Genomic DNA, 72,089 nt, shown 5'->3' with positions numbered 1-72,089 from the left:
GATTTCATGGTGGTCGGATCCACGGTGTAAGTGTGTCAGTTTGACAGCGAACCTCGATCTGCTAGCGCTGGCCACTACCTGCCAACCCACACTCTGTCACTGCAGGTAGTTAGGTTGCGTCCGCCAAGCATTCACTGTTGCCCAATCAGTCAGATGGGTCAGAGAGCAGGTTGGTGCATTTGTCGAACTGTGAATGAGCGGCTTTAAGGCACCCATACACAAGCCAGCTAGTCGGCTCAGCTGACTTGCCCTGCAAAGTGGGTCTGCCCTGACCCATTCTCCTGTGTGTGCGTGTTTTTATAGTGATCATATCCATGGTCTGGGTGTGTCAGTTCGACGGTGAACCTCTACCTGATAGAACTGACCACTACTTGCCAGCGCACACTGCCAGTGTTGACATGAAGGGTCCGCCAAGAAGTTACTGTTGCCCACACACATTCAGACGGGTCAGCAAGCGAGTCAGTGCACCCATCAGGCTGTGAATGGGCAACTCAACTGCTGGCTATCCAAAACCGCTGCTCACTCAGGCAATGAAATCTACCATTACATGCACAGAGACGCAATTATAATATAGCTTCAAAGAATAAAAGTTGGCTTGAACTTGGTAATCACTGTTATTGAACTGGCAACTCGAATAAAAAAAAGTTGATTAGTCTAAACGCGACTTTAAAACCTGACTGATTAGACCTACTTATGAAGAATGAGTAGCGTCAGGGAATAGCTGGAAAATTCTTAGAAGATAAAGGTTTAAGGCCCAGTCTTCCATTGGAAGAACGAAGGAAAGAAGATTACGGCTTAACGTCCCGTCAATAACGAAAAAAATGGAGCACAAGTTCGGATTTTTTTCGAGAATAGAGAAGGAAACCGGCCGTGCCGTTTCAGAGGAACCATCCTGACACTTACCTGGAGCGATTAAGGGAAATCACAGAAAACCTAAATCAGGATGGTCTATCGTCCTGCTGAATGTGAGTCCAGTGTGCGCACCTGGCTTGGTATGGCGTCACTGGAGATTGAGCACGAGCTTATATGAGGGAAGGATAAGGAGGCAAAGATTCCTTGTCAAAGGTAAAACTAAAACTAAACCTGGATCACTGGTCAAGGATTGGGACCAAAATTCTCTGGTCACTTGTCATCGAGCCGCATCGCTTGTTTAGTAAGGCTTTGATTGCAATTAATGTTGGTGAATTCAGATTACGATATCTTAAAGTTTCCCAGAAATTAAATAGCTTCGTTCTCTCACTATATATATATATATATATATATATATATATATATATATATATACAGGAGGGACTCAAAATCCACAGATAAAATTTAGGAGGTTGTTTACGGATACTCTGTAAGTGTTTTGGTATAAAAAAATCTGTGGTCTCCAGTGACCTGTAACACAATAACTGCACTTGATTTTGTTTCTTATTCCTCTTTATCTTTGTATCCGTATTGTTCTAAAAATACACACTCAAAAGTACAAATGCTGATGGCACGCCCTGTGTCTTTTGTTTGGAACGAACTTTTTCTATTCAGTCACTTATTGTAGCCTTTGGGCTGAAGTTTGCAATCAATACTGCCCGGTTCTAGCTTGTGTTTGCTTTCCGAGCAATGTTAATTGTACGATCACAATGAACCGCAATATGTTTAGACTATCTTAGCGCCCACTGCTTGGCTCGCGCTTACGTAGTAATTACAAAAAAAATTATAAACATATACTAGGGCCACAGGAAAATTAATGTACTAAACAACGATTTGTTTTTTCTATGCAGTTCTGACAAGCTGATTTGTCGCGCAGATTGTTAAACAGCTTTCTTTGATTTAGTTCACAACCTGCAACACCTTTTAAATTTTTCTCGTTAATTAAGGCCATAGAAGCGTTGTCTTTTCCGATAGTACTTTTGACCAGAAACAATTCTGGTATCTAGAGTTCGAGGTTAGTGTTAACCCTGCATTTCAGTTCTTTACTTCTCTATTTCTAACTGTGAAATCCGATACCAGTTTTCACAAATTTAACTTTAGAAATATTTTAGTGTAATGAAATATTTTCACAAAAGCTTTCAACCCCCTATGTCATCCCCTAACGTTGAATTTCCAAAAACAATGAAACATTTATTTATTTATTTCTAACCGAGAAGCCAAATACAAATTTTCATACATTTAGCTAGAAAAATGCTTTTATAATAAAATATTACCATAAAAATTTCATCCTCTATTTTACCCCACTTGGGGTTAAATTTCCAAAAGCACTGGAACGCCTACTTTTTATTTCTAACCGAGAAGTCAAATATCAATTTTCATAGGTATAGCTTTAAAGATGCTTCAGTAGTTTTTTAACAATGATTTATTTTCAAAACAAATTTTCACTTGGGAGCTGAATTTCCAAAAACTCTGAAATACGTATTTTTTAAATTTCTGACGAATAAACCATATATAAATTTTCGTAGATCTAGCTTAAAAATTCTCGTAACTGCAACATATTTTCAAAAAATTTGTCATCCCTTATTTCACTCTCTTAGAGGTAAAATTGTAAGATGGAAAGAACTATGCCCCTTACATGAAGTCATTAAAGATCACCTAACTCACGTTGAGCGACAGTAGGGCTGAACAAAAATGACTGACAAGGCACAATGCATCTTGTAGGGGGTATAGTATGGACGTATTGGAATAATTAATGTCAGGTGATGGTTTTAAAGTAATTCACACGGCATGGAAACTTTGTGGAAACGCGTCGATTTATTGGAGGCTAGTTTACCCCAGGGAGGTATTTAGAGTTGAGCGTGGCCGGCTGGGGAGCGGCGAAGGGAAGCAATAATAGGCAGCTTAGGGCGGCTCAAGCTCTGAGAAAGCAGAAACAGGGCGTGGCCTCCAGCTGCCTTAAGATGAGTGACAGTGAGTGGGTGGTTGACCCCATGCTGGTGTACCAGGAAGCGGACAGAGAACTTGTACACCTGTTGATAAATGTCTGTTATCCTGTTTTCAGTGAAACATGCGAGAAAGCCACTCAAAGCTATGGTGGAGTGGTCAACAGAGGTCAAAATATGCGTGTTTGTGACTATAGCAACTTCATGCTGAATTCACAGTCTGCAGAGTCTGAAGTAAATCAGGTGAAGAGCGACAGAATGAAATACGTGAGCCTCCGATGGGAACGTAGGACCAAGGAATTTGAAGTACTCTCCTGGGAGTCAGAATTCCGGAATGCTAACCTTGATGGGTGGCCTGGGAGGAGCTAAATAGCAAAAGTTGAGAGGAAGGGAAATTTTGTGGGAATTTTTTCAGTTCCCAGAGGAGGCATTGGTCGGCGCTGGGAAGTGACGCATAATTAACGCAACTTGCACTGCAATTGGCGTAAGCGATTTTGCTGGAGGGGAAACCATGGCGAAGAGCGGACTGGGAGAAGTCCCAGTAGAGGTCTTCCGTTCCCAGCTTGCCTAGAGTGGGGACGTGGCGTTCTTTACTCAGCTTCCCTGAGAGAGAGAGTGAGCATTTCTGCAGTTTAGGACTTAGCAAACGGAACGATTGAGCTTGGAGATAGAAAGTTTTCGTTCAGCTACATACTGAGCAAGATAGCTAGAAGTGACTAGACGAGCGCAGCCTTGCAGCACCACGAGGTTGGTCGACGTCCGCATAACGGCGACGCCCCACCACGCTGAATTCGGTGATATTGCGCCCGCTCCGGCCGCTGATTAATTTGTTGGATCACGTTGGCAAAGTTTCCACGAGGGCTTCATGGGCCGTGTATTGTAAATTTCTTCTCGCACTTCGCATTACGACTGGGTCAGTCGATAGGAATTACTTTTGATTTAGCGTGCTTTACTCCACGCAAACGCAATTTATTACCACTGCCTGTTAGGAGAGTCATGTAATGTGATGATTGAAGGTCGTGAGTTAAAATAAATCTGTGCTAATGGATTGCATCTGTTTTCTATCAAGTAGTTGAAATCGCAAGTCACTTTCTTAATTAATTTTACGTTCAACATTTGCATCTGGTGTTCAATAGCTGAATGTAACATTAATGTGCACCCCTTTTTAATTAAAAGGGATCACTTATGAATCAAGTAATGTCAACGCTGCCACCGCAGTTCAATCAGGAGTCACAGGGCCTCATTACTTTCTTTGCATTATCCGACATTGCGGCAGTTTTGCACTCTCTGTTGATCTGTTAGTCTATTACCTGGAGTGAAACACATCAAAACCAGATAAGTGATGGGTGGGGTGTTCCAAAATTTCAAAAAATCTCTTCTTAACCGGTGCCTACAGAACAAGATCAAAACCCTCTCCAAATTTCAAGTTTCTATCCTTGGCGGTCTGGGCTCGGTAATGAAGAGTCTCTGAATCAGTCAGGGCATTTCCTTTTACATAGACATTTACTGATGAACAGTTGACCGTTATGCAAGTGTTTTGTGGGTTCACTGAATGCAGAGGAAAGACGGCACAACGACGTTGCTTTGAGCTGTACACGTAACGAATGCATAGTTACATCAGACTGCAAGTTTAGTCTGGGGGTTTACGTTGTACGCTCCGGTGATGGTACACTATAGGTTGTTTCACTGTTGTCAATATATTTTCAGACAAAGGCAATTATGATAACAAACTGAAGAATCATGATTTCATTGATACGAGGGGATTTTAAAAAGTATACTATACACTATTATGGCAGGCCAAGTAACTTTTATTGAACGGTGCACTGCATTTGAAAGTGGCACATACACATGACGCTATTTTTCAACATTGTCACCAAGTCTTTGTGAACAAAGGTCGGAACGCTCCACCAATCGTTCAGTTCCTCGACGATAGAAATCCGCTCCTAGTCGACGGTACCATTCGAGAATCGCTGCTTGAACGTCTTAATCGTGTATTCTCCATCCTTCTCCCCCACTCCCCTCCCCCTCCCGAACTTTTCTTTCAGCTTTCCGAAAAGACGATGCTCACATGGTGCAAGATCTGGAGTTCCCGATAAGCAACAGCCCCGTCTGCGCGGCCTCGGTCAAATTCTTGGCACCTTCTCACTACAGCACGACGTGACATTACACTTGGTCCGCATACCACCAGAATTTCACGATGAACGTGTAGGTAATTTAGATATTTTATGCACAAATAGCGTAAATGCCCCATTTAGTTTGGTTGCGAAGCATTTCACTCCCACACTGTGATGCACCTGATACTCGTACCCAGCAGAACAGTGTCTGCAGGCAATCCTGGACATATTCTCTCTTCTGACAATGCGTCACTCTTGTTTCGCAATGGTGTTACCGCGGGACAACACGTGTAATTGCTTTCTGAATTCTCTACAACGAGTCATCGGAAATCACGCGCCTCTTACCACATAATCTCAGAAAATATCCGTGAACAAACTGCACGAAATTTTGTCGTTACATCTCAAAGTGTGTAGAGCGCCACGCAAGAAGATTAGGCGGGAAAACTCATCTTACAGCACAATTTTTTAAATAATATAAATGGTGTATGCAGTAGAAAGTTACTAACTATATCCGTAATGACCACTATTCACCGAGAGGTTGGCTGCCACCCAGTGGCTTTTCGGTGAAGTTACTTGGTAAGGAAACATCATACGTGGAGCCAAGTCTGATGGGGAATCATTCTATGGGCCGAAAACAGGGAAATTTACTGATATAATGCACTTTGACAAAGGTGATGTTATTATTACCCAGAGCCTGTGTACAAGTATCTCGGAAACCGCATAGCTGGTTGAATTTTCACGTGCTGCTGTAGTGAGCATCTATGGAAAGTGGTAGAACGACAGTGAAACTAACACTGCTCGGTAAGTGGTTGGACGTCCACGACTCTTCACAGAACGTGGGAATTGGAGTCTTGTCTGCTCTGTAAAGCAGGACTCGTGGCTATCTGTGGCATCTCTGTCGAAAGAGAGCAATGCTGGTGGACGCACACATGTTTCGGATCACACCATTCAGGATAAATTGTTGAACACAGAACTCCAAGTAGACGACCCCTATGTGCTCACATGTTGGACCAAAGACATTGTCAATTACGATTGCAGCCGGACGGTGTGGCCGTGTGGTTAAAGGCGCTTCAGTCTGGAACCGCGTGACCGCTACGGTCGCAGGTTCGAATCCTGCCTCGGGCATGGATGTGTGTGATGTCCTTAGGTTAGTTAGGTTTAATTAGTTCTAAGTTCTAGGCGACTGATCACCTCAGAAGTTAAGTCGCATAGTGCTCAGAGCCATTTGAACCATTTGGCTGGCTCTGAGCACTATGGGCCTTAACATCTGTGGTCATCAGTCCCCTAGAACTTAGAACTACTTAAACCTAACTAACCTAAGGGTATCACACACATCCATGCCCGAGGCAGGATTCGAACCTGCGACCGTAGCAGTCGCGCGGTTCCGGACTGCGCGCCTAGAACCGCTAGACCACCGCGACTGGCTGAACCATTTGAATTACGATTGCAGTGGCCTGAAGGTCGTAGAGGCTGGACCGTGGATTAGTGTAAACCTTTCGCCTTTTCGGATGAATCACATTTTTGCTAAATTAGTTCTGGCCGTCTCCATAAACGCCGTAATCCACGCCAGCGGCCGTTCTTAATGTGCAGTGCGTCAAGGACGCAGGCTAGTGGTAGCAGTATTATGCTGAGGGAAACGTTTTGCTGCGCTCGTATAGGGCCTGTGGTAGTAATCGAAGGCACGCTGACAACTGTGTATCGCCCGATGGATTAAACCTTCATTGCGATTCTGTGTTTAGCCTTCCGCGGTTATACTGTAATCCTTTCCTTCCACGGGTGGCAGCAGCGGTGTGTATCGATATTCGCACCTTGGACTGTTTTTGACCTGGCGCTTATAGTTTTCGGCTGGGCGGTTGGCGTGGAGCAGCGAGGAATTCTGCACGGGACGTGGTCTGGCCAGGCCCGCTGGCGGTCTCTATGCGGTGTTGGAGTGTGTGGCGCTGTTCCCGTTGCTACGAGGTCAAAGGCTCAACAACCTTGGACACGAAAGTTGAGTTTTGATTTAACCTACCAACAAGTCAAGACTGTTCACATTGTGTCGTTTGGAATTCGTTGCTGATTGTTGGGATATTCCGGCGAGCAACAACTTGGTTTTCAAGTTGGAAAATTCTAGCCACCCTCCGGTGGAGTTTCACTGTATTTGGTTATTTGAACTGAAGTGCACCAGCGGAATCTTCTGCCTTGTGGCCGTTAACGTTCCGGTTACCTGCCCTGGCCATTGACGTAAATTTCAGGCAGTGTAGTTTCCTCATCGTGTTGTTGCTGTCCAGCACGGTGTGTAGTTGTTCCGTTGAACTCCCTGTTGTGGCCTGGTAGCGTGAAGTGGAAGTTATCTTGTCGGTGGGTCCGCTGACTGCCGGTCGGTTGGGTTGTCGTCGGATCGTGAATGGTTGGCCCGACTGCATGTCTAACCTAAGCGAGCGTTAGTGTTTGAATTACAGGCCGACCCTCGAACATCTGAGTGCCCTTGAGTGTACTGCCTTATTTTTTAAAATTTGTTCTTGTTGTTTGTACTTGTATTGCTTCTAGCCGATTTTTTAAAAAAATAGAGTTGTTTTGCTCTTAAGGCCTTCAGCCTAGTTCAAAGAACCGTGTCACGTAAGGCCTTAGGCATTTTAAAAATTTTAATGTTGTTGAATTTTAAGTCTTGGGCCTTCAGCCAGTTTTTGAGTTTGAGTTGTTGCTCTTAATGCCTTCAGCCTAAATTAAAGAGCTGTTTCACGTAAGGCCTTTGGTATTAAAAAAAAAAATAATTTTATGGAGCTTTAAGTGTTAGGCCTTCAGCCAATTTGAATTTTTAACTTGTTTACTACAGCTTAACTAAAGAATTGTTTTGAGATAGGGCTTGCCTTTTAAATTTCTGATTATGCTTGCGTTTTAAGTTATGGGCCTTCAGCCGTTTTTAAATTAAAGTCGCTTTCAGCCGGTAATTGAGTCCCAAAGATTAAAGCTGTGTGTTAAAAAAATTTTTTTGGGGGCTCTTGTAATATTTGATCAAATAATAAAGTTGTATGTTCGAGTGTAACTGACAGCTCCTGATTTTGGCCCCTTTCCACAATTTATACTATCTGCCCTGTCCTGCAGGATAAGCGGGGCGTCTCACAGTGGTTTGAGAAACATGATAGTGTACTCAAGTTGATGTCTTGGCCACGAAATTCGCTTGATGTGAATCCAATGGAACCCGCTTGTTCGCTATGAGGTGCTCTGACTGCGTGCACAAAACAGCGGCCCGCTGTTCAAGGAAATTATAAGACTTGTGCGTCAGCATCTGGTGCTACTTAACTCCACAAACCTACCAACAAACCGTCAAATCCATGATACGCAGAATCGGTGACGTACTGCTTTCCAATGATGGATCAACAAGCTATTAAGCAGGTACTCATAATGTCTTGGCTCTTCAAGATATGACCCAGAGCTACCAGCTATGGTGAATGAAAGTGCAGAGTGGCTTGGGGACAACACCGCTATGTTATGTGATATGTTAATATTGTTTTATGGAGTAATCAATTTCTTGTCTTTCAAACATAAAGCTAGAATTATTTGTTTGAATTACCCCGTAAGACAGAAATGACATCGCGCGTTCTACAAGGAAGCGTTACAGGCCCTCTGCTGTTCCAAATTTATGTAAACTGTTTCGGAGACAATATGAACAGCCCTCTCAGGGTGTTTGCAGATGGTGCTGTCATCTACCGCTAAGTAAAGTCATCAGAAGATCAGTACAATCGCAAAATGATTTAAATGTAGTATCTGTATGTAGCGATAAGTGGAAATTGTCTCAGGAATAAGAAAAGTGTGAGGCCAACCACATGAGTATGTTCCGTTACACGATAAATCACACAAATTTAAATTCTGTCAGTTCAGATAAATACCTAGGAAATAATATTACGAACAACTGAAATTCGAACGATCACATACGGAATGTCATGAAGAAGGCAAACCAAAGACTGCGTTTTACTGGCAGTAAACTTAGAAGATACAAGTCTACTAAACGTCCTCTCCAGAAGAGGTGTGGGATTCTTACCAGATAGTATTGACAGAGAGCGTAGAAAAAATTCAAAGCAGGGCAATTCGTTTTCCATTATCGCGAAACAGAACACAGAGCGTCACGGATATGATAAGCGAGTTAGGGTTCCAACCATTAAAACAAAGCCGTTTTTCGTTGCGACGAGATCTTGTCACGAAATTTCTCATCTGAATGTGGAAATAATTTATCGTCGACAAGCTAGAGAAATAGTCTGAAGGTGGTTCGAAGAACCCTCTGCCAGGCACTTAAGTGTGAATTGCACGGTAATCATGCAGATGGAGATGTGTTACATATTTTGATTACAGTGTCATGTGCTGCTTAGTTGGGGCAACGTTTGACATGTATGTTTGTATGATTGTGGTTGATGTGATTTTTTCCTTGATTTGGTAAAACTGAGAACATACGTTAATTAACAGCAAATAAAAATGAATAGACTACAGTAGAACTGTGGACCTTAACCACAGGTGGCGCTATAAATAACTGAAACACATTTATACACTGAAGTGTCAAAGAAACTGGTATAGGAATGCGTATTCAAACACAGGGATATGTAAACAGGCAGAGCGGCGCTGCGGTCGGAAACGCCTATATAAGACAAATGTCTGGCGCAATTGTTAGATCGGTTACTGCTGCTACAATGGCAGATTATCAGGATTTAAGTGAGTTTGAATGTCGTGTTATAGTCGGCGCACGAGCGATGGGACACAGCATCTTCCACGTAGCTATGAAGTGGGGATTTTCCCGCCCGACCATTTCACGAGTGTACCGTGAATATCTGAAATCCGGTAAAACATCAAATCTCCGACATCGATGCGGACAGAAAAAAATCCTACAAGAATGGGACTGACGACGACTGAAGAGAATCGTTCAACGTGACAGAAATGCAACCCTTCCGGAAATTGCTGCAGATTTCAATGCTGGGCCATCGACAAGCGTCAGCCTGTGAACCTTTCAACGAAACATCATCGATATGGGCTTTCGGAACAGAAGGTCCAATCGTGTGCCCTTGATGACTGCACAACACAAGGCGTTACACTTCGCCTGGTCCCATCAACACCGACATAGGACTGTTGACTAGAAACGTCTTGCCTGGTCGGACGAGTCTCGTTTTAAATTGTATCGAGCGGATGGGCGTTTATGAATATGGAGACAAATTCATGAATCCATGGACCCTGCATGTCAGGCTGGTGGAAGCACTGTAATGATGTGGGGCGCGTGCAGTTGGAATGATATGGAACCTCTGATACGTCTAGATACGACTCAGACAGGTAACACGTACGTTAATAGATACATACATTAATCCTTGTTCCATAGATCATGAACACTACATTTCGTAATGGTGTGGAACGTGTCATTTTAACCTAAGTTTTCTTTACTCAAAATACAAGTAATTAATTTTTTTTCAGTTACTACTTCATATCTATGACTTCATCTATTGAGTAGAAGGAGTTGCCAGTCAGAAATTTTTTAAATTTACTTTTAAATGTTGGTTTGGTATCTGTCAGACTTTTAATACTGTTTGGAAAATGACCAAAGATTTTTGTGGCAGCACAATTCACCCTTTTCGTGCCAAAGTGAGATTTAATGCAGAATAGTGAAGATCATCCTTTCTTCTAGTGTTGTAGCTACGCACTTCACTGCTATTTTTGAATTGGGATCGGTAATTAATGACAAATTTCATAAGTTAATATATGTATTGCGAAGGTACTGTGAATCTCTCGAGTTCCTTAAATAAATGTCTGCAAGGTGATGTTAGATGGGCTCCAGCTATTATTCTGATTACGCGCTTTCGTGCAACGAATACTTTCTCTCTTAATGACGAATTGGCCCAAAATATGATGCCATATGACAGTGAAAATAGGCATAGTAGTCTAATTTACTGATATGTTTATCACCAAAATGTGCAATAACCCTAATAGCATAAGTAGCTGCACCCAACCGTTTCAGCAGATCTTCGATGTATTTCTTCCAATTCAATTTCTCATCAATGCACACACCCGGAAATTTTGAATATTCTGCCTTAGCAACAGACTTCTGTTCATAGTCTATATTTATCAATGGTGTTATGTCATTTACCGTACAGAATTGTATAGACTGTGTTTTCTCAAAATTTAATGAGAGTCCATTTGCAGAGAACCACATAATAATTTTCTGAAAGACATTATTTACAATTTCCTCAGCTGATTTTTGCTTGTTGGGTGTGGTTACTATACTTCTATCATCAAGAAAAAGAACTAGCTTTGCATCTTCATGAATACACAGTGGAAAGTCGTTAATATATATTAAAAACAATAAGGGACCCAAGACTGAACTCTGTGGGAGTCTATTCTTGATACCTCTCCAGTTAGAGCACTCTTCTGGTTTTTGCAGACTATCTGTACTGTTAATTTCAACTTTCTGCATTCTTCCAGTTAAGTATTACTTAAACCATTTGTGCACTGTCCTCATACCACAATACTTAAGTTTATCTAGAAGAATTTCATTATTCACACAATCAAAAGCCTTTGACAGATCACAAAATATCCAATGGGTGATGATCGGTTATTCAATGCATTTAATATTTGATCAGTGAAAGCATATATAGCATGTTCTGTTGAAAAGCCTTTCTGAAAACCAATCTGACATTTTGTTAGTACTTCATTTTTACAAATATGTGATACTACTCTCGAATACATTACTTTTTCAAGAATTTTGGCTAAAGCTGTCAGAGTGAGATTGGGAGATTGTTGTTAGCATGAGATCTATCCCCCTTTTTAAGCTATGGTTTAACAATAGCGTATTTCAGTCTATATGGAAAAATGCCCTGTTTCATTGAGCTGCTACATATGTGGCTGAGAATCCTACTTATTTGTTGGGAACTAGCTTTTTGGAAATGCCATCAATTCCATGTGAGCTTTTACTTTTGGGTGAATTTATTATTTTCCTAATTTCAGTAGGAGATGTGGTTTGAATTTCAATTTTATCAAATTGCATAGGTATTGCCTCCTCCATTTACTGTCTTGCGTTTTCTAATGAATAGCTGGATCCTATTTTCCCTACAACACTTAAAAAACATGAGTATTAAAAATGTTTTCTACTTCTGGCTTCTTGTTAACAAACATTTCATTGTGTTCGATTGAAATACAGTCTTCCTTTGCTCTCGGTTTCCCTGTTTCCATTTCAACAATATTCCAAATTGTTTTAATTTTATCATCAGATGTGCTAATCTCAGACATAACGCACATACTTCTGGACTTTTTAATAACTTTTCTTAATACAGTGCAGTAGTTTTTATAATGTTTCACTGTTTTGGGATCATTACTCCTCCTAGCTATAAGATAAATTTCCCTTTTCTATTTACAAGATATTTTTATTTCTTTAGTAAGCCATGGCTTTTTACATGGTTTGGTTACAATTATATTTCACTGTTTTCTTAGGGAAACTGTTTTCAAATATACTCGCAAAGGTATCATGAAATAGGTTACATTTTAAATTAGCATCATGTTCTTTGTACACGTGTCTCAGTCTAACTGTTGCAAAGCTTACCCTAAAATTTTGAATTTTTAAATCTTTAATTGAACGCACTAATTCGGAAGACTGTTTTGCGTTACTGTATGGAGCTACATCATATACTGTAACTAGCTGTGTATCATGATCAGACAGACCATTCTTAACAGGAAAAGTTTTTATTTGATTAAATATATCTTGGTCTATGAAAACATTATGTGTCAGTGTGAGGCCAAGACGGGACTCTGTGGAGTATGATCGTTAACATTGAACTCAAGGCGTCGGCTTTCTACAGACGTCACAGCACTCGTGTGTGGTCTGGCATTGTGACGCTGAAGTAGACGAACTTTTCGAATTCGAAACTCGATTGGTTGGTTGGTTGATTTGTGGTGGAAGAGTAAGCAGTCATTATATGCTTTGTTGTCCGCCCCGATAGCTGAGTGGTCAGCGTGGCGGATTGCCGTCCTACGGGCCCGGGTTCGATTCCCGGCTGGGTCGGGGATTTTCTCCGCTCAGGGACTGGGTGTTGTGTTGTCTTCATCATCATTTCATCCCCATCCGGCGCGCAGGTTGCCCAATGTGGCGTCGAATGTAATAAGACCTGCACCAAGGAGGCCGGACCTACCCTGTAAAGGGGCCTCCTGGCCAATGACGCCAAACGGGAATTTCCATTTCATATGCTTTGTGTATGTGTGCCCTTAGTTGCTGTTATTATTATTGTTATTATTATCGCATGTAACAGTTCCTCTTTTTCTGTGTCTAGCAGCAGCACAACAGCCGCACATGTCGGAACCTGCAGTAGTGATCTCCAGCGTGTCAGGACCTGTAGCAGAGGCAGCTACCTCCAGCACATGGGATCCTGTAGCAGAATGAGTCGGCGTGTTGAAGCAGGACTAGGAGCTGCTATTGTCTATGCCACTCATCGATGAAGACACTCTGCCCGTCCCGACTCGCGGAAGTGCACTGGGTAGTCTCAAGCAGCATGGCACAAGTCAGAAAGTGACCCAAACATATGCAGCATCCATAGAACCACGTAACATGCCAGTGATACTGCAAGGACAAAGCGTAGATGTAGCAGATGAGAAGGTACCTATTGCTCCCACTGCGCTGCTGCTACTCACTTCCATGTATAATTTAACTGCTAATGGGTCAAAATGCTTGAATATAGGCATAGATGCAGCAGTATGATGATGGAGACTGAGAATGTTATGAGGGGTGTTAAAGTGCTGTTTATTAAGTCAGAATGGGATGAGGTATGTTGTGTAATGTCATGCATCAATACTCAAATGACTACCAAGAACAACCCATCTCATTCTCCCCTGGACATTTACTCTGCTGGTCCGACGCTATCAATCACTACAGTGCACAGTGATGCAGTACTCAGGATAAAATCTAGAGACGTATCTGTTTCTTTACAACACTCTGCTGTTATGAACTTATTTGGAGAGAGGATGATGCTATCTCATGTGTCAGAGAGAGTGGCCCACTCGCTACCATGTGTACACTGATGCTATGAATTGTGTTTGTGTGTGGTATGCATCTGAACGATGTAGCACAATGCTTCAATTCATGAATTAGTGCAGTGCCAAAGTCGACTACTATTGCTTCAGTAGGTATGGAATCCATCCACACTAAAATTAGAGATGGAGTACTCAAGTTTCATGATGCACCCATCAGTTTGAGTGAAATATGAGCAGAATATAATGCATACAACAAACAGTTACTTAGAAAATAGTGTACTACTGTGCAAAATGAATCAGTTGATTTTTCTGTGACATTTTTTTAAAGAACCAAATTGAATCTTGAATAACCTAAATGTGTTTATCATTCACATATATCAAACGTACCATGGTGTGGAGAAAGCTTTTGACAATGTTGACTGGAATACTGTACAGAAACCAGATGGCAGTTATAAGAATTGAGGGGCATGAAAGGGAAGCAGCGGTTGGGAAGGGAGTGAGACAGGGTTGTAGCCTGTCCCCGATGTTGTTCGATCTGTATATTGAGCAAGCAGTAAAGGAAACAAAAGAAAAATTCGGAGTAGGTATTAAAGTCCATGGAGAAGAAATAAAAACTTTGAGGTTCGCCGATGACATTGTAATTCTGTCAGAGAAAGCAAAGGACTTGGAAGAGCAGTTGAACGGAATGGACAGTGTCTTGAAAGGAGGATTTAAGATGAACATCAACAAAAGCAAAACGAGGCTAATGGAATGTAGTCGAATTAAGTCGGGTGATGCTGAGGGAATTAGATTAGAAAATGAGACACTTACAGTAGTAAAGGAGTTTCGCTATTTGGGGAGCAAAATAACTGATGATGGTCGAAGTAGAGAGGATATAAAATGTAGACTGGCAATGGCAAGGAAAGCGTTTCTGAAGAAGAGAAATTTGTTAACATCGAGTATAGATTTAAGTGTCAGGAAGTCGTTTCTGAAAGTAATTGTATGGAGTGTAGCCATGTATGGAGGTGAAACATGGACGATAAATAGTTTGGACAAGAAGAGAATAGAAGCTTACGAAATGTGGTGCTACAGAAGAATGCTGAAGATTAGATGGGTAGATGACATAACTAATGAGGAGGTATTGAATCGAATTGGGGAGAAGGGGAGTTTGTGGCACAACTTGACAAGAAGAAGGGACCGGTTGGTAGGACATGTTCTGAGGCATAAGGGATCACAAATTTAGCATTGGAGGGTAAAAATCGTAGAGGGAGACCAAGAGATGAATACACTAAGCAGATTCAGAAGGATGTAGGTTGCAGTAAGTACTGGGAGATAAAGAAGCTTGCACAGGATAGAGTAGCATGGAGAGCTGCATCAAACCAGTCTCGGGACTGAAGACAACAACAACAACATACCTGTGACTATGAGGAATGAATAAATGAAGTCATTACCACATGTCTTTGTGGTTGTTATTTACAAAAAGAAACCTATTCCCATTGCATTGTGTATTAAGGATGTGCAGAACACACAAATGACATTAGTTTTGAACGTGGATTCAGAGGAGGAGAGGGGTGTATTTTAAGAGAGTATAACAATGTAGAACTTTGGTACTGCGACAGATTCTGTGACATGAAAATGAAAATTATGGGATAGTGGCACTGTACAGGAAAACGTGCTATGGTAGTTCATGACAGCATAAACGAAGAGCACTGTCCGCCATAGTTAGTCTTTTCATAGTGACTCACATTTCAGTTCCACAAATTCGCCACAAGTGAATGCTTAAACTTACCTGCCAGAGGCGCATATTCCTTTTCCCATTGGTGCATATGCAAGTGGAACAGAAAAAGGAACCGACTAGAGTGATATTCTCCGCAATATTCTCTTTCTACCCATCGAGAATGTATTGAATCAATACAGCATCGAAGTCTTTAAGTCTTTGTACAGGAAAATACACTATAATTGTTCATACAGGTGTGTGGGTCGCTTTGGCTCCGTTTTTATCGTACCACACTAGCATTTGAGAGTCAATAGATTGAAACAGTAGGCGCCATGAAGAATTCAGATTGCAATAGGTTCCCAACTAACGGTACGATTCTCAGCCAGTTGTACCGTAGTGATCGACACACGGTTTTGATAGATGGCAATTTTACTTTTTTAACTCACACCGATTTTCGATGTAAACGTACCATGGTGAGATGGGAATTTGATACTGATGCAGACAGAATTTTAAACTCCATCCATCCTTCCTATGAGCAGAAAGTGATATAACACCTGAACTAGCAGTGGCACTGAGCAGGAGGACTGGAATTTTCAATGACAGCACCCTGCAGGTACTAAACTGCATGGATCTAAGTTTAGAATGCATAACGTCTCCAAAGACGTCAGCTGAGCATGGGGAACTGTTTCCAGCATTCGGTATTCCATTATATCCATCTCCGGTGCCACTAAGTCAGCATAAAGACAAGCTCCCTGATGCAGTGCCTGATATATTGGAGCAGGACATGGAATTTCCATTCTTCGACTTTCCGCTATACCCAATGTCTATGCCACTTTTCGAGCCTCAGTTAAATCGTTATGGAGTACTGTTGTTTTAACACTACTAATCTGCTGGATCGAAGCATGGTAATATTGGTTTAGCACCTGACAGATTTCCAACCTGTCGGGGAAATAGAGAATGTCCAGGGAGGTACAAAAGTGCAGTTCAGTGATATGGAATGGGATGAGCAGTGCAGTAAACTGAAGTACATCGCGGGTTGCATGACAATTGAGAACAACCCATTCCTTCGAGACATCAATATCTTCGACAGTGAAAGTGAATCCATCGTCGACATATTTGGGAGGTGTTGCGATGACGTTAACATCTCAAGACCGGATGCAATGTGTATATTTATAGCATCCAAATGTTACGGACCTGCATAGTCTTTACAGTGCCGTATGGTTCACCATGAAGAGATTCAGTCTATGGTAAAGGTATGTTAAACCACTATTCAATGATATTGTCAAGTATGTATTGGAACAAGAAGCTCATGATAAAGAGGAGGAGTTAGAAGTGTGCAGATATGTATGTATGTGTTCCATACCTAAGTCTTCTAGTATTACTCCTATAAACAGAAATTCCACACAAACAGAGTTTACAGGTGGCATTCCTGAGTCTATTAGTGCACCATTGGAGTGCGTGGAACACATGCTGAATGTATAGCGCATAAAAACTGCAGGGTGATGGAATAGGGCTAATGTAGACAAAAGAGAGTGAAAATGTTATTATTTTAACGTTAATGATTTATCTTCCTCAGTTCACAAAATACAAAATTTATGTTAACAATGTGTAAAAGTTGCATATAATAGATAATATCTTTTTACAAGTCCTCAGGGGTTTTATTCCAGCATACATGTATCCTATGATATTTAACATTTCAGATGTTGGAGAAAGAGAGTCTTAGAAGTTCATATACATGCAATGTCAGGGAGTGGCTTTTCAGTCCAATTGCTTCTACGTCCAAGATATAGCACATTTCACATGAGGAGGAAAACAGTTCCGCTGCTACAATGGCAGACAGCGTTATCACTTTTTCTAGCATTCTATTCACATGTGCCATTCCAACCACTAACAAAAAGCACACTATTTCTGACCGACAATCGTCCCTATGCCATTACCCTTGAAAGATCTATGAGCTATATTTTCTAGTGCGGTTTTTCGCAGGTTCTTCAAATATATGTTGTCAAGTATCTTCCTATCGCATTCCTACAGAAGTGGGAAGAGTGTGTGACACAATCACGGCCAGGAAGGTGGATTTCCGATGAGAAGGTGAATATATGTCTGAAATTCAAACAAATAAGCGTAAACTATAGGGAAAAGAATCGTAAGAACTGGCATCTACTTCACTATCCCCGACAGCTGCTCCATCAGAACATCAATTTTTTACGTCAGGCATTTCCAGCTTACATGGTTTGATTGTGGGTCTTTAGATGGTTTCTTTCTGTTTTTACGTACTGCCATCACATTGACATCCTCTTATAGACAACATGGTTTCTCCCTGACAGAGATGAACTTGAGAAATTTACCACGTAGATAGCTGCTGAGGCCATTGTATTGTTTGTGGTAAATGGAAATGAGCGTTTGACCAGGAGGCCCCTTACGGGGCAGGTCCGGCCGCCTTGGTGCAGGTCTTATTACATTCGATGCCACATTGGGCGACCTGCGCGCCAGATGGGGATCAAATGATGATGAAGACAACACAACATTCTGTCCCTAAGCTGAGAAAATCCCCGACCCTGCCGGGAATCGAACCCAGGCCCCTTAGGATGGCAGTCCGTCACGCTGACCATTCAGCTATCGGGGCGGATATCGGAATGTTGAATATCCTAACGATTTCCGAAATCGAATGTCCCGTGCGTCTAGCTACAACTACCAATCCGCGTTGAAAGTCTATTCCCTTCGTGTGGTCATAATCACTTTGGAAACTATTTACTTGGATCACCAGAGTAGAAATGACAGCTCCGCCATTGCACTGCCCTTTTATACCTTGTATACGCAATACTTCCGCCATTTGTATATGTGCCTATTGCTGTCCCATGAATTTTATCACCTGAGTGTATATATGAAGGTAAGAAAAATGAAGCGAAAAGGAAACGATGGACCATTCAAAATGGCTCTGAGCACTATGGGACTTAACATCTGTGGTCATCAGTCCCCTAGAACTTAGAACTACTTAAACCTAACTAACCTAAGGACATCACACACATCCATGCCCGAGGTAGGATTCGAACCTGCGACCGTAGCGGTCACGCGGTTCCAGACTGAAGCGCCTAGAACCGCACGGCCACACCGCCCGGCTGATAGACCATTAACATTTGAAACTTACAGGTTGCAAGTTGGAACTTCTTACTTCAGAATGTTTGTTATTGCCATTACTATAGGCCCCTACAGCTTGTGCGCTTTATTAGCAGTATGAATTTTATTTTTATGTTTCTGCAAAATTACAGTCTCAGTGTATTACTAGTAATGTGAAAGCGAGTGCTCTAAATTCTTATTATTCTGATCTAGACTATCCTTCGGCCAACGGCCTTGCCGCAGTGGTAACATCGGTTCCCATCAGATCACCGAAGTTAAGCGCTGTCGTGCTAGGCTAGCACTTGGATGGGTGACCATTCTGTCTGCCGAGCACTGTTGACACGCGGGGTGCACTCAGCACTTGTGAGGCAAACTGAGGAGCTACTTGACTGAGAATTAGCGGCTCTGGTCTCGTAAACTGACATACGGCCGGGAGAGCGGTGTGCTTACCACATACCCCTCCAGATCCGCATCCAGTGATGGCTATGGTCTGAGGATGACACGGCGGTCGGCGGGTAACGTTGGGTCTTTCAAGGCCTGTTCGGATGGAGTTTATTTTTAGACCAGCCTTTGCTATACGACGTTTGAATACAAACGTAACTGCGTAAATTGTATTCGATGACTGTGATGCCGCCGGCCGAAGTGGCCGTGCGGTTAAAGGCGCTGCAGTCTGGAACCGCGAGACCGCTACGGTCGCAGGTTCGACTCCTGCCTCGGGCATGGATGTGTGTGATGTCCTTAGGTTAGTTAGGTTTAACTAGTTCTAAGTTCTAGCGGACTAATGAACTCAGCAGTTGAGTCCCATAGTGCTCAGAGTCATTTGAACCAACTGTGATGCCAATCCCTCTAAAATGAATCTGACAATCTGTAAATGAAATTCAATAAAAAGAATGGCTGTCAACAATACACAGAATTACTTCCTCCTCAGACAATCGCAACATAACTTGCTAATTATCGCGTATTGTATCTGTGTTCTGTTAGAAAAAGCATCTACTGCACTTTGCGAAAAATTTACAAATGAATACACCCTCCTAACTCCACCTCACAAAGTTTGGCTCTACAGCTGAGTTTTTCCTGTGCAACGGACAGCTCAGCTCTGCTCTGTTCTCCTTAACTGCATAATATGAAATACTGCTCTGCATGTTCTTGAACGAAATCGCTGTGCAGCTGTTTGCCTTCCTCTTTATTTTAAACTGCTTGCGAATGAGAATTTTGCTATTGTTCCAAAGGTGCCGCTAGCTGTCCGCGCAATAGTGCAAAGCGTGACAGCACAGTTGTAACAAAATTCACTTTTAAACTGTAAGGAGAAACTTGGAAAAAAGTTATCAAATAAGCAAAAAGACTGCTTTGAATTAAAATTGCAATACGATTTTTAATAACATAGAAATGGATTACATTAACTTGAAAACTGTGCTCTTCCTTTGACACTGTCATAAACAGTGAAAACTGATTCAGACAAACAGTACTTGGGCTGCGAAATGTACCCTTCTTCTGTTCTTATAAAATACTTTAACTGAAAAACGGGAGAGTGGAGAATAATTAGCAGAATTCTGAATACGTGAGCGATAATTTGCCCTGGATACCAGACAGTAGATATTTTTGAACAAAATGCAGTCTTTACACTACAATAATTGACGGTCATCGCTTGCGGAGGTAAGAACTCTGTACCGTCACCCTAAGAAAGTATTTTAAGACAACCATCCTCTATTCTCAGACACTTCACCACTTCAAAGAAAAATCGTCCTCTATTTGCCTCGTTCGCCATCAGAGCTTCTCACTCGTTCGCAGCAGAATGACAGTGACAAATGGTTCAAATGGCTCTGAGCACTATGGGACTCAACTTCTGAGGTCATTAGTCCCTAGAACTTAGAACTAGTTAAACCTAACTAACCTAAGGACGTCACACACATCAATGCCCGAGGCAGGATTCGAACCTGCGATCGTAGCGGTCTCGCGGTTCCAGACTGCAGCACCTAGAACCACACGGCCACTTCGGCCGGCAATGACAGTGACGTCATTAACTCCTAACAAAACCTCTATTAGCCAAAGAGTAAGCCGGCCGCTGTGGTCAAGCGGTTCTAGGCGCTTCAGTCCGGAAGCGTGCGGCTGCCACGGTCGCAGGTTCGAATTTTGCCTCGGGCATGGATGTGTGTGATGTCATAAGGTTAGTTAGGTTTAAGTAGTTCTACGTCTAGGGGACTGATGACCTCAGATGATAAGTCCCATAGTGCTTAGAGCCTTATGAACCATTGGGAACCAAAGAGTAACATATCACTCAAGTGTTCAGGCATCCAAAGACGCTCACAATGGCAAATATTTCAAATAATACTGCCATTTCTTATAATACAGAAGCGTTTCACATTATGTTGCTAAATATCATTTGGGTCCATCTAATTTCAACTAAATAAAGCGAATTATCCATGCAATAGGCATTTCTTTTTTGAATGGCTTACAGTGGCCTGAAATGTATACACATCTGTGTTTACATTATTTTCTTTTACATGTTGGACATTGATAAAAGCAGTTAGAAACAGTTCTAACACTTTCTAATTTGCTATGGCGTAATCTTCTTCTTCCTGAAACGTTTCTGCTCATGCAGGTCGCTCACAGAGCCTCTTCCGATCTCCTGTTTTCTCTCACAAACTGTCGCACAGTATTTTCTACCGTGGTAATCCACTTCGATTCTCATCATCCTTCACCTGATCTCGCTGTGATGTTCGCGGTCTTCCAATTGGGCTTTTGCCAGATTCTGTCCATTCCATAGCTCTTGTTGGTGGTTTTTCATTTCGCATTCTTTTAACGTGGCCAAACTCTCAGTAGTTTCTTTTATGGAATTGGTCTGAAGGGTATTTCGGATTGTTTCATTTCTTATACTGTCCTTTTCTTCTTACCCTCCGTCCCTCGAAGGGAGCTCATCTCCGTCGCTTGTATTCTACTCGGATCTTTCTTTATCCAGGTCCAATATTGAGATCCGTAGTTAGAAGTTGGCAAATAATTTGATTTGTATACCTTGATCTTTGCTTCGGCAAGTTATTTTGCATTACTTAATTAGGCCTAATACACAAAAAACTGCTCATTTTACAACACAGTTAGAAACAGTTCTGGCATTTTTTACGACGTAATAACAGTTTAAATACTATTTCCAACTAATAAATTTGTAAATTGAAATTTAAACTATTATTATGCCATAGAAAAACAGAAAGTGCCAGAATTGTTTCTAACCTCAACGCACAATGTCCATTCCGTAAAAGAAAATTGTGTAAACGCAGATATGTACATACTTCAGGTCACTGTAACATCTTTCACACAATAGAGACGAAACGAGTATGACACCAGAAATTCTTTTCACTCAGTCGCATTTAGACGTATCCAAAGTGCTATTTATCAACATAATATTACACACAACTGAGGACGGCAGGAAAACGAAAGTTAAAAGACGTTACAGACCATTCACTGGGGAGAGCATCAAGTTCTCTGCCAACTCCGTCCTTCCCTACTCTTCCACTCCGCTGGGCTGCCGTATAGTAGGCAAAGGACATGTGTATAGTGAGGTAAGGAAAATAACGCAGTTGAGAATACTGTAGTGTCCTTAGAATACTGTGAAACGGTATGGGGTTGTGTTAACTCATTAAAAAGCATAAAAGGATAACTGGAAGAAAACAGAACTGCGAGTGTACACCTGCAATCAATAGACTCAAAAAGTGAAAGGAGAAACCTCAGGACCGGCGACAGAAGCGAGAAGCAGCAGTAGTGTACAAACAGGTCCCTAGGAGAGCAGCCTAGTGCTAGCTAGTTCTCACAGAAAAATTAGACTTTCCTATTCGAGCATAGAAGAAGCCCGACAGGCCTAGGGGTAGGGGTGAGTCTTAGATCGCCGCTACGCGTTGCGTATAATGAAATTATTTTTCTCGCCTAGACGCGCCCTCACGGAACCGGTTGCTGAGGGGCTTCACGAGTAATAGGCGAGTCGTAGTGGAGTTCACAGCCGGATCATCTAGTGCCGGGACCGCCTAGTGCTGGCGCTCTATCTAGTACTACAGCCCAAGACCAAAAGCAAGTCTCATCGGTTTACTGCTAAGACCATATAAATTCTTTAGAGTAGGTGATCCCGAACCCGACTAGGTGCGCAATAACAGTCAAAAACGTCACAGCTCCCCGGTGGTCCATTTCTGCTATGACAAAAAGCCACCTGTTAAACATGTACGCAGATTCTGTCCTTTCATTACGGAAAAGTTTATTTTCAGACATTTTGCTCGTAGCGTTTAGCCTAAGGTAGGGTGACCAAATTATTTTCGGTGAAAAGCGGGACACATTCACCCGGGTGCCAATGGACACCACATTCCACATGTACCCAGGTTTCTTAATTTTAGATATTAATGTTTTGTTGATACATTTTGTTAACCCGATTATTATAACTAATAAGAGGATACAAAAGATTGATATAATCTAGATTATCTGTATAATTAATGGCATTTAATAAACGTATACAGTAATAAAGAAATGTATTACGATTTTACAAAATTTTGCAGCCATTCAACTTTTAATCAATTAATATTAACATGAGCATTAATATTACTGAGCACTTGTAGATGGAATTATCTGTCCATGGAGAAAAGGGTATTTTTCACTGCCTCCAGCCTTCTTGATCATGTCTTTGTTCTTTGAGACACAGTGATAAAACTCGGCACAATCCATTTTGTAGCTGTACAGGATCTGTAGGATTGCTTCAAGAGAGTCCACCTCGATTCTGTTTCTTTCATCAGTCCATTGGATATTCATGAACGAAAATATTCTTACCGGGATTGCAAATAAATACCTTGCAATTATTACCAACTCAGAGTAATGCTGAAGACAGTCGCAGCTTTTAAAAAAACTCACTCACTTCTCATGACATTCCAATGGTGGTTTTTTTTTTATCTTCATTCCACTTGAGAAGACTTTCTTCAACAAAATTTGTCAGTATGCCGAACTGATCAAAGAGAATGGAATCATCGATTTCAATCTCTTTACTCTTCAAATAAGAAACTGTCTCTTCAACACTTTGCCATTTTGGCACTCTCTTCAGTAACATCCAATCAAACACCGGCGATGAGGGTAAATATGAGGCTCTCCACTTGCTGCGATATTCAACACAAGTGTCATAAAACTTGTTAACTTCTTCTCTAAAAGTTCTTTCCGCTGCCTCTGATACTTCTGCTCTTTTAAGGACAGATTTAACATTAAAGGAAATGAACTGCTGTTCTCTCCTCTTAGTAACAGTTTCCAGAGTATTTTTGAAAACTTCATTTACCTCTATTACACTTTTCGTGCTTCCCTCAATTTCCTTTATCCCATGCTGCAAAGTGCTAAGCTGACTGTGAATGAACCATAAGTAGGCTTCACTTAAAGGGTTACTGAAAAACGGAACCAATACTTTGGGCGCTTTGTCTTCATTTAGGAAAAAAAAACTTTTAACGGTTCAAACAGGCGGATTAGTCTTTCAACTGCTGGAAACAGTGATAACCAACGAGTTTTCGAGTGACACATTACATTCATATATTCAGTTCCCACATAATCACAGAACTCCTTAAGCCTCTCTGTTCTAACAGTATATGTGTAAACGCGTCAGTATACCGTCATGACGATAGTTTCAACATCACAGCTTAAACTGTCAGCAGTTGTGTGAAACATGTGCAGGGCACCCTATGCCTTCAATGTTTTCATGCAATGTAGCCTTTAATTTGGTAAATACGTTGCATTTGCCTTGTCTTTTTAAACCACCAAAGTTTGTGTTGGTGTTGTCTCCACAAAATGCCACACATTTATTTTTCTCAAGATCAAACATTTCGATAGTATTCATACAAAATCTTGAAATTTCGTCAGATGTTTCATTAGGTAGGGAACTCACCTTCAAAAGTTTGGTCTGAATTCCCTGATTAATATCGAAAAACTGAACAACAAACGGAAATATTTTAGTGGCCTTATGATTGCTGGCATCAGTGGATATCCCGTAGAAAGAAGACTTTTTGATGTATTCAGGGCTTTCCTTTACACTCTGGGGAGCAATAACTCCTTTCACTAAGGCTGACACTTTAGTTCTTGCTGAACTAAACTTTTTTGCAATGGAAGAATCATCAAACATAATGCTGTTAAGCTTATTAGTACAATCACTAGATCTATAAGTTTGGTGATGTTCTACCGTGTAGTAGGCTAGTGTAAGCTCGGCTGCTCGAACTTTCGTCTCTTCACTTGACTGATTTTTCACAAAATAATTTTGTAGAGTTTTACTGCAGCTCGGTGCACTGTATCTGTTAATGTGTTTCTTTGACCTGATGTGATCAAACTACGTCGGAACGTCCACCATGACTTATACTAATAAAACAGTTACATACGGAACACTCTGCTTCGTAATCAAAACGACCTTTCTTAATGAAATTCCATTCCTTGGAATAACAGTCACTGAACTTGCAGGCACGTTTCGGCATTGCGTTTCACAGTACTGCGGCAATAATACCACTAATATGAGAAAAAACTATTGCAGTTTGTCTGACGAAACATCAACCATCAACTACTAACTATTCTGACAATGAGTGTGTAAGTGGCGCGACAATCGGACGGTTTCATAGCTCTGTTACAATAATACAACTTACTACTTGTTGGCCAAAGTACCGCTCAAAGTAAATTATTGCCTGAGTGTATCAATACTGATACTGTGATTACTAGTATGGGACAATGGAGGTTTTAGACAAATAAGCTAAAATATATTAATTTCTTGTGTTGTATTTCCTTTAGTACAGCGAAATCCCAAAAATTTGAGAAATGTATTTAAAAACTGAATTCCGGGACTTTTGAGCGTCCCGAAAGAAATTTTTGGGACACCGGAACACAGGGATGAAAACCGGGACAATCCCGGTTTTCCGGGATGTTTGGTCACCCTAGCCTAAGGGTATTTGTAGCGTCCCCTTAGAAAAAATTATGAATGGCTGTGCTGGTAAACTTCTACATTATTTGATACAAAGACAGCCGAGTAAAACTGAACGCACTCAGACAGTTCTCTATTTACTAATTCTGATCATCACTAAACTGACACACAATATTTTTTTAGCGCAGCGCAATCTGACTTTCAAAAATCCCTACAAAAGAATGGCCTTGACTAACAATAACTTATCCCTTTCATGAATCACTTATCTCACAAAAATCTTTGTTACTCGAACTACTGCAATACAGCAAGCGCCAATACTGCCAGCTAAATAAAAGAATTTAACTACTGAATGCACTAGCTACTGATAGGCATAGTTAGCAAATGAAAGATTTTGATAGAGAACAATGTATTTACCTTAATAATGTTCAAAAGTTATCATATATATGTATATATATATATATAGATATATTTCCTTTTTCTGGTGGACACACGTCCAGATTTCCGCTTATAGTAACCTCTCAAAACTCTGGCATCTCTCTCTCTCCACATCCACCACTGCTGGCGGCTCACCACCAATTGCCCAACGCTACGCGCTGTTCACATCCAACTGCCCAACACTACACAAGCGAATATTACAACAATGAGCCCAACCAGCCACAGACTGCACACAGCACAGTCAGTGATTTTCATACAGAGCGCTACGTGGCGTTACCAACGTAAAAACCTAAACAGACAACTTACACATTTAAAAAAACGTCGAAAAAGTTTACGCAACTGTACCACAGACACCCGGCTCAGTTTATTAAAATAAAAAAAAATGGCAATGAAGATTACCAAAACAACGTTTTCAACGATTTCTCCACATCTGCATCTACATGATTATTCCGCAATACACAATTAAGTGCCTGGCAGAGGTTTCATCGAACTACCTTCAAGTTACTACTGTACCATTGCACTATCGAACAGCGCGAGGGAAAAACGAACACTTAGATCTTTTCATGCGAGCTCTGGTTTCTCTTATCTTATTATGATAATCATTCCTCACTATTTAAGTGGGCTCCCACAAAATGTTTTCACACTCCGAGGGGAAAGTTGGCGTTTGAAATTTCAAGAGAAGGAAGGTCCTCTCGCAGCGAAAAACAGCCTTTGTTTTAAAGATTGCCATCCCAATTCATGTATCATATCCGTGGCACTCTCTCCACTACTTCCTGATAATACACAACTTTTTCGATATCCTCCATCAATCCTAGCAGATGCGGATCCCACACAGCACAGCAGTATTCCAGATGAGGGCGGAAAAACTAATGTAAGCAGTCTCTGTAGTAGATCTGGTGCATTTTCTAAGTGTTCTGCCAATAAAACGCAGTCTTTGATTTTCTTTCCCCACAATATTATCTATGTGATCGTTCCAACTTAAGTTATTCATAATTGTAATCCCTAAGTATTTAGTTGAGTTTACAGCCTTTTGATTTGTGTGATTTATCGTGAAACCGAAATTCAGCAGATTTCTTTTAGTATTCATGCGGGCGACAACACATTTTTCATTATTTACAATCAATTGCCACTTTTACTGTCATACAGATATCTTGCATAAATTATTTTGCAATTCGATTTGATCATCTGATAACCTTACATAACGGCAAATAACAGCATCATCTGCAAACTATCTAAGACGGATGCTCAGACTATCTCCTAAATCGTTAGGAACAGCAGAGGGACTATAATGCTTCCTTGGGGAACGCCAGATAATAAATTCTGTTTTATTCGATGACTTTTCGTCAGTCATTACGAACTGTGTGACCTTTCTGACAGGAAATCAAAAGTCCAGTCGCGCAGCTGAGACGGTACTCCTTAGGCACGCAATTTGATAAGAAGACGGTTGTGAGGAACGGTGTCAAGAGCGTTCTGGAGATCTAAAAATATGGAATCAATTTGACGTTCCCTGTCAGTATCACTCATTACCTCGTCAGGATAAAGAGTTAGTTGTGTTTCACAAGAACGATATTTTCTGAATCCGTGTTGTCCGTTTGTCAATAAATCGTTCTTTTCCGAGGTAACTCATAATGTTCGTGCACAGTTCATGTTACAAAATCCTTCTGAAAATCGATGTTAGTGATGTGGATCTGTAAATCAGCGGATTATTCCTGTTTCTTTTCTTGTCTATTGGTGTGACTTGCGCAATTTTCCAATTTGTGACTACGGATATTTATACAAGCCAGCGGTTGTATATGTTTGCTAAGTATGGAGCTACTGTATCAGTATACGTTAAAACGATCCTGACTGGTATACAGGCTGGACTGGAGGCATTGCCTTTATTAAATGATTGAAGCTGCTTCGATACATCGAGGATATGTCTTCTAAGTTACTCATATTAGTAGTTATTCTTGATTGGAATTCTGGAATACTTGCTTCGTCTTTTTTTGTAAAGGAATTTCGGAAGATCGTGTTTAGTAATTTTTCTTTAGTGGTACTGCCGACAATAACATTCTCGCCAGCGCGCAATGAAGGTATTTGTTGCGGTGGTGTACTTTACATACGACCATAACCTCTCCGTGTTTTATGCCAGATTTCGAGAGTGAGTTTTGTTGTGGAAAATATTGAAAGCATTTCACACTGAAATTCATGCTAAATTTCTAGTCTCTGTAAAACTTCGCCAGTCTTGAGGATATTGAGTTCTTTTAAATCTGGCACGCTTTTTTCGTTGTTTCTGCCTTTATACCATGGGGGATCAGAACCATCTCTTATTAATTTATTTGCTATATATCTCTCAATTGCCGTCGACACTATTTCTTTGAGATTAAACCACATCTGGTCTATGCTTACACAGTCAGACTGAAGAGTGGAGACTCTATCTTATAATGTTTCAAGTTAATTTTTATCTGCTTTTATTTTTGGTTGGTTTGGATGTTACGATATTCAGTGTAGCTAGAACGCCTATAGCTACAACAAACAAGTGGTCGCCTATGCTAACAAAAAAGAAAAGAACGTTCCAGCGCTGGTTACTCTCCTATGCTGAGAACTACTATTTACGTGTTGCGTCAATAACGCAACAAGTAAGACCTTCGGATTTTGCAAAATAATTGAAAAATATAAAATGTCAAGAAGCTCTGACCGAATTATTAATTAATAATTGGTCTCAGCAGGACGTGACGCAGATTACTGCGAACATAACCTCCCATATTAATCACGACATATGCGATAAATAATGGGTCGCAAATGGTACTGTCAATTCAACAATTAATGAGGATCTAACTGCTCAGAAACACAAAGACGCAGATACTAAGATTGTTTCCTATATCTGTCAAGTTAGTTAACCGAGTCAATATCTATTCAATATTCAACACTGTCATTTTAATTTTAAATAGAATTTGTAAAAAGTTCCGTAAAGATTTGGACGGATGTCGCCGTTGGAAATCCCCTTCGTTATATTGCTGTTTTGCGTCGGTATGAAACAATCGGAATGCTCTAGCAAAATCTTTACTTGCTTTTCACGCCGTGACTGGCTGCTATTACGACCCAGCATTTTATCGCAAGGGAAAAGGCAGGCCACTGACAATGCTCTATAAAATTCTGCTCGCTACCAAAAGGCTTTTGCAGATTCAGGCAGATATACTTCTGGCACAGGGAATGTAGTAGATGTCTTAGAAGAATTCACTTGCAGATTACACAACGAAAAAAAAATCATTCATGTCGATTCGGTTAGATTAAACATTTTTACTCAAACATGTAAAATGAAAAGTGAACATTCTTCTAGAGCTACAAATCTGGATTTATTAATGTTGACGCCTGCAGCCTGCCGCCATGTAAAACAGAACAGGAATAGCATGTATTGAAAACAAAATGTATTTAGCAAATATGGAGCAACGCTCATACGAAAAATCTAACAGATCTAAAGCCCACAGATGGTAAGATAACGAAGGACATTAGGATTTTACGTGACTCCCCGGTAGCCAGCCACCAGAAACAAGGAACGTTATTTTAGACGAAGAATCGACATCCATAAAATGTATGTCAGGCATTAATTTTAATGCAATATTTTTATTAAAAACATGAATGATTTAGAGTAATTAGGTTTGTTTTCCAGAGGAACACATTGAAGAAACTGGTGGTGACCTGCAGAGTTATTTTGATGTTGACTGTAGTGTTGAAAGCCCGACAGTGATTAAAAAGTTCACATTTTTCTCTTTCAATCAACTGTGTTTTTCGAACTTTAGCCTATTCCTATGCCTCAGTACTACCTTGTACTGATTTTTGAATATCGAAAAAACGTCTGATTAGTACGTTGCTGCACTAAATTTGTCTGATATCAATTTTTCTCTACCTAGACGACTTATTATATCATATCCAATAGTTTTCTGACGTAATGCTTTGTTAGCGATCACTAAATTTTTTTGCATTTCCATAACGGCCTCAAAATAGGTCCTGATATTTTCCTCTGAAAAACGATTTTTACGCGTTAATTTACCCAAATCTTTTGGTAAAACAGATTTTCAGATAGTTTGCTATGATTTTTTTCTGTTTCATTTATATTTTTTCAAATGGTTCCCCAGGTTTGCACTACGCTACAGGCGTCCAAAAAACGTGTTTTTGGTGTCTTAAATCTATCATTCAACTACATCCAAAAAATCAGACGTATTGCTATGATAGATTTCGGCAAAATTTTTTGAAATTTTTGAAAATGCAGTCCTGAGTCAAAAAATTCTGTAATTAGTATTGTATGGTTTAGGGTAATCGAACCAATCAAATGGCTCTGAGCACTATGCGACTTAACTTCTGAGGTCATCAGTCGCCTAGAACTTAGAACTAATTAAACCTAACTAACCTAAGGACATCACACACATCCATGCCCGAGGCAGGATTCGAACCTCCGGTCGTAGCGGTCGCTCGGTTCCAGACTATAGCGCCTAGAACCGCACGGCCACTCCGGCCGGCTCGAACCAATCGGTTTTGCTTGTGGGCTCTCGCACTAACCAGAAAGGCGTCTTAGGAGTATTCTGTATCTCGTCAACGGCATTTCAAAGCTGGCGAATTCTATCTACTTAATGCTAAACTGAGATGGAGGGACGTAGAAGGATGTGCAAAGTAGTCGGCGCGCACTCGAAACGAACGTGACGTGCATAACGTCTTTGATTGGCGATCAAGATTCAGATTTCTCCATCGCTTTCTTAAATCACTTTAGGCGAATGTCGGGATGATTCCTTCGATAAAGATACGTCCGATTCCTTCCGACGTTCTCCTTCAGTTGCGTTAGTGATTGCACTCCCTTGTGATTTGGATCACAATAAAATGTTAAGGTGAAATCATGCACTCTGCTTTCCTTTTTTGTCTCAGACTAGAAATATGTACAAGACTACTTAACACATCCGCGTGAAACACCGAGCACGTTAACACATCGCTCCCGGGACACAAGAAGCTCGACCTATGTCGAATCCGTCTCGGAGATTAACGACGAGGGTTGATGAGGTTGGCCTAGCTTTATTTGGTTTTTGGGCGGTTTCCCACATTCCACCAGGTAAATACCAGGCTGATACCCATGTCCCGCCTCAGATACAGTCTACGCAAACATTTAGAACACGATCTCACTCTTGCACAGGGGATTTACCGTATTCAAATACAGATGGGGTACACAGATTCCGTCCTAGGGGCTCCGAATACGAGACTGATGGCCTTAGATACTTAGTTTCTTTAACGGGTAACACCACTTTAACGGCCTAAAAATGCGTTTTCTTGAATTTTTTAAAGAATATTACAAAATGAAACTTCCTGGCAGATTAAAACTGTGTGCCGGACCGAAACTCGAACTTGGGACCTTTGCCTTTCGCGAGCAAGTGCTCTACCGACTGAGCTACCTAAGCACGACTCACGCCCCGTCCTCACAGCTTTAATTCCGCCAGTACCTCGTCTCCTACCTTCCAAACTTCACAGAAGCTCTCCTCCGAACCTTGCAGAACTCCTGGAAGAAAGGATATTGCGGAGACATGGCTTAGTTTTAGGAAAATTTTACAAAATGGCGACACCCAGCAATTCTCCCGAGGAAAGCTGAATCTGAGGCGATCTGCGGCACGCACAATAACTAGAGCCAGTTCGGATGTGGAAAAAAGAAAATAAATCTTTATAATCTACGTCAGTGTAGCTTGAGGACCACGTAGGGGGATTTCAAAAATATTGATTTTTGTTTAATTGGTGAGTGTTTGAATAAAATCATTTGTTAACGAATATTGTTCAAATTAATTAATCGTAAATTCCCTACGTGGTTCGCCTTGATGCGTTATTTCCAAGTTGTGGCTAAATTTTCTGAAGGAAAGATTGAAAATTGTTGGAATTAGCTGCATGCCGTTTTGAAAACTCGTATTCCCAGAAAAATGAGTTTGAAGTTTTGAAATGTGTAGTAAACATGAACAAATGAAAAAAATTCTGGTTTTAGAAAACTCTTACTATTAATTTGCTATCCCAGGACAGGAATGTCGTATTGTTGCCGTTGTGATCGAAATCATACCCACTAGTTTATCAGAGAACGTTTGAAATATCGGTCCTGGGAGTTCCATAAGCGCACAAAATTTTACAGTTCCGTTCAGCCGTATTTCAAGCAGACGCATTGCTAGAAAGATTCGACGTTTGATTTCATATGCGTTCCGTATTAACTTACTACGTGGTACAACAACTTCTCTGCTGTTTTGACAAGCAATAATTAATGTGATGCTTAAGCTTCGAGAGCTTCGTTCCTGCAACGCGATGTCTGTCTGCACTGCACGTTTCGCATTTCACGTATTGACAAATAACAGAGGAAACGGCAAGAACATTTATAATCCTATAGTTCAATCCGTTAGCTCACATAAATATCCTCGTCACTGTCTTTCAATTCCTTAGCAGAGGCACTGACTCCTTCCGAACTGCTATCAGCCTCATACTTATTCTTTGGATGCTTCGGCGCCGCGTTGAATACGATGTTTTCGTACCTTTTCTGTCCGAGTACACTTTCTTACTACTCATTGTTACTTGAAAGACAGAACTGTATACTATAAGCGCACAAATAAACTGTCAATAGATAATAGCCCACACAAAAATGAAAATTCGAAGCGAAAGATTTGTCATTTTCGTACGCGTACTGACGCTTGCTGACGCCATGCTAACGTATTTATTGCTTTGAAATGCTTCTAACTATACCCAGACGCTACGGGGGGTATGCCGTTTAGGGTCATCCGAGGCGCTAGAGGAGGAGCTCGGAATTCCATATGATAGAAATTTTTTTTGAGGGATTAGACTTTTTGCTTCATACTTAAAAACATTCGAACCATCTTTTACGCCAATAAAAATGATTTTTTTGAAGATTCTACAATGGAGTTACCTCTTAAAGCTAATATCATTTTCATCATCTGCTTGACACAGCCTTGACTGTGCAAAATATAAATTCCATTACATAAAATACTCTATCTAACACATATTTCGTGTTGTTAGAGACTTAGTGAACATCTGTTTTGGCTACAAGGCACGTACACAATGATGTTTCACGAAAAAAACTCATCGGATTGTTACAACCCTTAATTTTTCCACTGAACAGTCTGTGTGCACGTATGTGACAACATACTTGCAGTATAATTTTATTACACTTAAAATGGCATCCGTCATTTTATTATATAAAAGTTGCAGTACAACTGAAATTTCTACTAGGTAATACACGACAGTTAAATTTAGACATCCGTATATCTCTGAAATGTAAAACAGAAATTAAATCACTATGTTAAATCCAAGGATAAAATTGCTCATAAAATGTAGAAACATTCTTCTATTCCCTCTAGAAAGACAAAGATGTCACAAGAAAATTTGATTATTGTGGTGAGGTTTATGCAAATCACTAAAGAAAAACAAGAAAAAATTGCAATGACAGCAAGATGTACTAACTAAAATTTCATAAGATAATCTGACCACGTCTACGCGATAGTCTTTCACGACCAGTGTCAGGAGGATGTAGTGTGTGTGTGTTGGGTTGGCTGACATTGTCTGCGAGAGCGCCGTCCATTCCCGCTCACCTCCGTATCGCGAAGCATCAGAAATTATAAACCGGAAAATTATTCAGTAGTAACGGCCAGCCTCAACGAACGCCTAAGACTTAGATTCTCGTTCTCTTTGGATTGAAAGTCCGTCCAGGCAGTGGCACGTAAATAGTGTCCGAAGAAGACTTCTTAACAACGACACACAAAATTTCTCTCTGTCATCAAACTAGTGGGATTTCAGACACTCTCGACTTAACGTTACTGAATTTGGGAAAAGAAAGAGTCAAGTAGACACTTCACAGACAATTATGTTTTGAATCAAGAGCTTTGTACCTCCTTCCCCCCCCCCTCCCCCCCCTCCCCCCCCACGCTCAACATATACAGGGAGAATCAACTGGAACTTGCACCCCTTTTATTCTCTGAACGTTTCAAAATATTTGAATGAGATTTTTGTCAAATTATAATAGACAGAGGGGCATTTAATTTTGTTCCATGGGCAATACTCTTAACTCATGCATAAACCAAGATATTGAACCAATTTTTTATTTTTTTATTATTATTATTATTTTTTTTTTTTTTTACAAATGGAACTATATACAATATGGAATGTGACATCATTCGAAAGCTCTTAAAAAGACGAATGATGCGATATAGAACGTTCGTTAATGTTGGCGTTGAAACTTTTCACAGAAGTGTACGAGAAATCTGTCAATGTTGAAAGGCAAGGTGGTGAAGATGCTGCAAATGGAACTATATACTGTCTTGTAGTGCATCAGAAGGTACTTCGAAAAATATTTTAAAGGTGTGTACGTACTCGTGCCTAAGTGAATAGCTTTTGTGAAAGTAAGTAAACAGTCGAGGGGCTGGATATAGTGTCTTAGCCTGACTAGAGACTCACATTTCTCGGATACTTTTGGAAATATTTCAACACCAAAGAAGTGCCTTCAAGAGTTTTCGAAAGCCATTAAAAATTATACCGTTACGTTTAACAAAACCATACCTGCATCAATATCTCGTTTGACATAAGAGCTAAGAATATTAACCATACAGCAAAGTTATGTGCGCTCTGCCTACCATAATTTACCGCAATTCTCGTCTCGATGTCTTGAATACTTAACGAAATAAAAAGGCTGCAAGGCTGAGGTGATTCGCCGTGTAACCTCAATGGTTTTTCCTGTGAACAATGGCAGCATGCAGACGATGAAAGCGCACAGCTGTCAAGATAACCCAGGTGAGACCAAAAGCCGCGACGAAAACGTTATAGATAGCTGTCTACCAACGGAGTCCAAGGTGTGTGTTAAACGTAACTCTTACCAAGCGGCGACGCGCTTTTGTGTAACTGGTTTGTTAGGATTAGTCGTTGACAACTTTCAAGCACAAAACCCATTATCTCGCTGTGAATAAAAGGTTCCTCTGAGTGTTTGTAGCTTTTGGCATGGTTTTAGTAATGAAAGCTAAAAATGAAAATTTAAATGAAACGCTGGCATATGTTTGAGTAAATAATAGTAAAATGGTTGGCATTTAAAAAAATCTGAGATTACAAGCAATCGTATGCTACCGTTAAATATGTACTTTTTGCTACATCCTAACCAAATTTGTGTTCAGATGTGCGTTACAAAACATAGTGGGTTAAATTATGAAAATTCAGCTGCCACAGTTACGTAAACAAATGTTCTCTTTAAGGGGCTCCGGAAAGGCTCAAAATCATGAAAAGTTCAATTTTTACTTTTTTGCGTTTTTTGAATCTGCAGACTATTACCTTTTAATTAGATATATAATTTATTCAATTCCGAAGACTACAACTATTTTTAAATTTTTTTTTTAAATGTGTTCTACATGGGCGTGACCCACTGTGGCGCTGTTAAACTGCTGTCAAATGGTGTTATTATTAACGTCCGTGTTCATCAGGTACATTTTAGTGATGTGAGATAAAGTATGTGTTGTGGCTAACCTGTGATGGTTCAATATATATCGCTGGTGTGATTGTCGATTGTTTCATGTTTATTTACTCTGTCGTTATCTCGAAAATATTCGTATTTAATTCTGTTTCTTGAGTCTCTGTTTTGTTGAAGTATAATAATGAGTAAAAGTAAAGTTATTAGAAATCCTCTGAAGTCTTTTAAGAAAAGGAGAAATGTTGGAAAGCCAAAGGTACGTGTTATTACTCTAAACAATAAAGACGATAACCAAGTGAGTGAACCTAACCTCTCAAGTACACCTGCCCATAGCAGTCAAAGTGAGAAAGAAAATACTTCACAGAAGAAGCTTGGTTCAATGAGTGAAAACTATGAATGTTTTATGGGCGAATCGGATGTGAATGAAATATTTGATATGTCGGTTCTCAAAGGAATTTTTTCAAACTGTGTAAGATGTATTCATTGTAGTGAAGTTGGTCTGGAACTCTCCATAATAAAGCACGTAGGACTTGCTAGTGAAACACAACTGAAATGTGATAAGTGTTCATACATGACCACCTTTTGGAACAGTGTTGCAGTAACTGCAACTGAAGAAAATGGTAGCAAAATCTACGAACACAACAACGAGCGATGCTTGCTTTAGACAAGGAACGCCTTCGGGCTGCAGACAGGGCTGTAAAGAGTCTAGAAATACAAGCAAGAGTAAACAGGAGGAGGAACAAGAGGAAGCTGGAGGAGGAGTTTGCAGAGGATGAAGATAATCCATCCTATGGACCTGGAATGCACTAAAAAGTTAATCCAATCTTTGTCGCTCGATTCCCAAAAGTTTTATTTTCTCATACTAATTACATGTTTTCTAAGGATCTTCCAAACACATTTGTTTCAAACTTTCAGTAAATGTTACACAGTACCTTCTGCATAATTTAACACAGCCTTTTTCCAAAAAACTGTATATTTTTGAATATATAAATAAAAAATTGCAAAAAAATGTTGTGAATTTTCATTACAATTGAAAAAAATCATCTTTAATAACTGAACTAAAATTTTGTAAAATCCCTGTGTTAAGTTGTAGCCCATATTCCAATAAATAATCTGTAAAAAGTTCAACTTCCTACCTCAAATACTTTGTGAGGAAAGATGTAATTTATAAGCGTTATTTTAACATTGCAAGTATAGGGCGTTCCGGAGCCCCTTAATGTCCAAAAATATTTCGGCACTTTTGCCCATCATTTGGAGAGGATATGGAGGCCAACAGGAACGGGAAACAACTCTTGGACTTCTGTGCCAGTATGGGCTTAGTAATCACAAACTCCTTTTTTAAACATAAGAACATTCACCGGTATACTTGGGAAGGCAGGGGAACCAGATCTGTCATTGACTATATAATAACAGATCAGGAATTCAGGAAGGCTGTGAGGGACACACATGTATTTAGGGGATTCTTTGATGACACTGATCACTATTTAATCTGCAGTGAAATTGGTATTGTGAGGCCGAAAGTGCAGGAGGTCAGGTCCATGTGTAGGAGGATAAGATTGGAGAAACTTCACGATAAGGAAATCAGACACAAGTACATAACAGTGATCTCAGAAAGGTACCAGTTAGTTGAATGTAACCAATTTCAGTCACTGGAAAAGGAATGGACAAGGTACAGGGACACAGTACTAGAAGTGGCCAAAGAAGGTCTTGGAACAGTAGTGTGTAAAGGTAGGATGAAGCAAACAGCTTGGTGGAATGACACAGTCAAGGCAGCCTGTAAAAGGAAAAAGAAGGTTTATCAAAAATGGCTACATACTAGAACTCAGGTAGAAAGTTATGTTGAAGAAAGAAACAAAGCCAAACAGATAATTACAGCATCCAAGAAGAAACCTTGGGAAGACTTTGGAAACAGGTTGGAGACCTTGGTTCAAGCTGCTGGAAAACCATTCTGGAGTGTAATTAGCAGTCTTCGAAAGGGAGGTAAGAAGGAAATGATAGGTATTTTGGACAGGTCAGGAGAACTGCTGGTGAATCCTGTTGATGCCTTGGGCAGATGGAGGGAATATTGTGAAGAGTTGCTCAATGTAGGTGAAAATACTATCAGTAATGTTTCAGATTTCGATGTACAATGGGACAGGAATGATGATGGAAGTAGGATCACATTTGAGGAAGTGGAGAAAATGGTCAATAGATTGCAGTGCAATAAAGCGGCTGGGGTGGATGAAATTAAGTCGGAACTCATCAAATACAGTGGAATGTCAGGTCTTAAATGGCTACACAGGATAATTGAAATGGCGTGGGAGTCGGGACAGGTTCCATCAGACTAGACGAAAGCAGTAATCACACCAATCTTTAAACATGGAAACAGAAAAGATTGTAACAACTACAGAGGTATATCTTTGATCAGCGTTGTGGGTAAAATCTTCTCAGGTATTGTTGAAAGGAAAGTGTGATTATTAGTTGAGGACAAATTGGATGAAAATCAGTGTGGGTTTAGGTCTCTTAGAGGTTGTCAGGACCAGATCTTTAGCTTACGGAAAATAATGGAGAAGTGTTACGAGTGGAATATGGAATTGTATCTATGTTTTATAGATCTAGAAAAGGCATATGACCGGGTTCCTAGGAGGAAGTTATTATTTGTTCTACGTGATTATGGAATAGGAGGCAAACTTTTGCAAGCAATTAAAGGTCTTTACGTAGATAGTCAGGCAGCAGTTAGAGTTGACGGTAAATTGCGTCCATGGTTCAGAGTAGTTTCAGGGGTAAGACAAGGCTGCAACCTGTCTCCACTGTTGTTCATATTATTTATGGATCATATGTTGAAAACAATAGACTGGCTGGGTGAGATTAAGATAGGTGAACACAAAATAAGCAGTCTCGCATATGCGGATGACTTAGTTGTGATGGCAGATTCTATTGAAAGTTTGCAAAGTAATATTACAGAGCTAGATCAGAAATGTAAGGACTACGGTATGAAGATTAGCATCTCCAAAACAAAAATAATGTCAGTGGGAAAGAGAGATAAACGGATTGAGTGCCAAATAGGAGGAACAAAGTTAGAACAGGTGGACAGTTTCAAGTACTTAGGATGCATATTCTCACAGGATGGCTACATAGTGAAATAACTGGAAGCGAGGTGTAGCAAAGCTAATGCAGTGAGCGCTCAGCCACGATCTACTCTCTTCTGCAAGAAGGAAGTCAGTACCAAGAATAAGTTATCTGTGCACCGTTCAATCTTTCGACCAACTTTGTTGTATGGGAGCGAAAGCTGGTTGGATTCAGGTTACCTTATCAATAAGGCTGAGGTTACGGATATGAAAGTAGCTAGGATGATTGCAGGTACTAGTAGATGGGAACAATGGCAGGAGGGTGTGCACAATGAGGAAATCTCTAGATGTAGCAGTCAGGGCGAACAGGCTTAGATGGTGGGGTCATATTACACGCATGGGAGAAGAAAGGTTACCCAAGAGACTCATGGGTCAGCAGTGGAGGGTAGGAGAAGTCGGGGTAGACCAAGGAGAAGGTACCTGGATTCGGTTAAGAATGATTTTGAAGTAATAGGCTTAACATCAAAAGAGGCACCAATGTTAGCACTGAATAGGGGATCATGGGGGAATTTTATAATGGGGACTATGCTCCAGACTGAACGCTGAAAGGCATAATCAGTCTTAAATGATGATGATGATGCCCATCAACAGTCAGCATTTTTATTCAGACCTGTAAAATGCAAGCTTGTTATGAGTAATAATCACTGGAACAAAAATTAGGCCTAAAACATCTCTTCGCTGTTGTGACTATAACCTTATTCTCTAGAATATAAACCTAGTATTTTTATACATGAAGGTTTTTTTTTTTTTTTTTGCTAACTGCGCTAACTGTGGCAATATCTACATCTACATCTACATAGACACTCCGCAAGGCGCCGTACGGTGTGTGACGGAGGGTATGCTGTACCATTACTAGTCATTTCTATTCCTCTTCCACTCGCAAATAGAGCGAGGGGAAAAACGACTGTCTGTGTGTCTCCGTCTGAGCCCTTATTCTCGTATCTTGTCTTCGTAGTCGTTACGCGAAATATCTGTTGGCGGCAATACAATTGTCCTGCAGTCAGCTTCAAATGCTGTTTCAATTGGAATGAAAGTAAATCTGTTCTATTCTATTCTATTTTAAATTTTTCTCAGTAGTGTTCCTCGAAAAGAACGTCGACTTTCCTACAGGCATTCTCATTTGATTTTACGAAGCATCTCCGTAACACTTAGGTGTATACACCCTCTTTCTATCGATACAGCGTTACAGAAGTTACAGGATTTTTGGAGATACACTTGGTTTCTTAGCCTGTTTCGTCATTCAAGATGCAGTCAGGTTTGTAGTGAAAGTGGCTGTATTCTTCTATTTCTTCCAACAAATACGTCTGTACTCCTTTCTCAGGAAAATGTAGTCTTTCTTGAACGCTGTTCTCTACGTCGCCACGTTGGGCCATTCCAAGAGCAAACGTTGATTTACGTTTTGTATCCTGAGTGCATCCAGGTGTTCTCTATATCTAATGTTGACCTACCGGTCGATCAGTTTAACTTTACGGTCCACAAGGCATTCAGATCATAAATACCAGCTTTGTCATTATAGTTCATATTTAAAATTTAAATTTTGGTTTAGTTTATCTTCGATTTTATCATGTCATGCATAAAGCAATGTCCATCTTTACATTATTACATAGCTAGCCAACTGCAACGAAATGATACTGTTGTTAGTTTGGTTACCAAGTTAACAAATCCCTTTTTTTATGTAAACGTAACTTCATCGCGTAAAAATATTTCGCGGCTATATTTTGCAACGATTTATCTGTTTTCGTGCTAGGTCTCCTTATTACAATATTTATGTGTTGTAGAAACGTGCTTTCGATAAACCACACACGTAAGTTACAATTCAGTATTTCATAGAACTTACACTATGTGTAAATCACACGCGCATATTTTTATAACGTGAGTGGACATATAAAGATTGGTTCAACGAACATCACTGCAAGTCATTCTTAAATACAGTCGCGAAACATTTTTTCACGCCAAAATTATATTCATAGATAAAGTTATTTGTCAACTCGCCAGCAAAATTCACAAAAACACTTCGATGCAGATGGGGAGCTACTTCCGCATGTAAAGAAGACTCTACAGAATCAAACATTCTACAGAATAAGATAATATTCCCAACAGACAAAAAAATCTTTTTAGGGCTATGTATTGTTCCAATAATTATTACTTAAAATATTTGCATTTTATAGATCTGAAAAAAATACGCACATAAGGTAATAGCACTACTTCTCAAATTCCAAAATGCATTTGAGTCAGTACCACGCCTACACTTATTATGAGAAGTATGATTGTATGTGGAGTTCGACAAAATTTGTGACTGGAATGAAGATTTCTTGACAGGGAGGACGAAGCATGTTATCTTAGATGGAGAGTCATTGACACATGCAGAAGTAACTTGGTGTGTGTCCCAGGGAAGTGTGTCGGGACCCATGAGTTCACGTTGTATAATAATGGCCTTACGGACAACATTAATAGAAACCTCAGACTTTTCGCAGATGATGCAGTTATCTAAAACGAAGTACAGTCTGAACGGAGCTGTACGAATATTCAGTCACACCTCAATAAGATTTCAAAGTGGTGCAAAAATGGGAAATTGTTTTAGATGTTTAGAAATGTAAAACAGTGCACTTCATGATTATAATATCAAAGAGTCACAGCTCGAATCGGTCATTTAACATATTTTGTAGGGACATGAAATGGAACGATCACATAGGCACAGTTGTGGATAAAGCAGGTAGTAGGTGTTGCTAGAATACTGGGGAAGTGCGATCAGTCTACAAAGGAGACTTGTTACAGATCGCTCCTCCGACTCATCCTAGAATAGTGCTCAAGTGTGTGCAACTCGTACCAAATAGCACTAGGAGCGGATAGTGAACGTTTACAGAGAAGGGCAGCACGAACAGTCACGGATTTTTCGACCCGCGGCAGCGTGTCACAAGGATGATAAAACGTCTAAACTGGCAAACTCATCAAGATAAACGGAAACTATCCCTAGAAATAAATGTATTCGCAGTTGCGAATATGGACAACCATCACCTGTATAGCGTAATGAGAAAACTGAAAATTTGAGTCGGACCGGGACTCCAACCCGAATTTCCCTCTTATCGCGAGCGGTCGCCTTACCATTTTCTTTTCTTTTCTTTTTTGATCTCATTGTGTTCGATACTGTTCGTTGCATTTGTCTGGGCGAAAGACCCATCAAACCCGTTCAAGTTCATCGTTGATCTCTTCAGACGATTTATTTATTTATTATTATTATTACTGCAGAGGGCAGCTAACCCTCTGACCGAACACGCTGAGCTACCGCGCCAGCAATCATTTGGCTATCTGGGAACGACTAACAGCCAGACCCAAAATTCCACAAGTCGTCAACCATGTGTCTGCATTCTGTCCTCTTATGTACATTCCCGCGCAAAGGAGACGTTTTGCTGGAAAGTAGTTTTCCCGGTGTCAGCGGATAAATACGATACCACAGTGCTTGTGTGCGAACACGCATGCATGTCCAAAGGAACAGGCACTGCGACGACTACAGCCATTATGAAATACATTACGTGCATTCGCAGTTGCGAATATGGACAACGATCAGCTGTATAGTGAAATGACAATGAATATTTTTGCCGGATAGAGATTCGAACCCGTATTTCCCGATTATCGCGGGTGGTCTCCTTATCATTTGATTATCCGAGCACCGCCAAACGTCCATATATCGTCAACCATGTGTCTATATCCTACATTCGTACATCCATTATGCGTATACCTTCTGTGCTCGTACATCCACTATGTACACTTCCGTACAGGGGTGACATTTTAGTTGAAAGTCGCTTGCCCGATGTCGGCGGATAAATACGATATTGCAGAGCCTCTGTTATTCAGAAATACGACGCCAGGCTCCTTCGGACATGCATGCTCGTCCAAAGGAACATTGATATGCAATATTGTATTTACTGGATGTAGACACATGGTTGACGACACATGGAAGTTTGTATCTAACCGTGAATCTTGCCCAGATTGCGACCGCGGGTTCGAGTCACGGTCCGTCGTTCCGTTCTACAGCTGATGGTCGTCCATATTCGCAACTGCGAATACATTTAATGTGTTTCGTAACGGTTGTAGTGCCGTAGCGAGGGACTTCGCATCGTATTTCTAAATAACATAGGCACTGCAATATCGTATCCCTAGAAAGTCTGATAAAGTTTCCAGAACCAGCTTTAAATGCTTACTCTAGGGATCTGCTACACTTTGCACCCATAGGCATCACGAGAAAAGATTAGATTAATCACAGCAAGCACAGAGGCATTTAAACATTCTTCCCGCGCTCTATACGGGAATTCCCTAATAACTCGTACACTGGGACATTCCCTCTGCTATGCATTTCACGTTAGTTCGCAGAGTATATATGTAGATAATAGCACAAAGGTGCAGAAACATGTTTGGGCATTAAAAAGATCAGTTGTTTGCATAATAGACAGACCTGAGATCCGACAATTTGGTCTGAAAACTCGCTTAATGTTAGGAATTCAGAATCAAGCATTTAGTTATATGTGATTTCAGTCTTTCTTGCCAAATTCCACTACGAATTCTTCTCGTGTTATCAGCGTCGTCTTGTCGCAACGTTTCAATGAGTTTCGTACCCATCATTCGCCAGAAGATGATGGATACGAAACTCATGGAAACTTTGCGACAAGGCGACGCCACCATTCGGATGATAACCCGAGAAGAATTCATCAAGTATTTAGTTACTTTAGGTTGTGTGTTTCCTGTTAATATTTGAATATATAGTGCAGTGGTTTAATGAGAAATGTAGATACTAGGTGCTAGCGGGCTTGTAGACCGTAGCCGACATGGAGAGCTGTATACATGTGAGAGCAACTGTTGTTACAGGGGAAGGCGGCTTGTGCCTCAGCTAGGAGCGGACAGGTAGTCTAGGGCTAGCCCATTCAGCGAGGTCCCTCCGGTGGCCGGGCCTGTGAGAACGCTCTTCAATAGCCGAGGGGGCCACAGAGAGAGAGAGAGAGAGAGAGAGAGAGAGAGAGAGAGAGGGCAGAGGCGGGGGTCATGGCACCACGTGTGCTCAATACGGGCCCACTCCCCCGTACAACGTTGTCAAAATAATGGAAGCTAGCCAACTAGGTACACCGGACGCCCAGGCGCCATCACGCTAATGCTCTGTAAAACCACTTCCAGCCGCGATATGGGCCTCTATTGTACTTCCTCAGGACTACTCTACAATTCACAATAAGTGCCTGGCATTGGGTTCATCCAACGACCTTCAAGTTGTTTCTCTACATTCCCACTGTCGAACAGCGCGCAGGAAAAGTGGACATTCATATCTTTCCGTGTGCGCTCTGATTAGCCTTAGTCTATTGAAATGACCATCTCTCCCTTTGTAGATGAATACCAACACATTTTCACATTCAGAGGAGAAGGTTTGAAATTTCATGAAAAGATCCAGCCGCAACGAAAAACGTCTTCCTTTTAATGATTTCCACTCCATCTCGCGTACCACATGCAATATTAGTAATTTTCGCCTCACAAACATTAATATACGCTCAATAGTAAACGCCTGATGGCCTAAAGTTATCGAACAATTGTAAAGTAAAAGAAGTGAACCATCGCATAGCAGCGACAGAGTCTATTATTCTTTATCTTTGCCGTTCTTGCGCGGTGGCTGTAAATCTCTATGTACATGTATCGATTAGTGGTATAAAAACAGAATTCTGTTGTTTCAAGACAAATGAGGCATTTGGCGCCTCACCTTTAACTGTTTGCATTCTATGAAAGGCGGACGCGGACTTGCTGCGTTCCGCAACTGTATTTTATATGTTATATGAAAATATTGAGTGAATATGCTAATTGTTATTTTTTTCAATCAGGAAACATGTAGTTTATTGTAACTGATTACGAACAGACAGCATCAAGAGGACATTTTGACTGTTATGTTGATCTTTCCAAACAGGTTGCGACTCTTAATGTAGAGGATCAAATAAAGAATACTGTTAAGGCACATGCTGAAGCATTGTCCGACCACTACCAAGAGTGGATTAAAAACAAAAACGGATTCATAGAAAACAAGGTCAAGAACGAACTCAGGGAAACCGTCAAAAACGTGACCTTTGAAATATTGGCAGCCCCTGGAAAAACAGGAGACACGGTCATGTCAGAATTAGGCCACATAAGACGAACGTTAGCTCAAGATTTACCTGAATGGCGTCAACAGATAGTTGATGAAGCTCGTACACTAAAATGTCAAGTTGAAAATTCCCCACCTCCCGTGTAAGGAGAGTGGAATAATTCACCACGATGTAATGAACAACAGCAGGTACATTACCGTTCACCATTTGATAACGCTCAAACTCATAGTTCTATAGAAGCACAATTTAACCAGAATACCAGCCCACCCACTTTTGTCAGTTTGATGCAGGAGAAAGCGTGATCAAATATCGTGTTTTTCCGACCTTTCACCCACAGGAAAGAGAAATTCATCCTATAGTCTTCCTACGAAATTTATCAGGAATTTTCCCGTATAGCTGGAGTGACCGCCAGCGAATTCAGTTCGTTACTGGATTTATCGTAGGCGATGCTGCCTTATGGAGAACCGAAATGGTCGACTCTTGTAAAAGTTACAAAGAGTTTGAACAGATGTTTTTAGCTAAATTCTGGAGTTCCGGTGTGCAGCAGCGCCTGAGAAAAGAGGTTTACAACACCGAAGTGTTTAACAGTTAGCGCGGTAGTTTGAGAATATATTTTGAAAAGTATTTAGCGAAAATCAAGTTCTGGGATTCGCCGATCACCGAGAAAGACGTTATTATGATTCTAAAAACTAAGCTACCGATTGCGATCAGAGAAAAGTTAGTAAACGTGTCTGAGGACGATACGGACATCTTCCTATCTGTGTTAGATCTGATTTATGAGGACGCTAGAGTTGATATTGGCAACGCCCACTTCAGTGCACGCGGCCCGCACAATACAGAATACGCAGGCAATAATGGTGGCCGAGCGAAAGCGCGTCACAGCGACGGCCAGTACCAACCCCACAACGGTTTCAAAAATAAACTCACTACGTACTCCAACAGTAAATACAAAAATAAGTACAATAATGGCCAGAGCTACAATCCAATATATAATTCGTAACCACCTCAGTACGGAAATGCACATTATAATACACAGCTCCAGCAATATGGAAACACGCAACCGATCAACGGTAATTATCAAAACGATCAGTCTTAAAATTCAAATCGTCAGCGGAAAGGAAATAAATGGCATATTCAAGGTGGAGACCAACGTACACCTTTCAGTAACGGTTACAATCAACACAAGCCACAGAGAAATACCTTTCAGCCACAAAATATATACTTCACGCAACAAGCGAACGGAGCTTCGGGAAGTCTGAAGCCTGAACGCCCGCATAATACGCAAACTTATTATGCGCAAGCGAATACGCCAGGACAATAAGATCCATTTCCACCCGTGTTCGTACCACAAAACCAACACCAGTTCCTGACGGAAGAAACTTTAAGAAATATAAATCAGCAGGAAAGTAAGCGTCAAGCGGAAAATTAAAAGCAGCACCTTTGAGCCTCCTACAGGATGCTGCAGGTTTGAATGGGGGCACCCTGTCCCTTAGTCCACACGAAATTAAAGCAATTACGTATGACAAAGAGACAAACTTATGGGATGGTCTAGTAGCAGACACTGAGACGAAAGACAATGATGACGTATGGGACGAGCAAGTTCAAGCTTCCATAAGAAAAAAATGGCTCTGAGCACTATGCGACTTAACTTCTGAGGTCATCAGTCGCCTAGAACTTGGAACTAATTAAACCTAACTAACCTAAGGACATCACACACATCCATGCCCGAGGCAGGATTCGAACCTGCGACCGTAGCGGTCGCTCGGTTCCAGACTGTAGCGCCTAGAACCGCACAGCCACTCCGGCCGGCTTCCATACGAGTATCAACTGCCAACATACCAGTAATAGCCATTGTAGATACAGGAGCTAATATAAACGTCTTTTCTTTGTGTTTATTTAAGCAAATATTCTCTGTATGCATAGTTTTATCACTTCCAATTCAAGGTTGCATCGTTTCGGGAGCAATTGGTCCACTAACACAACGTGTAAATCTTCAGACTCAGCTTCAAATCCAGATAGAGTCTATTGCAGTAACGTGCATTTTTCTTATTGTTAAAAACCTATCAGTGCCATGTATCCTGAGTATGGAATTCTTGAGGCAGACGAAAGCTAAAATTGACATCGAGTGTGGAATCTGTACTCTAGTAGCGAGTCAGCAACAAGTAACTGTAAATTTGTTAAGAAGTAAGGTGAAGACAAACTTTGGGGTGCTTCAAATAGCAGTACGGCCATGGACTAAAAGACAACAGTACAGTCAGACAGAAGACGTGACAGATCTTGAAAGTGTTAATGACGATGAGTATAAAGACCTCATTCCCGGTCGGAATGAATTATACGGTAAAGCTAGTGAGTCCACTGAATTATCCAAACAACAGAAGAATGAGCTTTACAATTTGTTAACAGAGTACGTTAAAGTATTTTCTAAGAAACCTTGTCTAATAAAAGGCTTTGAATATCGAATGGATGTCCTGCCCCATTCAACCTACTGCAGAACAAGCTATTCCATTCCATATGAGAGACGCGAAGCTGTAAAGTGCGAGATCAGGAAAACGTTACGCTTGAATGTGATAGAAGTATCTCATTCAGCTTATTCGAGTCCTTTATTGTCTGTACTAAAATCAGATGGTAGCGTAAGGCTAGTCTTAGATGCAAGATTATCTCATATCATTGACAACGTATGCTAACCTCCGAAAAAAAAGACATTTGATAAGAAGGTAAACAGAGTTATCGATTTCAAAGAAGGAGAAAAGGTATTAGTCAGGATTCACTTTAAACCATCCCTGTTGTTAAAGAAGAATCGTAAGTGGCAACACATTTATGAAGGTCCCTTTGTGATAATGAGGAAACCACACATTGGTAGCTATTTGTTATCTGACCCTGCCACGAATAAAATCAAAGGATTGTTCCACCATCATGATTCAAGAAAATTTTATAACGCCAGGAATTAAGTTAATTTAAGCTGTAAGAAAATTCTAAGGTATTGGAGATCAGGATTAACCAATGAGTGACAAGAACTGAATTGAACTGACTACGGACGTTAACCGGTGCTAAAAGAAAATCTTATGTATTAAAACAACGTGTCTGGAAAATAAAATACAGAATAAGTTGTAGACAAGTATTTACATGAATAATCTTTATGTAAACAGGAGGACATGTCCTAGAGGCGATTTTCAACTTTAGTTATAAGTTAGTATGTAAGAAAAATGACGTACTCGAGAGGTATTAATTAGCCCCGAGGTACTAAAAGGAGGAAAGAGGAAGGAGCGAATAATGCACTTCTCTCGCTAAATAGTAATTTGAAAATGAGCAGGGAGGAGCGAATAATGCACTTCTCTCGCTAAATAGTAATATGAAAATGATGATTGTATGTGCTTAGTATTAGTAAGTGAAATTTAATCGAGGACAAATTAATGACCCGTTTTGAAAGAAAATAACGTCCAGCCAAAAGAGGAAAGTAGTGTGAGAAGATTCGATTCCATGAGATTATTCCCTAAAATTCCAGCACAGTGCTGTGCCAGCGATAAAATAACATCTCTTTGAAGTAAACAGATACCTAGGATTAAGCATGAACAAATTGATAACGCAGTGCAATTGTTCTAAAAAGACCTGACGTTAACCTTAAGTAAAAGCGTGATGGAATAAAAAGGAAGTTTACTATATAACGCAAAGTAAGACGAGTCCAGACTATAAACAAGATGAGTAAAAGAACATATGAGTAACATGGCTTATTATGGCAACTTCACGGTACTATTGAGCATTAGCGATACTGCAAATTCACAAGCTAGCAGCAAATAGAATAAAAATCTCGCCCAAGCTTCACAGGTCGCCACAGCAGCAAACAACAACATTCTAGTGAGAGGCTTATATATACAAATGATAATTAATACCCAAATGCGTAATGCATAATCTTGACTTAGTCTAAGAAATGAACAAAGAGTACTAAGAAAGCTGCAGCAAGATACATATTAGGTATACATACTTGAAGTGATAGATTTTATTTTAAAAGTGCACACTGCAATATTTATTGTTTTCTCTGTGATTATTGAATCCCTTTCCTAAGTGCAAATCCTGTAAGATCCTTGACCCTATCCACTTCCCAGGATCAACTTGTAAAGATGCACATGTGCTTGGGAAGTCAGGCACTACGTATAAAAATGAGTAGGTACGCGACGCGCAAATTGCTTTTCTAATGCGTAATGTAAATTAAATTTTCGACCTGGTTGAGGAGTAATTTAAATTATGTCGACTATCCGAGAGTAGGCCCGCTTTGCCCACTTTTCTTTTTCGACTTTTTGTATTTCTACACGAAATCCAGAGGCGGATTTGCTATTTTCAAATCTGTCCTCGAACTTTCTTTAAAGACAAACACATACGAGAGAAACTGACATAAATGAAGCTCCCCTCACAAGCCACTAAATAAGATGAGCATTAAAAAATATATTGGGCCTACAAAATGAATAAGCAAGCGTGATAAAGATTACAATGAATGAAATTAATTTGTGAAGGAGACTGGAACGAATTTGGTCAAAGAAAAAGGACATATAATAGCTTACCTGTGACTGTAGGCACAAATAGTAAAAAAAAGACTAATTAAGAAACAATTGTTGTGATTCAAAGTGGTCAATTAGATTATTTCTCGATTTAAATGAACTCTTTTAAATATTAGTACGTAAATCAACTTGTAAACACCGTGTGATGTTATGAAGCGAGAATTTCTTTTAATACACCGTTCACTCAGACGCTCACCACAGTGTAAGTGAAGTTTTAAAGTTCGACGATTTTCAGTGGCAGTATTCTACTGCACCAAATGTGTAAAAAATTCATTGATGTGTGCAGTGTGTAATAATCAGTGTCATTCCACACATGCAGTTGCACACCTGTGAATCCGTAATTGGATAGTGGACAGGAAGTGATGTGAGACAGTTTCGGTGGCAGAAGCTCCCTCCAGCAATCTAAAAAGCACAAAGCCACGATCCGCCGAACAAAAGCGACGCACGGCACCTCAAACGCGAAATCAACGCTCTGCAAGAAAGCTCCGGTCACGTGCGCGCGCACAGACTGAATTTCAAGATTGCTCGCAACAGTGGAGGCGGACAGCCACCATGTGACGAAATAATGTAAACGTTCAACCGCCAACACAGTTGCTGTGCGCTACATTCTGTAGCAAAAACATTCACACCCAGTACTGAAAACATTTTTGTATGTATCATAAACCTTCTGAGAGACTCTAAGATAGAGCAGTTAGCGTAATTAGTATCATGACTGATTGTACACAGAGATAAGTCACAAGGTCACCTCTGAACACTGTTGAAATGTAAACTTTAACGAGAGGTCACGATACGAATGAAAATAAGCACACGAAAATACGTCAAAGGATCCGATCCTTCCTATATCCCATCCCACTTGTATATAAAATTAGTTTTGTAAGCTATTCTAATATAAGGTATTTTATCTGTTTTATATGTGGAATAATTCGGAGAGCCACACTCGAGCCCTGAAAGTGAGAGTTATGGACTTCCCTGTCGAAGCCATCACCAGTGGCCACTCTACAATCCAAGTCTATCATAAATAGTGTATGTGCGACGAAAATAAATGTATAATTAAGTGCGATAACGGACAAGATAATCAATTGACAAGACGATGACAATATAATGAACACAGTCAAAACAGAAAGTTGTGTAGCAGTTGTGATAGTCAAATTACTTTTGCAACGATGAAAAATGAAGTGTCACTCCATTTCCTTATAAATTTTGTAAATGTGCGTACTTATAGCCTTAATTTTAAGAATTATCAAGAAAGACTGAATCCATACAAACACTGATAGAAACACAGAACAAATTCACAATGATCCACCGTCAGTAATTACAAACTGAAACGTTAATTCTTTTATTATGGAATGAATGTGAAATAAAACTTTTAATAACCTGTATGTTACACCCGAAAATTACAAATATTCCAATGGGCGGTATTCCTTCCCTCCTTATGGGAGGCAGTGTAATATTAGTAATTTTCGCCTCACAAACATTGATATACGCTCAATAGTAAACGCCTGATGGCCCAAAGTTATCGAACAATTGTAAAGTAAAAGAAATGAACCATCGCATAGCAGCAACAGAGTCTATTATTCTTTATCTTTGCCGTTCTTGCGTGGTGGCTGTAAATCTCTATGTACATGTATCGATTAATGGTATAAAAAAAGAATTCTGTTGTTTCAAGACAAATGAGGCATTTGGCACCTCACCTTTTACTGTTTGTATTCTATGAAAGGCGGACGAGGACTTGCGTTCCGCAACTGTACTTTATATTTTATGTGAAAATATTGAGTGAATATGCTAATTGTTATTTTTTCAATCAGAAAACATATAGTTTCTTGTAAATGATTACGAACAGACAGCATCAAAAGCACATTTTGACTGTTATGTATAAAGTATTTAACCACAATGGTCATCTATTGTAATTTAATATGAAAAGGTACGTACCATTAAAAAAAAGTGTGTTACAGATAAGTGTGCTTATTTTAGTAAATTAACCTTGATGATTTCCATCTCCTCATTCACTCAATTGATAATTATTTTGTGTTAGTTCATCACCAGAAATTACGAACACGCTGATGGGCAGAACGCAGCATGAGACAGAAGGAACATTATCGTTTTCCTGTTATTTCTGAGCCAATTTTTTTTTAATTATGTAGTGTTGCGTTTCTTTAAAGTCATAATTCTTCTGGTCCCATAGTGTTGTTCCGGGTATGACTACATCGCGAATATAAAAATGCACAGAAATGATAATGTTTCTCTTATTCAGCTATTTAATGCTCAAAGTATGTTATTATAATAGTGTAATCAATCCCTGATTCTGTTGCCAAGTGGCCCACCAAAATATTCACTTTTTCGACATGTTTTTCAAAAAAAAAAAAAACAATTCTTTTTCTTTTTTACCCCCCTCCCCCCCCCCCCCCCCCCCCCCACACACACACACACACACACATACCAAGAGCAACGCCACACACGCCCCGGACACTCTGTCTCTTATTTCGTGATAGTATAAAACGACCTGTCCTTCTTTGAACTTTTCGATGTCCTCTGTCAATTATTCATGATGCGAATCCCACACCGCGCAGCAATATTCCAGTAGAGGACTGATAAGTGTAGTGTAAGCAGTCTAGTGGATCTGTTGCATCTTCTAGGTGTTCAGCCAATAAATCGCAGCCTTTGGTTTGCTTTGCCGACAATATTATCTATGTGACCTTTCCAATTAAAGTTATTACTAACTGTAATCCTAATTATTCAGCTGAACTGATAGGCGCCACAATCTGGACCCGCGTGACTGCTACGGTCGCAGGTTCGAATCCTGCTTCGGGCATGGATGTGTGTGATGTCCTTAGGTTAGTTAGGTTTAAGTAGTTCGAAGTTCTAGGGGACTGATGACCACAGCAGTCGAGTCCCATAGTGCTCAGAGCCATTTTGATTTGATTTATCGCGTAATCGAAATTTAGCGGATACCTTTTAGTACTCGTGAACATTCGACCAGCTTCGCCTTCTTCGAGATACTCGTTCATCAGCTCTGCGTAGTAATAATCTCGCCTTTGTCGAAGTCGCTAATCTAAATGGCTTCCCCATTTGCAGCCCATATCTTCCCTAGGATGATGCCACATCCGTGTTTGCTCCGCTTACATGCATGTTACTGCGTCACGTGCCTGCAACGCCATCAGGCAGCATCCAATGGCATCATCGGCAGTGGTCATAATGTTTTGGTTTATCAGTGTGAGTGGTAGCGGTCTAGGTAACAGTACAACAAATGCATCTCAGAGCTGTAAAAATAGGTGCGAATTTTGAGGCACAGTCATTCGGAGTCCAGCAGCACCATCATGACATCAGGTCAACGTTAGCAGACAGCTGCAACCATTGGTTGGAGACTGGGTCAGGCTGATCACATAATGCACTGAGTACGCTTGTAGTACTTGGTGGCCCAGCGTTCTGACCTGATGTCCACGCCTGCTGTCGCCAGATTCCTTTAAGAGTGCAGCAAGTCATGTCCCACGCTTCCACGGTGGATGCGAGTGGGGCCTGTTCAGTCATCATCACCAAGTGTGGAGTCTTGCCCACTCGTCTCGTATAGGGTGCCCAAGAGATGCTGCGTTCTCGGAATGCTATACAACAGTCCAAGCAAATAACATCAGTAGTTTTATTTCGATAAAGCTAATTGACAATACTTAACTTCGTATTTAGAACAAGTGTCGCAAGCGAAAAAAAATTTGTGGTAAGGCCTTATGGGACCAAACTGCCGAGGTCATCGGTCCCTAAGCTTACACACTACTTAATCTTAAACTAACTTACGCTAAGTACAACACACACACCCATGCCTGAGGGAGGATTCGGGCCTCCGACGGGGAGAGCCGCAAGCGATGGGTAACATGCAATCAGTAATGTTCTTCGCTATAGACGAAGTCCAAACAACCAATGGATATGGATCACTAATGACTGATATCGTCGCGATCTCTGCTAGGCCGTGCTAATACTGTCCACTAATGTCCGGCCAAGTCTGGCAGGAGCGGTGCTTACATTCACTTCTTGCAGAGGTCGCTCCTGTCGTGGTGCGGTCCTTGTCAGCGGGCTACTGGCTGACGTCGCCTCACCGCCTTCTCTTCTCTTGCGTTCTTCATCTTCGTTTCGGCGCTTGTGGTTACGCCAGAACATTCCTCCCTCCCCCCGTCGCCCCCCCCCCCTCCTCACAAAGCGATGGACCGTCGTCGTGTAGGCAGTGCGACCACGGCAGAGGGAGGCAGGAGTGTGGGTGCACCATCGGATTGGAGGCGGTGGCTGCAGGGGACGTCCAGTTCCAGCCATACCCCGCCATCCGGCTTGCTCTCTGGTGGAAATGTCCCCCCGAAAACCACCAGAAAGGTATGTGTTCACCTCCTGGTGCCATAAACCAGATAAAGAAGGCGGCGACTGCTGTGGTGTGGGCGTGTCCAGCTCCATCGCTAGGGCGAGAGGAAGCGGAGGAGGCGAAGGCTCCGCCTCCATGGGGTCGTCCTGCGATGTCGTGATGACATCCTCTGGCGGCTACTGTGGCCGCACTGCCCTCTGGACCCGTGAAACAGAAGGAAGAAAGACTGAAAGATCATCGTGTACATGACAGAGGCGAAGTTGATTTTGATGGCGGCGCTGCAAGCCATCTGGACCTGAAAGAAGACACATGCAAGCATCAAGTCGACGGACGATCTCGCCTCGCGCCCACCGTCTGCTGCCGCTAAAAACCCTGTAAAAGACAATATCATGCTGTGCGAGGTGATACTTGCGGGCGTCCTTCGGCGCCGGATGCTGAGGAGGGTGGAGCAGGTGGAGTAGTGTCCGACAGTGACGGCCATGAAGCAATTCCGCCGGCGATGGTCCATCTCGTGGGTGCGAACGATATGAGGCGAGAAACAGTTGCAATGCTTGATCCCTGGTATGCACGGAGCAAAGTTTGGCCATTTACTGCTTGAAGGTTCTGACAAAACGGTCCGCTTCGCCGTTTGACTGTGGATGGAACGGTGCACTAGTTAGATGCTGTATGCCATTCCGTTCACAGAATGTTTGAAATTCACTTGATGCGAACTGAGGGCCGTTGTCGGACACTATTACTTTAGGTAAGCCTTTTAGGCAAAAAAATCGACGACAACACCTGAATTGTGCTACGGGACGTTGTCGAGTTCATTGTTACCGCAAAAGGAAACTTCCTATACGAGTCAACCACAATTAACCGGCGAGTGTTCCAAAAAGGTGCATACATTGCCATTGCATTTGCGACTTAGGCCAAGCAGAGAATGTTTGTGGCGGAGCGGACTGATTTTCCTCTCATGTGTGACACTGTGACGTCATCTGTTCTATTTGGGCGTCCATACCCTGCCAAGTACAGTGTCGACACGCTAACCGTTTCGTACGAGCAATCCCCCAGTGTCCTTGGTGAAGTAACGGCAACACTTCCTTTTGTAAAGCTGAAGGGATCAACACACATGACTGTCCATTGTCATTTTTAACAAGAATCACACCTTTCTGTACAGCGACGCTATGCCGACGTGAGAAGTACCGGCCCACTACTGAGTTCTTTATACTGTTCAATGTGTGAGCCCAATATGTGCGAATATAACTGAGCAAAATGTTCAAATCGGAATCAGCTTCCGTGGCCTGTGCAATTTTCTTATAGTTCAACGGAAAAGTCTGCGGCAATTCAGAATCCTGAGCATCGATGTGACAACATGATGCAGCAGAAGCATCAAAGTCTGTGTCAGGGCCAATTGGAAGGCGTGAAAGTACATCCGCATTACCATGTTGAGGCGTCGGATGATACAAAATCTCGTACTGGTATTGAGACAACATCAGAGCCCAGTTTTCCAATTTTTGGGCTGATCGAATAGGAACCGGTTTCGTCGGATGAAACAAGGGCTGCCGAGGCTTGTGATCTATTACTCAGTAGAATTTTCTGCCATAAAAATGGTGGTTGAATTTGCTGACACCATACACAATAGCTAAATCCTCTTTCTGAATTTGTGAATAGTTACAATAAGCTTTGGACAGCACTTTTGATGCGAAAGCGATAGGTCTGTCTTTATCACCAATTCTGTGCGAAAACACTGCACCGATTCCGTAAGAGGAAGCGCCAACTTGCAATATAACTGGTTTGTCAGGATCGAAGTGAACTAGGCATCGGTCAGTGAGCAATGCATCTTTAAGTTTGTAAAAAACTACTTGGCACTCGTCTGTCCAAAGAAAGGGGACATTCTTACGATGCAAGCGATGCAATGGAGCTGCGATTTGTGCAGCATTCTGTATGAACCGAATATGATAGTTCATTTTCCCTAAGACTGACTGCAATTCTGTGATATTGCGAGGAACTGACAAGTCTCGTATGGCTAACAAACGCGACTGAAGAGGATGTACACTTTGACTGTTTATGACATGGCCAAGATACTGCAACTCAGGTTTAAAAAAATCACACTTGTCCAGTCTACACTTTAGTCGTGCAGCAGATAACACACGAAACAAATCACGTAAATTTTCAACATGTTCTTCAAGTGTACGACCTGCTAAGACAATGTCGTCCAAATCGTTTGAAGAGTTTGGCATTTGTGGAGTCAGTAGTTCCAAATACTGTTGGAAAATGGCGGATGCGGAAGCACTGCCAAAAGGCAAACGCAAATATTTAAACAAGCAAAGTGAGTATTCACTACACATACTTTTTCAGATTCTTCATCGGGCAGTATTTGAAGATACGCGTGACGCAAATCAATTTTTGAAAAGTAGCGTTCAGCGCCTAATCAGTCCACCAGATCCTCTGGGCTTGGCAATGGATAAGTATCAATGATAGTTTGTGGGTTGACTGTAGACTTAAAGTCAACACAGAGGCGAATGTGATCTGAAGGTTTGCGGAACAAAACTAGTGGACTTGCCCATAGACTAGCTGATATGGGCGCAATAACTTCGTTATCTTGCAGTTCTTTAAGATCAGCAGGCACTTTATCCCGTAATGCAATGGGAACAGCCCTGGTCTGGCAAAGTTTCAGCTGAGCATTGTCTTTCACCGTAATACGTGCAACAAAATTGTTAGTTTTGCCTAAACCTTCAGAAAAGAATTCTGAGAATTCTTTTAGCAAGCTAGCTACACTGTCTTTTGCATTGGATGCAGACACTGACAACACATTGTCCTGAATGTTAAAGCCAAACAAATCAAAAGAATCAAGACCAAATATGTTCTCACAATCGCGCGATTGTATGGTTCAAATGGCTCTGAGCACTATGGGACTTAACATCTATGGTCGTCAGTCCCCTAGAACTTAGAACTACTTAAACCTAAGGACATCACACAACACCTAGTCATCACGAGGCGGAGAAAATCCCTGACCCCGCCGGGAATCGAACCCGAGAACTTGGGCGCGGGAAGCGAGAACGCTACCGCGCGACTACGAGCTGCGGACGCGTAATTGTAGCATTGTGAAAGTCACTGTTCGCATATGTGAGCGATACATATCAGGCAAAGTACATGTTCTGAGAACGGGAAATGCTGGCTAGTGTGGCCGAGCGGTTCTAGGCGCTTCAGTCGGGAACCGCGCGACCGCTAAGATCGCAGGTTCGAATCCTGCCTCGGGCATGGATATGTGTGATGTCCTTAGGTTAGTTAGGTTTAAGTAGTTCTAAGTTCTAGGGGACTGAAGACCACAGATGTTAAGTCCTATAGTGTTCAGAGCCATTTGAACCATTTGAGAACGGGAATGTTTTGTCCATTATATGCCATCAGTTGCGTACCAGTTTTAGAGAGGTGTGGGGATCCTAACAGTTGATACGTGTGACGATTGAGCAATGTGACAGAGGCGCCTGCGTCCGAATTCTTATGTTTGTTCCATTGCAAACATACGGATTGTACATGTCCTTTCCTATCACAAGCATAGCACTGAGCTTCTTGGGAGAGGCAGTCTTGGTATTTGTGCCGTGAATAACACCTAGGGCAAGACTTAATTCTGTTCGCCTGTGTAGCCGCCTGTTTAGGGTACTGCTTATGCGGCGTGGAAACTCGTGTACTTGGCGTGGCTAGCGCAAGCCGCTGGTACGGAATGGGGCGATCGCAAGCAAGGGACTCAACCCGACAAATAGCTGGCAGCTCAAATTTATGAGCCGAAAAGGCACCGGAGACGTACTGATCTAGTACTTGCACTACCTACTGAAATGATAGATTGGACTGTTTCAAAATTTGTTCTCTGAGTTTGACATCAGGTACATTGTACACGGTCGTATCACACAACATAACATGTGAAAAGCACCGCAAGCACATCTGAATTTACATTTTATTGTCATCCCATGTATTATTTTTTATGGTTTTAGGACCCAAAATTGCTACGGTCATAAACACCCATTCTGTGGCTTAGGGAAGGGTAAAAAACCGAATGTGAAGTCAGCAGCTATGGGAGCGAAACTCAAGAAGGAAGGAAACTAAAAATGGAAGGAAATCTTAGAAAACTACTATTGAAGGGGGTGTTGTATTCCCCAAAAAGGAGCTTCAAATGACCAGTGTCACCTCACTGACACTGATAAACTCAAGAATATCAGGCGACAACTGTAAACGGGCGCGTAGCGGTTTAAAATAGTGGCACTGAAGTTAAAGGTGTCTCACTGTCCACGGTTGAGAGCAGTGAGGACAAAGTGGGGGGAGGATCACCACTTAAAAAGATGTCGATGGCTAAAAAGCTGTTACCCACTCACGATAAGATTTTTCTGACCTTTTTTGCAATTAAAGAATTGATAACTAGCTGATACTACACTCCTGGAAATGGAAAAAAGAACACATTGACACCGGTGTGTCAGACCCACCATACTTGCTCCGGACACTGCGAGAGGGCTGTACAAGCAATGATCACACGCACGGCACAGCGGACACACCAGGAACCGCGGTGTTGGCCGTCGAATGGCGCTAGCTGCGCAGCATTTGTGCACCGCCGCCGTCAGTGTCAGCCAGTTTGCCGTGGCATACGGAGCTCCATCGCAGTCTTTAACACTGGTAGCATGCCGCGACAGCGTGGACGTGAACCGTATGTGCAGTTGACGGACTTTGAGCGAGGGCGTATAGTGGGCATGCGGGAGGCCGGGTGGACGTACCGCCGAATTGCTCAACACGTGGGGCGTGAGGTCTCCACAGTACATCGATGTTGTCGCCAGTGGTCGGCGGAAGGTGCACGTGCCCGTCGACCTGGGACCGGACCGCAGCGACGCACGGATGCACGCCAAGACCGTAGGATCCTACGCAGTGCCGTAGGGGACCGCACCGCCACTTCCCAGCAAATTAGGGACACTGTTGCTCCTGGGGTATCGGCGAGAACCATTCGCAACCGTCTCCATGAAGCTGGGCTACGGTCCCGCACACCGTTAGGCCGTCTTCCGCTCACGCCCCAACATCGTGCAGCCCGCCTCCAGTGGAGTCGCGACAGGCGTGAATGGAGGGACGAATGGAGACGTGTCGTCTTCAGCGATGAGAGTCGCTTCTGCCTTGGTGCCAATGATGGTCGTATGCGTGTTTGGCGCCGTGCAGGTGAGCGCCACAATCAGGACTGCATACGACCGAAGCACACAGGGCCAACACCCGGCATCATGGTGTGGGGAGCGATCTCCTACACTGGCCGTACACCACTGCTGATCGTCGAGGGGACACTGAATAGTGCACGGTACATCCAAACCGTCATCGAACCCATCGTTCTACCATTCCTAGACCGGCAAGGGAACTTGCAGTTCCAACAGGACAATGCACGTCCGCATGTATCCCGTGCCACCCAACGTGCTCTAGAAGGTGTAAGTCAACTACCCTGGCCAGCAGGATCTCCGGATCTGTCCCTCATTGAGCATGTTTGGGACTGGATGAAGCGTCGTCTCACGCGGTCTGCACGTCCAGCACGAACGCTGGTCCAACTGAGGCGCCAGGTGGAAATGGCATGGCAAGCCGTTCCACAGGAGTACATCCAGCATCTCTACGATCGTCTCCATGGGAGAATATCAGCCTGAATTGCTGCGAAAGGTGGATATACACTGTACTAGTGCCGACATTGTGCATGCTCTGTTGCCTGTGTCTACGTGCCTGTGGTTCTGTCAGTGTGATCATGTGATGTATCTGACCCCAGGAATGTGTCAATAAAGTTTCCCCTTCCTGGGACAATGAGTTCACGGTGTTCTTATTTCAATTTCCAGGAGTGTATATGCGTTATCCGGCGACTTCATTGAGGTAAGAATTTTTTCTTTTTTTATCCAGAATGATCTTTCAGGGCCATGACGCAGCACTGTTGACGTCCAAAATTTACCAGTTCAAATTCACAGTCAATTATTGAAAGGTTATAAGTGAGTCGCAATTGAATTGAGTGGTTAGTTACATTGTATTATTGCAAGATTACGGAATTTATCTGAGGGAGGTTACGTTGAATGTGAATGAAATAAATAATTATATTGTTTATTACTGTTGGAAGGTTACTGAATTTATTTTTTGGGAGGATACACTAAACGAGAATATTATTAATATTATTATTTATTTTTGTGGGGAGGTTACACTTGTCGACAACCGGCCAGGATCGTATTTCTTTGTGAATTTCTGAGAAGTAGTCAGTTATATATCTGCTCTTATTTACTTAATATTAAATGTAGTTTGCATTGGTGCAACGCATTTACTAATTTGTCACTCTTTCCTTCACAGATCATCGGCAATTTATTGCTCTTTTTTGTAATTGTATTTGTTCCATTTTTGCTTTGTCTTTGTTTCATTTTGTGCTAAACTTTGATTTGTGAAAATGCCGCGTAAAACTGCTAACAGTGCATCACGATGTGCAATGAGTGAAAAAGCCGATTCGAATAATTTGACCGATAATACTAGCGACACTCAGCGTAATAATGATAATCCCCTAATTACAGATAATCAGTGTGTGCCGATCACTAGTAATGATTTTAATGCTAACGATGAGCAAACAAATTCAATTGTGTCCTCTGTTAATTTAACGACAATTGATGACGCGGCACGTTCCGTTACAATGAACGCTGCCCAGTTTAACACACCTGATTTGCAAAATTTACACAGTGAACAGATATATGATTCTAACGAAGGTGAACAATATACACAAAACGCGTCAGCTTTATTTGATTCCGAGGTAGTGACCAACAGAGCACATCCGATTTGCAAACCTTTTCGTGAACCAAACAATGACCTAATGGTTACACAAAACGCGACAAATGCAGATACACCAACACACGGCATAAAAAATAGAGTAGGTAATATTGGCATGGATCAAGTTATGGCAATATTGCTACAACTTAATGAAAATCTCAAACAGTGGAAGAAAGAACAAGACAACAGTTTCAAACGACTTAATGAATCGTACAAACAACTTAATGAAAAACAGGACAAACTTAATGAATCGTACAAACAACGTAATGAAAATCTCAAACAATGGAATGAAAAACTAAACAACAGTTTCAAACAACTTAATGAAAAACAAGACAACAGTTATAAACAATTTAATAAATCGAACGAACAACTTGACCAAAGTTTCAAACAGTCGAATGAAAAACACGACAACTTTAATGAACAGAACAAACAACTTAGTGAACAGACTACAGTCGTTGCCGTGCAACGTCATGATACTAAAGAACAATTACGTGAGGAAAGTAAGGCTTGTGCTAGGAACAGTAGTGAAGAAATTAGATCTGTTGCACAAGAATTAAGTAATACACATGCAGCCACAACGAAATTACTTAGAGATGAAATTAGTGCAGTCACTGAACAATGTTCTGAAAAAGCAACACAGTTACGCGACGAGTTTAAATTAATGTCAGCAGAACTTCCACGCACTCTGGATGTGAAAGTCGATAAGAAATTTGAACAACAGATCAGCCAAATAGACGAACGCTTTAAAGCGACAGAAATGAAAAATGTTTCAGTCTCTAACACGTCACAGCATACGCCACATTCCGAACATTTCTCACACTCACACAGCCGATATAATTTAGGTAATTTACAGAGAGTACGTGAGTTAGATTCCGAACAGTCACAGACAAACAGAATATCATACAACCCTGAACCTGTTCATGCATACAGAGACGATAATTTTGATTACAAGCACTTTCTATCAGTGAGAAAACTAAAGTTATTTAATAATGACAGAACACAGATTCACCCTTTGGACTGGATACAACAATTTTCTTTCGAATTTTCACCGGCATTGCCTGTAATGCAGAAATTAAACTTTATTTTCAGCGCGTAAGTGACATCAGGGGATTCATTACACTTCGATGAATATGTGCCGTAGCGTGCACAGGGCCCCGAGCTGTAGTAGTGCTGTTTCATCTTTAGATTTCTGCACTGCTGCCTTCTCTTCTACTATCCTTTATATCTATCAGAACAACTCTTTAACTATCGGTCTATCTAGGATTACGTATGAGTAAAGAAAACGTGATATGACAAGTTTTACCGAAAGTGACAATTTTCATTAGACACTCCAGAACTACCAGCGTAATTTTAATTAAAGACAGAAGCGTAATCATCAGTACGTACAAAATTTTCAGCTATCGCAGACGCATTTTGGCAACAATAGAGGGTTTTCCCCGCAACAGCATCAAAGCCAGCCGGTTAGCATACCTAACCAACAATATGGTTTGCAAGGTCAACCAAACTTTAATGTTTCGCCGCCTACACGTATAGCGTCGGCTCCGCCAAATAGAAACGCACAGCAACAAGGAAATCACTACGTATGGCAGACACATCATTTCAATTCCTATCGCAACGCACCGTATAGCAATGACTATCATGACAGACGTAAAAGTAATGAGCACAATTTTCAGCGTACGTTTAATAACAGTCGGTCTTACCAGCAGTATAATCAACCACAACAACAGATTATCATGAATGAACCAGACTGTCGGTATCATCCCGTACCTAATACGTCAGGAAGAAATAACAGTTCACGAAAATGTTATTAGTTTTGACGATATCCGATACACACTTTTGCATGAAAGACAGAATCACAACGTATGTAGACGACATTCTTATTGCAGAAGCTAACTGGTCTGAACACAATCTGATTCTTGAACAACTGTTACGAACTTTACGTGCACAAGGACTCACAGTTAATCTTAGCAAATCGCACTTTGGCAAAACTTCCATAAAATTTCTTGGACATGTAATTTCAGCAGAAGGCATTGCGCCTGATCCGGAAAAACTTCAAGCTTTACGTGACATTACTGTTCCAACGACGAAGAAACAATTACGCAGCTTTTTGGGTTTAATTAACTTTTTCCGTAAATTTATTCATTACTCTGCTTTAGACACCCCTCGATTGTGCCAGTCGACGGGTAAAAATGCTATTTAGTCCTGGGACAACCAAGCACAGTCTGAGTTTGTTAATTTGAAACATGCCTTGTTGAATGCACCACTTTTATCACACCCAGATCTTACTAGAAATTTTTCCATTGCCACCTACAGTTCTAACACCGCTTTAGGCGTACACATTTTTCAGGAAATTGAAGAAGATGGCACTTCAGTAATTAAAAACATCGCCTTTGCAAGTCGCATTCTGTCACCTGCTGAACGCAATTATTCTGTCACAGAACTTGAAACATTGTGTGTTGTATGGGCATTTACGAGATTCAGGCATTTTCTTTATGGAAGACATACTACTGTTTACACAGATCATAGAGCGATACAGTTTTTACTTTCCGCAAAATTTGCACATGACAGGTTAAGCAGATGGAAACTTTATTTACAGGAATTTAATTTTACAATTGTTCACATTCCCGGTACACAAAATATTGTAGCAGATGCACTATCCCGTTCTCTCAGCAACAATCAGCAAGACATCGCAACCAACTTCTGCCAAGCAAATTCTAGCGTCATGTACATTCAACAAGTTGCATTTGAAAATTTCATTTCGTCGTCATTAAGAGACATAGCACAAGAGCAGAGCAAAGACAACGTATGGAAAGAAATTAAACACCTTTGGCAAGATAGGAATAACGTTACTATTAGAAACCACTACGCTGTACGCAATAACATTCTGTTTCGCCGCTCTGACCCTGACAGCAACAATTGGTTATTATGCATTCCTGACGAAGTTGTTAACAAATTAATTTGGTATACTCATTTAAGTTAGGCACATTACGGAGCCAGAAATTGTTTTCTTACACTGAAACAGAACTGTTATTTTGCGAACATGCGTATTCGACGAGTTTTAGCGTCATGTAAAATCTGCCAGAAAGCTAAATCAGACACGACTTCACATATTCCTCCGTTACATCCCATTGTACCCGTTAAATTGAGACACATGGCCGCTGTAGACATTTTTGGTCCGATTCCCAAATCTAATAGAGGTTTTTGTTACATCTTTGTCGCTGTTGAACTCACTTCGAAATTTTTAACCTTCACTCCGTTACGCAAAGCTACTGCTAAAACTATTTCGAATGCATTTGTAAAACATTTTTATTTCATGTAGGGTATGTATTGAAAGTAATTTCCCACAATGGACCACAGTTTCTATCTGCATTATGAACCAGTATGTTACGAGCTAGAAACATTTCTCCGATCTATATATCCAAGTATCACGGTTCTTCGAACCCTTGTGAACGACTAATGAAAGAAATAGGTAAACTATGTAGAATATACTGCCATAAAAACATATTGATTGGGACACACACATACTCTCATTCCAGGATGTAATTAACTCCATACCAAATGAATCTACTATGCTATCTCCGACTGTTATATTGGAAAATGTTGAACCACCTAACAAAATTAAAGAATTAGTATCTTTTCCTACATCTCGTTGATTACGTCACCATGAAATAATTGACATTGCACTCAAAAACATCAAACGTGCCGCAGAGCGCCGGAGAAGACAGCAAAAACAGGTTTGTACACGCTGTGACCTTCACGTTGGACAGAAGATATTAGTACGTACACACTATTTATCCAACAGGGGAAAGAGTAGATGCAGTAAATTTGAGCTTCTATACGCAGGTCCATATCGAATTCGCAGCATTCCTCACCCCAATGTAGTACACGTCGAAACTTTGAGAACCAGAAAAAGCAAAGGCAATCACCATGTCTCCAATATTAAACCCTTTATTGAATGAATATACTTTATGATTTAGCACACTGTAATGCCATTTCCTGAATTTTATATGACCGCTTATGCAATTATATTTATATGAACACTTACTGATGATTATCATATTTTTCCTGGCAAGTGCCCGGCAAGGTAAGGTTAGCAGGTCGCTTTTCTTGTCGTTATATATTAGACCATGCACATTTTTCATTTTTTGTGTATGTATGATTGTTTTCCTATGGAAAGTAGAATTTTTCTCTGTATGCACTATGTAATCTTTAAGATATAACAAACACCAGTTGACTTTGACATTTTGCCTTGTGATATCTCAACATCGTGACTATTTTACATTTTTTGCTACTACATTATGATACTGTGTATACATTTTTTGCACGTGAAAACTATGTTTTTGACATAATACGTTTTCTGTCATGCTATGCTGTATGCTTAGTTATATCACTAGAAACAAGTTTTTATTTAATGAGTATGTGATTTAAATGCAAAATATTAATCCTTATTCATCATTTTCAGAAAGCAATAATGTGTACAAGAAATAAATTAAACAAACCACAGTGGTTTACTCTGAAATGGAAATTTTACCATCGGAATGAACGAAAGAAAATGCAATATCTTGTCATGAAGAGTAAATGGATCGGAATTAACAAGCATTAACCAGAATATACTATACACATCGTATGACAGCAATCTTGATTAATTATTTTTCTTTCAGAATACGAGGCGATTGATGCAGGCTGTCAGACAGAACTACACTTCTTAGTTTTAGTGATGAAATATGCTAGAAATAAGAAACTCTGTACTATGGATAGTTGTATGAAGTAAATGGTAATATGAATAATGAAGTGTCCTTTTTTGCAGGTGATAATAAATGATGATGAATAATTATATGAAGAATATGCTAATATGAATAATAAAGGTTTTTCTTTGCAGGTGATGATAGTGATGAAGTTATGGTAATATGAATAATGAAGTTTTTCCTTGCAGATGAGAATAATGATGAAGTTTATATATTTACTATTAGTTAAGAGATGCTATGTAGTTATTTAAGTATTTGTTGCAGTTCGTTTTGACATTATGTCTTATGTTGCATGGTGTAATGACTGAATGTTTTGGAAAGGACAGCTAGAGTACATACATATTGAGTATACGTTTCATTATCTGTTAATTCAAAGTTCACTACTTTTCAGCATAATATGCGTTTCTTCTTTCAGCTCAATAATCCACGCATTTTTTTTATCCATTTGTGTGTATCATTCATGAATGTGATCACATATACTCTACTTGTTTCATAACCTTGCTACAGCTGACTCATGGCGAATGACGTTATTAATCCTTATTTCCAGCAATAAGTCAAAAGCATATATTTTCATGCCCCAGCAATTATCGATCCCAACGCAATGCATTACTAACACACAAAAAAAAAATATTACCAGTCCCAACTATTACCAGTATACAACCAAATGATGCTACCAGTTTAGGATATATTTCTAGTTCTAAATATAATGCAAATTTCTCAGATGTATTGAATCCATTATATCTATGTATTATTGGACCACAGACCTTGAGTAATAGTTACAGTGTGTTACATTTTAAATATGTCCTACGTCACTTGAATGATGAATTCTGAGTAATACTGAATGACATATTGTAATAATGCATAAATGCTATGCCAATAATTTCTGTAAATAGTATTTTTGTTATACTCTATTAATGCTATGCCAATAATTAACTCTTGTTTTGAATGATGACTTGTGAATAATACTGAATAATGTTTTGTAAAACTATATGAATAGTTTGTAAGTGGCCAATGAGTGCCAATAATTACCGCAATCAGATGAGTTATGAATAGTGTTTTGTAATATTCAATACTTGCTACATGTTTAGTAACTGGCCAATGAATGCCAATGATTACTATAATTAGATGAATTATGTATAAATGCTATGCCAATAATTAACTCATTTTGAATGATGACTTCTGAATAATGCATAAAACAATGCTTCGTAACTGGCCAATGAGTGCCAATAATTACTATATTGAGATGACGTGTGAATAATGTTCTGTAATACTCCATACACACTACTTAAATGCTGTATAAATAGCCAATAAATGCCAATAATTACTCAAATCGGTTGATAGACTAGTGTAATTCTCAATGATGACTAGCATAAGACTTAATGTCCTTCACCTTCTGACCTAATTACCAGAAATTACTGCAATATCCGTTTGTCCTGTCCATCCTCATGATCATGGAGCACTATATTTGGTTTTTGCACTAATTCTACGTTGGTGAAAGGGTATGGATTCTACAAGAATGTGGTGTTGACACATCATGCTGTCCACCACCTTGAACGATGGAGATGTTATTATGGTCCTACTGTTTGGTGTACCTAATGTACTACCAAAATGATAACATTGAATATTAATACAACATTTCAGTGTCTTGGCTACACTGATTAATACTTCAGGGAAGAGAAATTCAGATTGTCTCACTTGGTGTTGTGCTTCTGTAGAAAGATATGGACTTTCAGTGCAGCTACGTGCAACCTACTGTGCTACAACCATGATGCAATCCTTCCCATTCCTTTCCTAGTTCTTGTAAAATGCTAAAGATTTTTACAGTGTGTGTGCACTTTATTTCACTCCACGATATGTTGTAAATATGCTAAAGACTTTTACAGTGCGTGTGCACTTTATTTCAATTGTTAATATGATCAGTCGTTCTAAATATGCTAAAGACTTCTACAGTGCGTGTGCACTTTATGTAATTTGTTAATATATTTTGTATTCAGTGCATGTGCACTTTATTTCACTTCATGATATGTTATGTAAAAATGCTACAGACTTATACAGTGCGTGTGCACTTTGTCATTTGTTAATATCTTTTGTACTCATTGCGTGTGCTTTTTGTCATTTCTTGATATATTCTGTACTCAGTGTGTGTGCACTCTATTTCATTACTTAATATGTTCTGCACTTATCAATAATGTATATACTCTGTGACTGTAGACTTAGTAACTAACAGACTTTAGAAAAAATTTGTTGCTCATGGCAAGTCCAATTGACTCACCATCGCTGCCAAATTTTTGCCCCCCCCCCCCCCCCCACTGCAGGGTTATATAAGAGGTCCAAGCAGATGGATGTAATTTCGATGTATTGCTCATGCGCTGCCTGCGATATGTAAGGTATAAGAGAATCTCAGACCAGAGAGCAGTGTTGACTGCAGTAGGAACTGTGTAGCAGTAGGAGTAAGTTGTTTGCAGCGAGCAGTCCAGTCTGGTCTAGTCTGGTTTGGTGTATCGTGTTGGCTGGGCCGGTCGTGGTGCAGCGATGCCGGAGCTTGAGCATTATTGTATAAGGTAATGTAATATTGTTATCTCAAGTCCCATGTAAATGTTTTAAAAATGTCCTAATAATAATCTTTGTCATAAAAAGTAACTTTTAACAACCATTCATTTCAATTTAAAGAATTTACTAATTTATCCAATCCATGATCATCCCGATTATTGCAAAATAAAAATCAGTTGTTTCCTTTCATAAATGACAAATCTATCGGCCAGTATTGCACAGGGCTGTGCCAGAAAAATTTATTGTAAGAGCAGATATATATGCGTTATCCGGCGACTTCATTGAGGTAAGAATTTTTTCTTTTTTTATTCAGAATGATCTTTCAGGGCCACGACGCAGCACTGCTGACGTCCAAAATTTACCATCTCAAATTCACAGTCAATTATTGAAAGGTTATAAGTGAGACGCAATTGAATTGAGTGGTTAGTTACATTGTATTATTGCAAGATTACGGAATTTATCTGAGGGAGGTTACGCTGAATGTGAATGAAATAAATAATTATATTGTTTATTACTGTTGGAAGGTTACTGAGTTTATTTTTTGGGAGGATACACTAAATGAGAATATTATTAATATTTATTTTTGTTGGGAGGTTACAACTTCCTTTCCGGATGACAACGAAACATGGATTGACGAGTTATTCTCCTCAAAGCACGTGATTTCTACAGTTCGAAATCGAAAAGTTACACCACCGTTGGCAGACTGTTGTAAATAGTATAGGAGAATTTATTATTGATGACCAAAGTCACTGGTGTATTTGTTTTGTTTATTAGACATACAGTAAATCGCTGCGAACTTAAGCTCTAATCTAATAAATTAGGATTTATAATCTGGCTGTCTGTGTATCAGGGAACTTGAGGGATGCAAGTGGACGCGCAAAGAGTTACGCTCTAACTCAGTTTGATTTGGCCACTGATATGATTAACATCGATTTTCTGAACAGTTGAAACTTTGATTATCACATAACATCAATAGTACGACATGGTGCATAGAGGAATCTAATACAGTATGAATCTTAATAATTAATTTCATTTGCCTTTCTAGGATTCATTGCGTCTTGGTGGTAAGTAGGAGGCGGTGAAGTTTGGATCTGTGTGGTTCATTAATAAAAGACAGTGGGCAAATAATCACGATAATGGACATTAATTATTGTTAAACACAGTAAGAATGGCTTCAGCCAATGAAACTTCGACAGCAAGAAAAATGTTGTAGCTACATGGTTCCTGTACACAGCTGATAATTTACATTCCATCAAATAGTGATGCTACCACAGATGTAGCTTGTCTTATAGGTTTAGTGGCTACAGAGAATGGTATGAAACCATGGTAACAGGAATCATTCAGTTCAACTTACCTAAACTGTCAGACAAGGACTTGCAGATGGCAACTACTAAGCACCTATGGATGCTCAGTTATTACAAGCAAATTGATTATGGTAAAAACAATGCGAGTGCAGGCATGTCACTAGTCAACTATCGAACCGATCAAAAGACATGTTATATTCTACAAATGCCAAAAGAAGAGAAATTCATTAAGCGTCTCGGTACTTGTTCGTTTGAGATCTGATATATTACAATACGAAGCATGACACTGCTTGCTTGATGTCAACGAAAGGACAAGTGGCAGATTCTGCCTACGAGTACTATGTGAAGCATCGAACTAAAATCCCTTAGCTCGAGTAAAATATTTCCAGAAGAACGTCCACCAAAATACTACATGTACTCACTTCGTTTAAACACTCCAGGACGAGGTAAGCTCGACTACTGTGTCACGTGCCGTGCTCAGCAACAAAGGTCTGGGACTAAGATATGAGCGTACATATTAAAATCGGAAGGATTCTGATACAAAAGATTTTAGCAGTTTTGCGAACAAGCATGTATTTTTATTTAGAAATTAGCTGAAGCATGAAACATTGAGTTTAGTGATCTTTAAGCGCGCGTGGAAGCATTCCCTTACAGACAAAGAGCATCTCATTAAGACGCCTTCCACACATGGCAGCTAATTAAATAAAAGAACAACTGAATTATGGCAGTAAAGTGGAAACTAGTTCAAATATACTACATGATGAAATATCAACTCGAAACTTAGCTCCAAGTAAGCTCAATGAAAATACCTTGACATACTTACGGGCGGAAATCAGGAAAGTGCCGTCTGTCAGCAGATTTCGGCGGGCCTGTTTTCGCTGAAGGGTGGGGTTAGCTGGAACCGTTACCTATCTAGCCAATTGCAATGGAGCATCTCTGACCCTCTGTTAGTTCTAGACTAACAAACTACTGCAAGTTTAGCGTAGCTCATACAGTGTGGAGTTGAGTCCCTGATACCCGCAGAAGCTTTGAAACAAACTGATTCATTCATCCACTCATTCAGGAAGGCTTACGAGATGGAAAGGGAATTAAAAGGTATCAATGGCTTCACCAGCCTCTTTGCATCTTTGACTACAATACGAGAGTGGTTCGAAAAGTTGGTAAATTTCCATGCAAGTATGCAACATTTTTGTTGCACCTTCATGGCTGGTAAGATTGATTATACCAAGGATCCTGTATTGAATTTCAACAATTATTATTATTATTCTCGTGTCAGAAACATACAGGTACATGTACATATATTTTACACAGTTATGATTAAATTACTATTGACCAAAACTTGGCCTCTGTTGCTTGTTGAAGGTCGTCTTCTGTACAGGAGACTCGACACAATCGACACCGAGCATGTGCTGGACTGTCTGTTCTTCGCCACAGTCACACCGAATATCATTTGGATCAGTGTATCCACTATTTTTCCAGGTTAACGTTTGATCTTCCAACTCCGGATCTCAGTGTATTTAGGGACTTCCAAGTTGTCCATTTCCTTTCTTTCCTTGTTCGCAGCTATCTCTCTTCGAACAGGTGGTGGTACTATTCCTGTGAGGTGGTAAAGCCATTCGACTGGAGTGCGTTTCAAGCAACCTGTTATAATTCTGCAGGTTTCGTTGAGAGCTTCATCCACATGTTTGGCATGAGTTGAATTATACCAAACAGGACAGGCATACTCTGCCGCAGAATAGCATAATACCATTGCAGATGTTCGGATTGTTTCAGGTTGACTACCCCACTGTGATCCGACCAGTTTCCGTAGGAGATTGTTCCTGGTGGAGACTTTCGACTTGCATTTCAGGCAGTGGTTTTTGAAAGTGAGAGATCTATCAAGTGTCACACCTAGGTATTCTGGAGTCTCGTAGTGCTCCAGTTCAGCCCCCGACCATACTATTTTCAACTTGCGAGTGGCTTGCTTGTTTCTCAAATGAAAAGCACACATTTGGGTCTTTGAAGGATTTGGTTTAATCTGGTTTGTGTTGTAGTATCTGGAGATCTTCAAGAGCATTCGTGAGGTTCTTCTCCACTGATTCAGAATCTGTGCTCCGGGTGGCTAGAAGGAGGTCGTCAGCATATAAGAAGCTCCTGGTGTTTTGGGGGATAGGTTGGTCGTTCGTGTACATATTAAACAGAATTGGAGCCAAAACACTTCCTTGCGGGAGGCCATTCTTCTGTAATCTCCATCGACTACGCTGTCCTTGAAAATCGACGAAGAACCTGCGATTCTGCGGGATGGAGGCGATGAGTCTGGTTAGACCTAAATCTTTGGTGAGATTGTAGACCTTGACTAGAGTAGCTGGTGATTGACCGTATCATCAATCTGATAAGTAGACAAATGCCACTCCTGTCACCTTCCGAGCTTCAGAGTCATCTTCTATAAACTGTGTGACATTTAGCAGTTGTCCAGCACAGCTTTTACCCGGACGAAATCCAGGTTGCTGAGGTATAAGTGAGGGTTAATTGCAGGTGATAGGCGATTCAAAATAAGTCTTTCCATAAATTTGTAAAGATGACAAACTAGTGCAACTGGTCTAAAATTCTTTGGATCATTTCCTTCTTTGCCAGGTTTCAGCAAAGCAATCACTCGACTCTTCCGCCATATCTTTGGAATTTGGTTTCTGCTTACACACTTATCGAAAAGCTGGAGAATCCATTTCTTTGTATTTTAGCCAAAGTGTTTGCTCGGTTCGTACATCATCCAAGCCACCTGATTTGCCATTTTTACTTTGTTTGATAGCCTTCTGTAGTTCTTCCACGTTGAATGATGATCTTGCTCTTCTCTTTGCAATTTAGGTTTTTGTGATTTGTGTATTGGCTTCCCACTCATCAGTAACTAATGTGCTATTTGATTGGCAGTGATATTATGATGTGTCATGGTCTTAGTCGGATCACTGTTTAGGCGTCTCAGAAGTCTCCAAGCTTTATGACTGTCTCTTTTCAGATCCAAGTTTTCTATAGTTTTTATGCACTTATACCTTTTTGTCTTCCTTATAAAGGAAATAAGCTTGTTCCTTGCTTCCACAGTT

The sequence above is a fragment of the Schistocerca piceifrons genome, chromosome 8, assembly GCF_021461385.2.
Source record: "Schistocerca piceifrons isolate TAMUIC-IGC-003096 chromosome 8, iqSchPice1.1, whole genome shotgun sequence".
NCBI classification, from domain to species: Eukaryota; Metazoa; Arthropoda; class Insecta; order Orthoptera; family Acrididae; genus Schistocerca; species Schistocerca piceifrons.
Note: the sequence above shows the minus strand (reverse complement) of the source record.